General features: G+C 40.5%; 1 protein-coding gene across 3 annotated transcripts; it reads left to right on the forward strand.

The window, feature by feature from the left end:
* The first annotated feature begins 3,838 nt into the window (after nucleotides 1-3,838).
* On the forward strand, nucleotides 3,839-28,810 carry ZBTB8B (zinc finger and BTB domain containing 8B). Of its 3 annotated transcripts, none has more exons than XM_020983504.2 (5): nucleotides 3,839-4,089; nucleotides 5,046-5,145; nucleotides 5,695-6,733; nucleotides 23,002-23,180; nucleotides 25,490-28,810. In XM_020983504.2, exons 3-5 carry the CDS (start codon nucleotides 5,755-5,757, stop codon nucleotides 25,781-25,783), a joined length of 1,452 nt encoding a protein of 483 aa, XP_020839163.1. In that variant the 5' UTR covers nucleotides 3,839-4,089; nucleotides 5,046-5,145; nucleotides 5,695-5,754; the 3' UTR covers nucleotides 25,784-28,810. The 3 variants fall into 3 exon arrangements, with proteins under 3 accessions (XP_020839163.1, XP_020839164.1, XP_020839162.1); XM_020983503.2 differs by having other exon boundaries at nucleotides 4,082-4,136; XM_020983505.2 differs by lacking the exon at nucleotides 5,046-5,145.
* Nucleotides 28,811-72,089: the final 43,279 nt, after the last annotated feature.

The raw sequence follows: 72,089 nt of genomic DNA on the forward strand, positions 1-72,089 counted from the left end.
TGGGTAGGGTGAGATAATAACAATACTACCGAGATTTACTTACTTATTCAGTGACATACCAATTAAACTTCCAAAGAATTACTTTATAGAGCTTAAAAAAAACAACAGAATTCACCTGGAATATCTAAAGGCAAAAAATACCAAGGGAATTAATGACAAAAACTAATAAGTAATGGAGACTAGTAGTTAGAACAGATTTCAAGCTATACCACAAGGCCATAATCATCAAAACAATTTGATACTAGGTAACTATAGAGAGGTTGATCAGTAGAACAGATTAGGTATACAATATATAGAAGCAAAGGAACACAGTAACCCAGTGTTTGATAAACACAAAGATCTCAGGTGTTGGATAAAACTCACTGTTTGACAAAAACTGCTGGGAAAACTGGAAAGCAGTCTGGCAGAAACTAGATATAGTTCAACATTTCACACCATATATTAAGAAAAGCTCCAGATGGGTACATGATTTACACATAAAGGGTGACATCATAAACAAAATAGAGGAGCATGGAAGAAATTACCTGTCAGATCTATGGATAGGGGAAGAGTTCATGACAAGAGATAGACAGGTTGACAGAAGGTAAAATGAACAATTTTGATTACATAAATTACATAAATTTTGCACAAACAATCAATGCAGTTAAAATTAGAAGAGAAGCCACACACAGGTAAAAAAAAATCTTTGCAGCAAGTTTCTCTGATAAAGATCTCATTTCTAAGATACATAGGGAAATGATTAAAATTTTTAAGAATAAGAGCCATTACCCAATTAATAAATGGTCAAAAGATGTGAATAGGCACTTTCAGAGGTGGACATTTAAGCTATCAATAGCCATATGAAAATATTCTCTAAATCACTAACAGAGAAATTCAATTAAAACAACTCAGGTATCACACTTAACAGATTGGCCAAGTCAACAAGAAAGTAAAATGACAAATGCTGGAGGAGCTGTGGGAAAATAGGTACCTGAATTCACTGTTGGAGTTGTGAACTAGCCAGCCATTCTGGAAATCAATTTGGAATTATACCCCCAAAGCTATTAAATTGTGCACATCCCTTGACCCAGTGATACTGCTATTAAGTTTATACTCCAAAGAGATAAAAGAAAGAGGAAGGTGACATTTTACAAAAAATTTTATAGCAGCTCTTTTCATGGTGGCACAAAATTGGAAACTGATGGGATGCCCATTAATTGAGGAATGGATGAATAGATTATGGTATATAAATGTGATGAAATACTATTGTGCTGCAAAAACTTATAAAGGGCATAGTTTTAGAGAAACCTGAAACTTCTATAAACTGAGTGAAAATGAAGCAGAACTAGGAGAGCAATTTATACAATGACAACAATATAGTAAAACGAAACAACTGTGAAAGACTTAGGAACTGTGATTAACACAATGCCCATCACAATTCCAGAGGACTCTTGATGAAGCAAGCTACCTAGGTGCTTCCAGGTGGACTCAGAGTACAAATGAAGTATACATGTACACGTAGACACACATATATAACACACACACACGTATCTGTTTATAGCGAATGCTGGAATTTGATTTGCTTGACTATACATTTGCAATGAGTTTTGTTTTTTATTTTCTCAATGAAGGCAGGGAAAGAATTCAGAGCTGAGAATAAAATAAAATTGAATTTTTAAAAAAGAAGAAAATTTAGTTTTGATGTAAAGAAAAACTTGTTAACAATTAGAGCTATCCTGAAGTGGACTAAGCTGCCACACAGAGCAGTAGGTTCTTAATTATTAGACATCTTTAAGCAAAGGCTGGATGACCATTTGTTGGGTATCTTATAGAGAGGAATCTTCCTCATGTAGGAGTTAGACTAGATGGTCTCTGAGCTCCTTTCCAACTCTGACATTAAATGATACTGATATCAGAGAGGGTTCAATGCCTGAAAAAGACTTGCTCAACACACATATACATATACATACGTATGTGCGTGTATGTGTATACATATACATACGTGTGTATGTGTGTATGCTAGATAGGGGAAAGATAATGACTGTATCCCCCGGACTTAGGTTTGTTTCAGCACCTTTCTTCTCTCCACTCATTTTCATGAAAAGATGAATTTGAATTGAGAAACTAGGGGACCTCGAACTCCATAGCCCTTGGACTTTTTGCTTCTACATAGATGATGACTAGGTATAGTTTATTTACCAGAAATTAAACATAGAGCCATACAGACTTGTAGACCTAAGCTAGGGAATGGTCTCTAGTAAGGGCCTAATCCCCGGTGACTATCAAACAAAATAAAGAATTAAGTCTGACAGCTACTTAGCTGGAAGTGGTACTGCTCTGTGTGTCAGTGGGTTTGGAACCTTGGACAAGGAATCTCCTTTTGGAAAGTAGGCTTTTTCTAGATAAGACTGACAGAAACAGGCAGATAACACTTCATGGTGGAAAAAAAAGTATGGAAGAGTTTTTCCTAGGAAAGATGTCTGATGTTTCTGAGGCTGATGCTTGATTAAGGCTTACTCCTTTCTAAAACAGCTGTTTAAAATCTTGGGACTTTAAAATAATGTGGCAGGTCTCACTTTTCCTATGAAGAAGAGACACAGGAGCTAAGGGCTCCATCTGAAGCTACAAGCTAAAAGCAGAGAGAATAAGATGGAATATAATCTTGTGCCCACTGGAACTGTGCCCAGCAGTGCAGTGGGATCAGGGGAACAACACTGAGTATCAGCAGTAAGCACTGCCCAATGACGACTGCATCCAGCAGCAACTACCTTACTGGTGGGGATTATGCACCAAGGTCAGTGGGAAATAGGTCTGGTGATATTGCCAGATAACATTCATGGTCTTGGAGCTTTAGAGATGTGAGTTATCATACCTCCACATATGTGCCCTGGCCATGTGTTCCCTCCGTGTATGCTCCTCCATCAGTGTGCCTTGGATGCATGTATTTCCCCTCCATAGTTTCCTAAGTATCTCTCTTTTCCTGTTCCTTATACATGCTCACTCTTCCCACTAATTGTGTATTTGTGTACCCCAGGCTTATGAGGGAAATATTTTATTGCTAAATGACTAATAATTTTAGGTAAACTCATTGGTGGCAACTTGTGAGCAACAGATTTGTGTAAATATAGATCTTCAAACTGCCTACAACCTGGGGTAGATGTGTCTGTGCGACCAATATGTAAGTTAGATGGTACCATATGTAATATTGTACATTATGTATCAGCTTGTTTATGATCACTTTACTAGACTGTGAGTTTCCTAAGGGAACTGAAAGAAGGGCTCCTATCTAAACTTTTTCTCCGCTCTCTCCCTCCAGCACTATGTACACAGCAGCTACTTAATTTCAATTCAACATTTAATACCCACTACACGCAAGGCACTGTACTAGACACTGGGAATATGAAGAAGGCAAGGAAAAACATTGCTTGTCGTCGTGGAGTTTATATTCTACTAGGGCATGCATCTCCTATAAAGAGAAGTAAATGCTAGATAATCTGCTTAATATCTATTGAATTGAATACATACTCTCCTTTGTGGAATTGGGAGCTCTTGCAAGTTGCTTTATTCTTCCTCTCCTTCACACAGAGGTGTTGCACAGGTGTTGAGGGAAATTTTTTTGAATTGGACAGAAGGCTGCTGTGCACTGTCTTTATTTACTGGCCTGCCTGAATGAATATCTGTAACTTGATTTATGCCGTCCAGCCCAAGATGAAGGCCAGCCACGCTACAGGTTGTCCACGTGAACTACTGGGCATGGAGATATATGGGAGCATTACTTCGTCCCTAACCCAGATCCTTAACCTCACAGCATCCTGGGATTTGCAGTCCAGTCGTCGCACTTCTGTCCCGAAAACGAACGTCGAAACCACAACTCCCAGCAGCCCTCTCTCCCAGGGCAGCTTCAGAGCGCATTTTCTTTGCGGGAGGCCAAGAAAAGGACAGCGACCTAGCCGAGCAGACTGGCCAGAGGACCCGCCTCCCGGTGCCTAGCGGCGTTGCATGATTGGCTGGAGCCTCTGAAGTGGGGGGAGAAAAGTGAGCGCCGATGGCTGGAGGGGGGCGTGTCTGCGCCTGCGGTTCGGTGGCGGAACGGCCGGGGCCGGCTCTGAGGTGAGAGTCGGGAATGCTGCTGTGGGCCCCCTTTCTGCCGGGCTGCGGTAAAGCTGCTCTGTGGGACATCCCAATGACGGGAGGTCGGGTTCTCATCCCCACTTGTCTCCGCGCACGTCGCCGCGCGGTGCGGTGCGGCTGGGATACGCCCCTCTCCTGCCCCCTGCGGGCGGGTCCGGCCTTGGCCGAAGCTGGCGCGGAGCCTGGGGATGAGGATGAGGATGGGGATGGAGCTGAGAATGGGGTTGGGGTTGGGTTTGGGGATGGGGACGGGTCTGGGAACTGGGGCTAGGAACCTAGAGGCGAGAGAGCACCGGGGCGCGTGCTGCCGGGGAACCGGGGGCGGGGCGCAGGCACCTATCCGTTTACTCACCTCTGTCCTATTCCACACAAGATCCTTTCCCTTCTACCTAGGGTCTTTTGCCCCAGGGTCTCTCTCCTTTGTGGAGCCTAAGTCCAGAAGCCCCACTGGTGCCTGGCTTAGACTTTGCAGGGTAGCACCTGGCCGGCACAGCTCCACATATAAGCAGAGCCCTGTAGATAAAGCTGATCCTGAAGCTAGTAACTTGAAATGGTTATACTCCTTATGTGATGTACTAGCTACACCTTTGCACACCATGTAAAGGGTGGGTTTGGCATCTGAAGTTTTACACCTTTAACATGGTTCCACGGATTTGGATATGTAGACTGGTCTGTAGTATGCCTTCATACTCCTTACCCTCCCCCTTTCCACACCATGTAAAGGGTGGGTTTGGCATCTGAAGTTTTACACCTTTAACATGGTACCACAGATGGGGGTCAGGGGGACAGCTGGTGGGCTGGGTCATAGGATAAAGGAGGATTGAACTAGAAAGTGTATCTGCTTGCAGGGAACCAATTTAATCCTCTCAGGCACCTAAACGTTTTACTTGAACCATTTGGGAATAATAACTGGCATTTATATATCTTTTGAACAGTATGGGAAGTAGCCTATCTGGTGGCTGGAGAGCTGACCTTGGAGCCAGGACAACCTGGGTTCAGATGTCCCTTCTGACACATATGGCTGTATGATCCTAGGCAAGTCAAGTCACTTAACCTCTTAGTGCTCTAGGCAGTTCTCTCAGCAATAGGTTGCAAAGAAGGTATTGACCTGCATTAGGAGAGGGAGTTTCCTTAATGGGGAGTCCCTTACACCAATGAAATAGTAAGTCCAGTCTCTATCCGCTATTTACTTGCCCAGTTTATGTAATTGTTTTATTTGATTTTCATAACTCTGGGAGCTTATTAGAAATTATTATGGATGAAGAACCTGAGATTCAGAGAAGGTAAGTGATGAACTCAGGGTCATAAAGCTAGTAAATAATTCAAGATTCCGACCAAGTAGGGCTATTTCTGTTGTGTGGCAGCACATAAGGAGACCGTGGAGGCCTCAGAGGAGTGGTGGGGCTAGGCAGCCTGTCAGATAACTTCAGAGGTCCTTTCCAGTTCTAAAACACACTGTCTCTACAGAGTCTCTGGCCCTTTGAATTAGATGCTTTTTACTGTACATTGAATCACAGAGGAAATGATTTAAGAAACAACTTTTGTGAGATAATCTTTCTGTCACCTTTTAAAAAATCTTGACAGGGATCACAGGCAGCTCCCTTAGCAGCAGCAGCAACAGCTGTAGCTGTGGCTATAGCAGAAATGGAGATGCAGTCTTATTACACGAAGCTCTTGGGAGAGCTGAATGAGCAACGCAAGAGGGACTTCTTCTGTGACTGTAGCATCATCGTGGAAGGCCGGATCTTCAAAGCCCATAGGAACATTCTCTTTGCTAACAGTGGATACTTCCGAGCTCTGCTGATCCACTATATTCAGGACAGTGGGCGGCACAGCACAGCCTCTTTGGACATTGTTACTTCTGAAGCCTTCTCTACTATCCTGGATTTCCTCTATTCAGGGAAATTGGATCTGTGTGGGGAGAATGTGATTGAGGTCATGTCAGCTGCCAGCTACCTACAGATGACAGACGTGGTGAACTTCTGCAAGACTTATATCCGCTCCTCACTTGACATCTGCCGGAAGATGGAGAAGGAAGCTGCGGCAGCAGTGGCTGCTGCTGTAGCTGCTGCAGCTGCTCACCAGGCTGAGGGTGGGAGTTCTCCATCCGGCCAGGAGATGACTTCTTGTGGTCCCAAAAGCCAGTGCCCTATCTTGGTGCCCTTGCCAGAAGAAAGAGAAGAAGTTGGAGACTGCCCCCAAGATGCCCCTTGTGAGGATTGTGCTAGCTGTCACCCACTGGAGCTAGTGGTGAAAGGCCCCCCAGGTAGTGACTCTGTGGATGACTTCTCTTCTCTGCCCAAAGGGACAGAGCCCAAAGTGGAGTTTGACTCTGATGACGTGGATGTTGAAGTCGAAGTTGGTGACCGGCTGCAGCAGTACTCAGCCCCATTGGCCCTGGAACCCATGGAGGGGGGTCTGCCTGGGAGCCAGGCTTTGGACCTGGCCTGTAATAATTACCACATGAAGCAGTTTTTGGAGGCCCTTTTGCGCAACAGTACAACCCAGAGCAAAGAGGATGCTGCCCCTTTTTCTCGAGGTTTTGAGAGTAGACCAGAGGATGCAGGAATGGCTGTGAGCTCTATGATGGACATCCCAAGTGACTGGTATGGAGAAGATGCAGGTGAGACCATCATCTACTTCTGAGAGTCTTTACCATCTACACCTCTCATTTGGCACTCACCACCCATAGCCATGTATTCATCACCATCCACAAACATTTACTGAGTGCCCGAGAGAGCCCTAGAGGCACAGATTCAACTTCATAAATATTTATGAAGTGTCTGCTATGTGCAAGGCACTGTGGTAGGTACTGGGGAGATAAGAAGATGAAAATGAAGTAGTCTTTACCCTCAAGGAGCTTACATTGCAGTAGGCTGAAGCAACATTATGCTGACAAGTAAGTGAACATTAAGAGTGAGAGAAGTAACAAGGGGCCCTGAAGATCATTTAGTTCAAACCTTTCATTTGACAGATGAGGAAAGTGAATTGAGGCTTGGGGAGGGGAAGTGACTTAAGGTCACTGTGTCAGTGCTGAAGCCGGGACCAGAGGCTAAAGGCGCCAGACTGCTAGTCCTGAGCATTTAGAATTGTACCACATTAGCTCCATCTTCTCCAGGAGCATTTGCTTACATATCTTCCATATTATTCTTTTTTAAAAAAAATATTTTGTTTCATTAAATATTTCCCAATTACATGTAAAAATTTTTTAAACAATCAATCTAAGAAATTTTGAGTTCCAAGTTCTCTTTCTTCCTCCTGCCCTTTCCCCTTCTTTTAGAAGGCAAGTGATTTGATATCAATTACACATGTAAAGTCATGCAAAATATATTTCCATATTAGCCATGTTGCAAAAGAAAACACAAAATAAAGCAATCAAAATAGAGTAAAAAAAAAAGTAAGTTTCCATCTGCATTCAGAGTTGATCAGTTTTCTCTCTGGAGGTGTATGGCATTTTTCATCCCAAGCCCTTTGGAATTGTCTTGGATTGTTGTCTTGATCAGAGTAGCTAAGCCACAGTTGATCATCCTCACAATATTGCTGTTACTGTTTACATTGTTCTCCAGGTTCTGCTTACTTCACTTTGCATCAGTTCATATCATGGTTTTTCTGAAACCATCCTGCTCGTCATTTCTTTTATTTTTTGGGGGGGGCAATTGGCCTTAAGTGACTTGCACAGGGTCACATAGCTACTAAGTGTCAAGTGTCTGGTCTGAGGCCGGATTTGAATTCAGGTCTTCCTGACTCCAGGGCTAGTGTTCTATCCACTGCGCCACCTAGTTGCCCCTTCTGCTCATCATTTCTTATAGCACAAGAGTATTCCATCAAAATAATATACCACAACTTGTTTGTCCATTCTTCATTTAATGGGCATCCCTTTGATTTCCAATTCTTTGCCACCACCTTATTCTTGCCACCTACTGGGACTACTGCAGTAACCTCCAAACAGGTAAGATTCTCTGTGCACTCCAGTTCATCCTTCACAGTCTGCCAGATGTATCTTCCTTATGCGTTGATCTGGTGATAAGATCATTGAACCATTATACATCTAGAGCCAGGAGGAATCTTAGAGGTCATTTAGTCCAACCCCTTCATGTTATAATCAGTCAATCAATAAACATTTATTAAGTGCCTACTATGTACCAGGTACCATGCTAAGCACTGGGGCTATATAAAGAGGCAAAAGATAGTCCTTACCTTCAAGAAGTTTACAATCTTATGGGGGCAACAACATGCAACCAAATATATACAAAGCAAACTATATACAGGATAAATAGGAAATAATTAACAGAAGGAAGGCATTAGAATTAAATGGGGTTGGTAAAGGCTTCCTGTAAAATGTGGAATTTTAGTTGTTTTTTGTTTTGTTTTTCTTTTAGGCAATTGGGGTTAAGTGATTTGCCCAGGGTCACACAGCTAGTGTCAAGTGTTTGGTCTGAGGCTGGATTTGAACTCAGGTCCTCCTGGCTTTAGGGCTGGTGTTCTATCCACTGCGCCACCTAGCTGCCTCAAAATGTGGGATTTTAGTTGGGACTTAAAGTCAGTAGTTGGAATGGAGGAAGGAGAGCATTTCAGGCAGGAGAGACAGCCAGAGAAAATGCCTAGAGGCAACAGATGGAGTGTCTTGTTTATGGAACAGCCAGAAGGCCAGTGTCACTAGGTCAAAGAAAATATTGCAGGGTGTAACATGTAAGAATACTGGAAAGGCATGAGAGGGCTAGGTTGTAAAGAACTTTGAATGCCAAACAGAGCACTTTGTATTTGATCCTGGAGGCAATGTGAAGCAACTGAAGTTTAATGAGTGGTGTGAGAGTGTGTGTGTGTGTGTGTGTATGAGAGAGAGATGATTGCACCTGCACTTTAGGAAAATCACTTTAGTGACTGAATGGAGGAGGATGGATTGGAGTGGAGAGAGGTTAGAGGCAGGCAGACCCAGCAGCAGGTGGTGATGAGGGCCTGCACTAGAGTGGTGGCAATGTCAGAGGACAGAAGGAGTATTTCAGAGATATTGCAGAGGTGAAATTGACAGGATTTGGCAATAGCTTGGATGGGGGGAGTGGGTTAAGAGAATGAAGAGTCCAGGATGACTTCTAGGTTGTGAGCCTGAGGGACTGAGAGGTTGATATTGCCTTCTACAGTAATAGGAAGGTTGGGGAAGGGGCTTGGGGAAACGATAATAAATTTTGTTTTCTACATACTGAGTTGAAGATGTCCACTGAACATTCATTTCAAGGTGTGTGAAAGGCAGTTGGAGATGCAAGATTAGATGTCAGCAGAAAGGCAGGATAGGTAGGGGCAGGATAGGTAGATTTGAGAACCATCAGTATAAACATCGTAGTTAAATCCAAAAAATATGGAATTCACAAATTTGCATGTCACAACCTAGTGTTTGATGAGGTAGAAAACATAAATTACCAAGGGAAAAACTTCCTATTTGTTAAAAACTGTTGAGAAAACTGGAAAGCAGTCTGACAGAAATTGAGCTTAGACCAACATTTTATACCACATTGCACAATACATTCTAAATGGATACGTGACCTTAATATTAAAGATCATAGTATAAAAAAATTAAAAGACAAACAGATCATCTACCTCTCACTGCTGTGGGTAGGAGATATATTCTTAACCAAACAAGAGATAGAGACAATTACAAAAGATAAAATAACTTTGATTATTTGAAACTGAAAAGCTTCTGCAAACACAAGATTAATGCATTTAGGGTAAGAAGGGAAGTAGTCAAATGGAAAAAAAATCTTCCTCAGATAAGGGTTTGGTATCTAAGATATCTAAACAATGAATAACTATACAAACACACATATATGACTAATAGTGATTCCCCAATAGATAAATGGTCAAAGGATATGAACAGTTTTCAAAAGAAGAACTTCAAAGAATTCACAACCATATGAAAAAAATTCTCCAAGTCACTAATAATAAAAGAAATGCAAATCAAAACAACCCTGAGGTTTAACTGCACACCTAACAAATGGGCAAAAATGACAATAAATGGCAACAGTCAATGTTGGAGTGGTTGTGGAAAGATAAATGCACTAATACATTGTTGGTGGAGCTGTGAAATTGTACAACCATTTTGGAAAGCAATTTGAATTATTCAAATAAAGTAACTAAAATGGAAAAAAACCCCTGTTGTGGCTCTCTATTGCCTCTTGAGTAAAGTTCAGATTCCTTAGTTTGAATTTAGCATTCATAGGCTTATAGATTTAGAGCTAGCAGGGACGTCAGATTAGACCTTAGATAGGACATCTGGCCTGAACCTCTAATTTTACAGATGAGGAAACTGAGGCCCAAAGTGGTTAGGTGACTTGCTCAAGGTCATGCATGTAGTAAGTGACAGAAGCAAGATTTGAACTCATGTCCTCTGACTTGAAAGCTAGTATTCTTTTCACTCTACTATGTGCTATCCTTTCTCCAGCCTTATCTCAGATTATTTTCCTCTATATATGTTACAGCCCAGCCAAATTGTACTGCTTTTCCATGTCTGTCACTCTGTGTTTTCCTGCCTCTGTGCCTTTGTTCATGTGGTTTCCTGTGCTGAGGATGTCCTCCTGTTGCACCTCACTCTTTGAAATCTGACCCGTCTTTTAAAGCCCAGCTCAGTATTCTTGCACCTCAGTGAGCCCTTTTGGATGTCCTCCATCCCCAACTCTGCTGATTAATAGTAACTTTCCCCTCCTCAGACCTCACATGATACTTTATACATACTATTCTTAGGGGTTGGTCCTTAATTTGTGTGTTTCCCACTAAAGTTCTCTGAGGGTTCAGTGAGGCATGGAGGTGAGCCTGGATTAACACAGACTGTGCTAACCAAAGCACGAGCTCAGGCTGGCTCCACCTTCAAAGCTAACAAGGCTTTGATTAGGGGCCGATCATGGGCTGTGGCTTGGTTATCTGAGGACCAGCTTGCTTAATGTGACAACAGCTCAACCCCATGTGGTTAGCCTCCAGGAAATAGGTCTTTTCAGCCATGGCCTATCCACCAAGGTTTGGAGGGGTTGTAATAAGTAATAGTGCAAAGAGTACCCATACCAGTGAAATCACAGATCCCTCAAGTGTATCTGAGGCATTTGTGATGTATCAAATTCTCCATTAGATTGTAAGATCCATGAAGGCAAGGGCTGTGCCTTATCGGAACTTTGTGTATTCCCCAGGGTCTCCATGGAGTGCTTCACACAGCAGTTGCTACTAAATATTTGTTGAATGGAATTAATGAATCAATATGGCACCCTCCTCACGTGCTCAGGTCTTGTCACCACAGCTAGGTTATGCCCTCTATAAGAGCGGGGACTTATGCCTAGCAGGCAACAGTAAAAGGTAGTTGGTTGATTGATGGTTCACTCTACTTAAGGGAGCTTCTGAACTCTGCTGTTTGGCTTTAAGGCCATAACTTATGTCATTTAGTGGGGTTGCAAACATTTCTGATGTGACATTTGCAAAGTTTGTCAGGTCATTTCCTGAGAGTACAAGCGAGGTGGGTGAGCACTGCCTCCCCACCATTAGAGGTGTGGCTAAAGAGTCAAAAAAGCTTCAATTAGAAGAGACCCTTGGCATCATCCAGTCCAATATCTTCATTTTTTATGGATAGGGAGAGTAAGATCCAGAGAAGGGGAGGTACTTTTCAAAGGTTACACTCCAAGTTAGCAGTGGCATTAGGATTTGAACACAGGTCTCCTTGACTGCTACTCTGATGTTCTTCCCATTGCACCAGGCTGGATTTGATCCAGCACTGGGTCATTTAAATAGTGAAGAGTCCTTTTGGCCTTACAGCCTTTAGGCCCAGAACTAAATGAAGCCCATTTCTGAGTCAGTGAAGGCAGTGTAGAGAAGGTACACCACACAGGAGGGCTTATTTATTATGGCACTGAAAAAAGAGGTAGCCTGGTATAGTGGCTACAGAATTAGCTTTGAAGCCAGGAACACATCTGGATTCAAGTCCTGCCTTAAGGCCTATATCATTTAATCTTTTAGTATTCTAGAAAATTATCCAAGGCTGTAAGTTGCAGAAAAGGAACCAACCTGTATTGGTAGAAGGAATTTCCTCACTCAGGAGTTTCCTATACTGATGAAATTATAGGTCTAGTTCCTAGTTCCTACTAAAGAAAGAATGCTATGGTATTGATCAAAGCTGGACTTATAGGGCAGCTAGATGGTGCAGTACATAGAGCTCCGGCCTTGGAGTCAGGAGGACCTGAGTTCAAATTTGGCCTCAGACACTTGACACTTACTAGCTGTGTGATCCAGGGCAAGTCACTTAACCCCAACTGCCTCGCCAAAAAAAAAAAAAGCTGGACTTATTTCATGCATTCTAAAGCTAGGAGGAACCCTAGCAATCATTTAGTCTAAGAGTTCATGGAACCTCAAAGTCTATGGATGGATTTTAAGGGGGCGAATGGTCTATGAACTTAGATGGGAAAAAATTCACATTTTTATTCCAGGATAATTGATTTCCTTTGCAATTCCATAGTTTTTTTCTTTATTTCTTTTTTAAAATATTAAACATTTATTAATTTATTTTTAGTTTTCAACATTCACTTCCACAAGATTCCACAGTTCCATATTTTCTCCCCATCTCATCCCTTTCCCCATCCCAAGATGGTGTGCATTCTAAATACCCCTTCCCCTAATCTGCCCTCCCTTCTGTCACCCTCCCCCCCTTCTCTTATCCCCTTCCTCTTCTATTTTCCTGTAGAGCAGGATAGATTTCTATACCCCATTGCCTGCATATCTTATTTCCCAGTTGCATGTGAAAACAATTTTTAATATTTGTTTTTAAAACTTTGGATTCTAAATTTTCTACCTTCCTCTCTCCCCACCCACCCTCATTGAGGAGGCAAGCAACTCGATACAGATTATACATGTGTAGTTATACAAAACATTTCCATAGTAATCATGTTGTGAAAAACTAACTATATTTTCCTTCATCCTATCCCGCCCCTCATTTATTCTATTCTCTCTTTTAACCTTGTCCCTCCTCAGAAGTGTTTGCTTCTGATTACCCCCTCCCCAACTCCCCTAATCTGCCCTCCCTTTTATCATCCTCCAGCTCTCTTATCCCCTTCCCCCCTATTTTTCTATAGGTTAAGATAGATTTCCATACCCAATGGAGTGTGTATGTTATTCCCTCCTTAAGCCAATTCTGATAAGAATAAGATTCACTCATTCCCTCTCACCTTCCCCCCTCTTCCCCTCCACTGTATAAGCTTTTTCTTGTCTGTTTCATGTGAGATAATTTACCCCATTCTACCTCTCCCTTTTGCCTTCTCCCAGTATAATCCTCTCTCACCCCTTAATTTTATTTTTTAGGTATGACCCCTTCATCTTCAACTCACCCTGTGTCCTCTGTCTGTCTGTCTGTCTATCTATCTATCTACCTATCCATATACTTTTTTTCCCCTCCAACTACCTTAATACTAAGTTCTCATGAGTTACAAATATCATCTTTTCATGTAGGAATATAAACAGTTCAACTTTAATAAGTCCCTTATGATTTCTCTTTCCTGTTCACCTTTTCATGCTTCTCTTGAGTCTTGTATTTGAAAGTCAAATTTTCTATTCAGCTCTGGTCTTTTCATCAAGAATGCTTGAAAGCCCTCTGTTTCACTGAATATCCATTTTTTCCCCTGAAAGATTATACTCAATTTTGCTGGGTAGGTGATTCTTAGTTCTAATCCTATCTCCTTTATCTCCAGAATATTATATTCCAAGTCCTCCAGTCCTTTAATGTAGAAGCTGCTAAATCTTGTGTTATCCTGATTGTGTTGCCACAATACTTGAATTGTTTCTTTCTGGCTGCTTGCAATATTTTCTCCTTGACCTGGGAACTCTGGAATTTGGCTATAATATTCCTAAGAGTTTTCCTTTGGGGATCTCTTTCAGGAAGTGATGGATGGATTTTTCAATTTCTATTTCGCCCTCCTGTTCCAGAACATCAGGGCAGTTTTCCTTGATAATTTCTTGAAAGATGATGTCTAGGCTCTTTTTTTTTGATCATGGGTTTCAGGTAGTCCAATAATTTTTAAATTATCTCTCCTGGATCTATTTTCCAGGTCAGTTGTTTTTCCAATGAAATATTTCACATTGTCTTCTATTTTTTCATTCTTTGGTTTTATTTTTACAATTTCTTGATTTTTTGTGAAGTCATTAGCTTCCATTTACTCCAATCTAATTTTTTTTTGGGGGGGTAGGCAATGGGGTTAAGTGACTTGGCCAGGGTCATGCAGCTAGTAAGTGTTATGTCTGAGGCCAGATTCGAACTCATGTCCTCCTGAGTCCAGAGCTGGTGCTCTATCCACTGTGCCACCTAGCTGCCCCTCCATTCTAATTTTTAAGGAAGTATTTTCTTCAGTGAGCTTTTGGACTTCCTTTTCCATTTGGCCAATTCTGCTTTTTAAGGCATTTTCTCCTCAATGGCTTTTTGGACCTCTTTTGCCATTTGGGTTAGTCTATTTTTTAAGGTGTTATTTACTTCAGTATTGTTTTGGGTCTCCTTTAGCAAGTGTTGACTTGTTTTTCATGATTTTCTTGCATTACTCTCATTTCTCATCCCAGTTTTTCCTCTACTTCTCTTACTTGCTTCTCAAAATCCTTTTTGAGCTCTTCCGTGGCCTGGGACTGATTCATATTTTTCTTGGAGGCTTTGGATGTAGGAGCTTTGAATTTATTGTCTTCTTCTGGTTGTATGTTTTGATTTTCTTTGTCACCAAAGTAAGATAATATAGTCTGACTCTTTTTGTGCTGTTTGCTCATGATCCCAGCCAATTACTTGAGTTTTAAACTCTTTGTTAAGGTAGAGATCTGCTTCCAGTGTGGAGAATGTACTGTCCCAAGCTTTGGGGTTTTGTGCAGCTGTTTTCAGAGGTACTTTTAGGGACCTGTAAATTTTCAGTTCTTCTAAGGTGGTATGATCAAGGGTGAGGTGTTTAGTCCTTTCCTGGCCTGGGCTCTGGTCTATGAGTGACGACAGGCACTCTTTTCTGCCTTGGAACTGTAAGGGGGATTCTTTCTGCACCACCACCACAAGCTCCACCACGCCAATGCTCCTTCTCACCCCAGGACCACCACCCAGAGCTGTGACCCAGATCCAAGCAGGACAAAGCAAAAGAATCCTGCCTCAGCACCAACAAAGATATCCCTGCAATCCCCCTTTGATCAGCCTCTCCATTCCCCCTCCATCTATGGGCCAGGAGCTCAGTAAGGAGCTGCCGCCCTGAGGCTGTGCTGGGACTGGGACCAAACTGAGCTCCTCTCTCACCACAGTCAGACAGAAATTTCCTACTGACCTTTTAAGTTGTCTTTGGTGTTTGTGGGTTGAGAAGTCTGGAAACCACCACAGCTCCCCTTGATTCAATCCCCTGAGGACTGCTCCAGGTTTGCTGAAGCCTGGTCTTTGCCTGCGCAGCCTGTGTGGCCCATGCTGAACCGTGTTCCTCTCCCAGCCCAGAGCAATAGACTTTTCCAATCAACCATCCAGGTTGTCTTGGGCTGGAAATTTGTTTCATTCTGTCTTTTTGTGGGTTCTGCTGCTCTAGAATTTGTTTAGAGCCATTTTTTACAGGTATTTGGAGGGGTTTGGGGGAGAATTCAAGCATATCACTGCTTTTACTCCACCATCTTGGATGGCTCCCTTTCTTTTTTTACATTTAAAAAGATGATTCTGAGAAGTGTGTAGGCTTAACCAGATTGCCAAAGGGATCCATGACACAAAAAAGTTTAGAACCCCTGATTTTAGTTAAACTCCTTCATTTTGCAGATGAGGAAACTGCAGTCTAGTGAAGAGTCTTTAACTTAGCCAAGGTCCCACTATTAGTAAGTGGCAGAATCAGCATTTGAACCCTTAAGTCCTATGACTCCAGATTCAGCCCTCTTTCTACTCCCTCTCCCATGTTCCCAGCTTCAATCCTGATCTTGGTTATCAGAGAGCCTGGAGTCACCAGCAATCTTGGGGCATTATGAAGGAAGTAATTGTACTCAGCAGAAAATATAATGTGTGAATTTGCCCAACTGGTCATCTGTCATCATTTTTAAAAAGCCAAGGCAGCCAAACCAGGGGACTGAAGGTGACAGCCATAGGCCATATCCTGAAGCCTACACTAGCCCTTCTTCTCTGAGGTTACCTGTGGGCAGCAGATCAATTTTTTTAAAATTTTATTAATTTATTTTGATTTATCAACAATCACTTCCATATTCTTTTGCGTGGGCAGCAGATCAAAGCAGGGAGATTCACAGATTTGCTCTGTGTTCAAGGCTGCTCCAGAATCATTTGGGAAGGAGAGAATGCATGCGAGGAGACCACTTTTCAAGGCACAGCAGTATTTAACACACAACTAAGTGCCCTGATGGAACAGAATGTGGGATTGAAGTCGGGAAGGTCTGAGTTTGAATCCTGTCTCAGAAACACATACTAGATGCTTTCTAGCTCTTCCTTATGTGTGCTCTTCCTTCATTAGAATTTTAATGCCTTGGGGGCAAAAAGTGCCAGACTAGGCTTGCTTGGAATCGTATTGCCTTTGCTTAGGACCTTATCTGGCACAGTCAATGCTTAATAAATGCTTCATCCTTCTCTCTGGCTGTGTGATCCTGGATATGTCACTTATTTTAGCATCACTTTCCTTATCTATAAAATGGGGATAATACTAGCACTGACCTCACAGGATTATTGTGAGGATTAAGGAAGATGACATATGTAAAGCACTTTGCAGACTTTAAAATGATATATAAATGTTAGTTTTTGGAAGAGGTCAAGGCAGATTTCCTGGTTATTAGTACTATATTCTTTCTACCGTACCATACTTCCTCTCATGACTGAGGGTTGTGGCTTCTGAGGTGTATAAGTGTTATTAGTATGTGGCATAAGGGAAAGAACCTTGAACCATTTGGATTCTAATTCTGGCTCTATCACTAATTTGCTCTGTGACCTTAGGGAAGTAGTAAACATAAGATATTCTAGACTAAATCAACAACTGTGATTTTTTGACATCACTGAACCCATGTGGTACACATCTAAGAATTCTGAAGAACTCAAAGGGCAGATTTGGGCTGTGTCAGTTGAAATAGATAGCTTTACCTTACATTCACTGGAAAACAACCAAAAGGTTGGCACATTGACAAAGGCAAAGGATATGGAAGAGAAACATTGATTTGGAATGAAGATAGCTAAGAAGGTGGTATCTGAAAATGGTATTCAGACTTCTGGACCTTGGCTTAAATTCTACGAATGACAGACTCTTGGCCCTGGGGGGAATGCATCTAACAAAGGATGGTAAGATTGTATTTGCCTCAAGTCTTGGAAATCTAATCAAAAGCTCTTTTAAAACCAAGAGAAGGAGAAAACTACTTATGTATATCTACCAAGCTAAAGAGTAACTACAATAAAGAAATACCAGTAACAGTTGAGACACTTAGACATTAACAGCATAAAAAAATCAAAGAAAGGAGGTAGTAGTAAAAACCATGGCCAATGAGCAGGACTAACTAAAGCTTATAATGTGGGGAGCCAAATTTAACCTCAAAGATATTGCTAATTAGTGTGGTCAAATCCATTTTTGGAGGATAGCTCTAAATGGGCACATCCTAATAGCAGACAAATCTCATAAAGTTTAAAATTTTGTTTCTGTTTTGTCCTAACTGCCAAAAAAGAAAAAAAAAAGAAAAAAGAAGAAAAAAATGCTTCAGTCTGTACTCTGAGTCCATCAGCTCTCTCTCTCTAGGTGGGTAGCACGTTTCATTGGAATTGTGGTTGGTCATTGTGTTAATTGGTTACCAAGTCTTGCACTAATTTTCCCCCTCCAAATCCTTCCCTCTTCCAAACTTCTCTATTGTTGTTGAGGGTGCCAGCATGCTCCTAGTCACCTAAGCTCCCAACCTAGGAGTCATCTTGGATTCCTCACAATCTTTCACCCCTCATTCCATATCTAATCTGTTTTCAAGACCTGTCAATTTAAACTTTGAAATATCTTTCAAATATACTCAGTTCTCTCCTTTAATACTGCTGCCTCCCTGGTGCCTTCATCACTTCACACCTGGATTCCTGCAGCACTCTGCTGGTGGGTCTTTACTTTTGCCTGTCTCAAAGTCTCTCCCCACTCCAGTCCCCTCAGTTATCAAAGTGATTTTCCTAAGATGCAGGTCTGACTATGTTACGCTTCTACTTGACAAACTCTAGTGACTCCCCACCACCTCCAGGATCAAATATAAAATCCTCTGGCACTCAAAGCTTTTCATAACCAACCCCAACTTTCTTTTGCCCTGCCCTTCTCTCCCTACTCCCCGCCCCACCCCCAAGCACTCTGCCATCCAGGGACACTAGACTCCTTGCCGTTCCTCAAATGAGACATTCCATCTTCAGATTTACAGCATTTTCCACTGGCTGTCCTCTATACCTGAAATGCTTTCCCTCCCCATCTCTATCTACTGTGGCTTCCTTTGATTTCTTCAAGTTCCAACTAAAATCCCACCTCCTACAAAAAGCCCTTCCTAATCCCACTTAATTCTAGTGCCTTCCCTCTGCTAATTGTTTCTTATTTATCCTGTATATAGTTTGCTTGTACATAATTTTTTACATATTATCTCTCTCATTAGATTTTTAATTCTTCAGGGGCAAGGACTGTATGTTGCCTTTCTTTGTACCCCTAGTGCTTAGCATAGTGCCTATCACATAATTGATGTCAGTAGGCAATAAACGTTAACTGCCTACTACCATTCACACTTTCCTGAAGCAATCTTCCTTTTTTTTTTTTTTGCTTTTTGATGAAGCAGTCAAGGTTAAGTGACTTGCCCTGGGTCATACAGCTAGTACGCATCAAGTATCTGAGGCTGGATTAATCTGTTCCACTTTTACAAAGCTCTTATTGTTAAGATTTTTTCCTTTAGCTGTATCTTAAAGAGATCATAAAAATGGGGAAAAGACCCACCTGTACAAAAATATTTATAACAGCTCTTTTTGTGGTGGCAAAGAATTGAAAATTGAGGGGATGCCCGTCAATTGGGGAATAGCTAAACAAGTTGTGGAATATGAATGTAATGGAATATTATTGTGCTATAAGAAATGATGAGCAAGTGAACTTCAGAAAAACTTGGAAAGATTTGTATGGACTGATCCTGAGTGAAGTGAGCAGAACCAGGAGAATGTTGTACACAGTAACAGCCACGTTGTGTGATGACTAACTTTGATAGCCTTAGCTCTTCTCAGCAATGCAAGGCTCTAAGACATCTCCAAAAGTCCCATGATGGAAAATGCTACTTATACCCAGAGAAAGGACTATGGAGTCTGAATGCAAATCAAAGCACACTATTTGCTCTTTTTTTCCTTCTGTTTTGTTTCTTCTTTCTTGTGGTCCCTCCTATTGGTTCTAATTCTTCTTTACAACATGACTAATGTGAAAATATGTTTAATAGAACGTATATGTTGAGCCTATATAAGATTGGGGAGGAAAAGAGAGGAGGGAGGAGGAGAAAATTTAAAACTCAAAAGCTTATGGAAGTGAATGTTGAAAACTAAAAATAAGTAAATTAATTAAAACAACAACAACAAAAGAATTTTTCCCTTATATCAAACCTTACCCATGCAACTTCAACTACTGCTACTGGTTCTGTCCTTTGTAGCCAAGTAGAACAAGTTTAATCCATTTTCTAAGTAAGATCTTATCAAATAAATAAAGACACCTATCACTTTTCCCTAAGTCTCCTCAGTCAGCCAATAAACATTTATTAAGTACCTACTATGAGAACCAAGAAAGAATGGTGTCCTGAAAACCTAAAGAGAAGAAGGCGTGGAGAAGAAGAGGGTGATCATCAGTGTCAGAGGCTGCAGGGAGGTCAAGAAGGGTGAGGACAGAAAAAGGGTCATTAGATTGGGCAATTTAAAGATCATTGGTAACTTTGAAGAGAGCAATTTCAGTTGAATGATGAGGTCATTCAGAAGCCAGACCATAGAGAGTCAAGAAGAGTGGGAGGAAAGGAAGTGGAGGCACCTATTGTAGACAGCCTTCTCAAGAGGTTTAGCCACAAAAGGGAGGAGAGATATGGGACAATAGCTAGTGGGGCTGAATGGTTCAAGTGAGGGTTTTTTGAGGAGGGAGGAGACATGTGCATGTTTGCAGGCAACAGGGAATCAACCAGTGGACAGGCAGAGATTGAAGACAAATGAAAGAGTGGAGACAATAGAAGGGGCAGTCTCCTGGAGAAGATGGGATGGAATGGAATTACTTGTGCATGCAGAGGAGTTTGCCTTGGCAAGGAGGAGAACCATCACATCATGTGAGAGCAGTGAAGGAGAAGATAATGGTGGAAAGTATCAAGGTACTGGGGTGATGCAAGTTGAGGATGGGGTAATAATAATAGTATTATAATAATGAAGAGGGAGCTCTCAGTGAATGGCCACAATTTTTCTAGTAAAACATGACACAAAGTTCTCAGCTAAGAGAGTGGGAAGGGAGAGCCATGGGAGGTTGAGGGGGGATAAAAAATGTTTGGAAGAACTGCTGTGGAGAGTAGGAGACTGAGTTAATTAGGGAGATGTAAAAGGATCATCTTGCTGCAGTGAGGACCCACTTGATAGAGCCTTCATCACTGTCATGCCATGGGTACTCTCCATCTTGTCAGTGTCCTCCAGTGTGATGCCCGGAGCTGAACAGAGTCCTCCAGAGGTCATATGACCTGAGCTGAGCCCAGCAAAGTAGAGCAGAATATTCCCCTCCCATTCGCACGACCTTATGTGCTTTTTTGTGTAGCAAAGGTCAAGTTAACTTTTTGGACCTCCATTTCATCCTGTGAACTAGTAATGAATTTGCAGTTCATTAGAACTTGTAGGTCTTGCTCAGATGGGCTGCTATTCTGGCCATGCCTCTCCAGCTTTTAACCTGTGAAGCCTTTTTTTTAAACCCAAATGTAAGATTTTATATTTATCTTTATTAAGTGTTACCTTATTTACTTCTTGACCCATTAAGATCTTTTTAGATCCTAATTCTTATATCTAATATGTTGTCAGAGATTATAACTCATACACAGATAACTATAATATACAGGAATTAAGCTGGGACCATGGTATGTTGGAAAGAGAAGTAAATGTGGTATCAGAAGATATGTTTGAATCCCAGCTCTTTCACTTGCTACCTTTGTGTCCTTCCTCATCTACAAAATGAGGGAGTTAGACTAGATAATGTCAACTCTAAAACCATATGTTCCTAAGTACATTAAGAATGTAAGATTAATTGCTACAATGGGTCATAGCTCATATTTCCATATCACTTCAAGGTTTACAATGTATTTTCCTTACAACAATCTTTGGAGGTTAGTTATTATAAGAATTATTCTCTCATGTTACTTATGAGGAAACTGAGGCTCAGCGAGATTAAGTGACTTGCCTATATGAAGTAACATAGCTAGTCTGTGTCAGAGGCAAGTTTTGAACCCAGGTCTTCCTGATTCAGTCTAAAGCTTTTCCTACTATACCACCCCTGAACTAGGTATTCTGACATTACCACATTCATGTCTGTTCTCAAACTGATCTGGAAACAGTATTGCAAAGTGATGTTTCCTACTGAGTTTGTAGAAACTAGTATATCCTTTAAATAAACTAGGATTACATAGAAGTATATGCTAGAGACTAGCAAAAGCAGTCTTCTTGCTGTTCCTGCCTCATGGTAATTCATCTCCCATATCCATGCCTTTACATTAGCCATCTCCCCATACCTGGAATGCTCTCCCTCCTCACTTCTACCTCCTAGAATCCCTTCCTTCCTTTAAAGACTCAGCTTGAGCACTGCTTTTTACCGGTAGCCTTTCCCAGTCTCCCCCAACTGCTAATGTCCTGTCTTCAAACTACCCTGGATTTATTCTCTATCGATGTATCTGTCTGTCTGTCTGTCTGTCTATCTATCCATTTATCTATCTATGTATGCTTTGTCTCCCTTTTTATATCTAAGCTTCTTGAGAGCAGAGACAGTTTCATTTTTGTTTTTGAATCCTTAGCACTAAGCAAAGTGCTTGGCACATTAATAACTTAATAAGTGCTTATTGATTTATTGATCAACTATGGATAAATCAATTGTATCTCAGTTTCCTTATCTATAAAATGAAGGGTTTGCCTACACAATCTCAGGTTCCTTTGAGGTATAAAAGGGAGAGGGGAAGGGAATAAACATTTACTAAACATCTACTATGTGCCAGGCACTGTGCTAAGTGCTTTATAAATGTTATCTCGTTTGATCCTCATGAAAACCCTGGAAGGTAGGTGCTATTATTATCCCCATTTTACAGTTAAGGAAACTGAGATAGAGGTTGACAGAATTGCCCAGGATCATGCAGCTACGAAGTGACTGAGGCAAGATTTGAATCAATTCCAAATCCAGTGCTTTATCCACTGTGCCACCTAGCTACCTATGAAGGAAGGAAGGGAGGGAAAAAATATTTATTAAGCACCTACTAAGTGCCAGGTACCATGCTAAGTAATTTACAACTAAGGTTTATGAAATTATAAAATTCCTGTTTTCTTGCCTATGGGTAAGCTACTGAAACTCTCTGAGCCTGTTTCTTTATTTGTAAAATGGGGACAATAATACTTGGGATTTTGAACTGGAAGGGACTTTAAAGATCACTCAGTCCCACCTGTCCTTTTTACCGATAAGGAAAAAGTGAAGTGACTTATATAAGATCACACTAATCATAAGTGGCAGAGCTGGAATTATAATAGCTACTTCCCAAGGTTGGCATGAGGAAAGTCCTTTAGAGAGGGCAGAGGGCTACAGAAACATGAGCTGTGACTAATTCTTACATCTACAATTCCTAGTCCTAGATTGGTGTATCTGTGATAATCCAACTATCTGCTGCTTCTACTTATATTATAGAGCAGCTTAAACAATTCATTTACTTTTCAAGGTGACGTGCTGGTGGTTCCCATCAAACTCCACAAGTGCCCTTTCTGCCCATACACAGCCAAGCAGAAGGGCATCCTCAAACGGCACATCCGCTCCCACACCGGTGAAAGACCCTACCCCTGCGACACCTGTGGCAAGCGGTTCACCCGACAGGAGCACCTGCGGAGCCACGCCCTGAGTGTGAGTTTGGGAGTGCCCCTCCTTCCTGCAGGCATGGATGGGCCCAGGGTCATCTGGTTTAGGGTGGCAACCTTCTGGGTGTTGCCTTTGGGGCCCCCTCAGTTGTGTCAGACTGTCTGATAGCTACCAATTTCTGGTGCTAAGATCCCAGCTACCCTAGCTTGAGCTTTGAGGACTTTTTAGCAGGGAAATTGATGAGATGGCAAAGCACATAGTAAGTGCTTAATAAATGCTTCTTGATTTGACAAGATAAAGCTAGAAGTTGTCTAGAGCAGGGTTTCTTGAGCTTTTTCCATTCAAGACCCCTTTAGCTCTTCTTAAACAGCTTAAGAAGTGCTGCAAGAGGTGGCAGGACCAAGATGGTGAAGAACGGGAAATACTCTTCTATGCGGATTGGATGAAAGAACTGAGGACATAATTTAGCCTGAGAAGATTTAGAGGGGACATGGTAGCTACTTTTAAATACATTGGCTTGATTGGCCACTTATTGGGAATATTGTAGAGGAGATTCCTACTTCTGGTAGGGATTGGCCTGGATGCCCTCTGAAGTCCCTTCTAAACTTGAGAGTCTGAAGTTCTTCCATCTTGACTCTCAGCTCATCTCCTAAGTCCCCCAGCTTATTAAATATAGATCCTATTCCCTAGTAGGTTTAAAATGCATATTCTAATGGATTTTGGGTGGGGGTGACTTTTACCTTAAAGATCATAGGATAATAGATCTGGAACTGGAAGGGACCTCAGAGGTCATCTATTCAACCCCTTCATTTTATAGATGAAGAAACCAAAGCACAGAGAAGCTAGTAATTTGCCCCATATCACATAATAAGTGTCAGAGGCAGCATAGTAAGTCCTTAGCTTAGCACAGTGCCTGAGACATAGTAAGTCCTTAATAAATGCTTGTTGACTTGACTCCTGTTCCCAACATCCCAACACTATGGTGTCAAGAGTCCTAGCCCACACTTGGACTGGGGGAGGAGGAGACTTGGGGATGCAGGGAGAATAGGAAGAAGGGGGACTCCCTAAGTCCAAATAGGATAGTTCCCTCACAGAGTATGTTTGTGGTCCAGGAAATGTTTGAGAATTATACTTCATAACTCTTCTTCCTCCCAATGCCCTTCCATGTGTTTCTGTCAACTGGTGGTTTTGATCCTTCATTGTAACTTAACTTGTCAAAAAATAAATTCCCAAAGGACACAGCTAAATTTTCTGACAATAATGTTATCAATAACAATAAGACAGCATGTAGAGAGAAGAGAGAAATTTCCTCAGAGGCAGGAAGACCTGGGTTCAAATCCTGCCTCTGACATATCCTGGCTGTGTGATTCTGAGCAAGTCACTACCTTTCAGTGGCCCCAGACAACTCCCTAAGCCTATAAATTGCAGAGAAGGGGCCAATCCGTATTGGTGGAGAGAGTTTCATTATCTGGGAATTCTCTACACCAATGAAACCACAGGTCCAGTCCCTATCTTAAAAATAGTGGTAACAGTAGTTCGTGGTATCTCATTTGTTCCTCACACTAACCTGGGGAGGTTGGTGCTATTATTATGCCTATTTTACAGATGAGGAAACTGAGACTGAGAGCAGTTAAGTTAAGTTTATTGTCCAGGGTCTGAGGTGGGATTTGAACCCAGGTCTTTCTGGTTCTAAGTCTAGTGCTTTCTACCACACAGCCTCTCCAATCACAATATTTATGGATCTATAAAATGGAATATTAAAGGTCCTTTTCCTCTTCCCCCTCCTCCTCATGTTTGTGCGTCTTGCTTCCGCTCCTCCATCTATACGATGCTTCAGTAAGATCAGAGTTCTCTTTGGTGACCTGGCGAAGGCTATGCCAGTGGAGCCCAAGATTTGGCAAGTACCAGTCATCTAGAAATGCTGAGTAATAGTAATAATAACAATATTAATAACTGACATTTATATGATGTCTTAAAACTTGCAAAGCATTTTCTAGATGGGCCCAATTTATCTGTTTCTGAAGGTAAGCCTAGATAGGTATGGAGAGGCTCACTCCCAGAAGGCTGGCCACCATTCACAAAGGCTATCCACTGAGGCATATGCTAAGGGTTGGGGTCTGTATTAGGGGAAGAGCTGAGCACAACCATAGCATCATGGTTCCTTGTGCAGTACTGAGGTCAGAATATTAAGCTTTCTCACACCCTTTTCATTCATACCTCGGGGAGCTAGTAGCTAGTAGCTTTCCTTTGTCCTTCTCACCCTCCAACTCTAGTCCTGCCACCATCTCTAAACATCACCTTCACCACTGAGCTCATTCAGTCTCTTCACCGGGAAATCCTGTTCCTTGTTTTAGGTCCATCGCTCAAATCGACCAATCATTTGCAAGGGTTGCCGGAGAACCTTCACAAGTAGCCTATCTCAGGGGCTGCGGCGGTTTGGTCTATGTGACAGCTGTACATGTATTACGAATCCACAAGATGACCCAGTACCCATCAACCTGAGCCAGATGGAGGCATCCTCTGAGGGTCAGGAGAAGGGTGATATAGACAATGACTGGCCAATATATGTGGAGTCTGGTGAAGAAAATGATCGCACTGGAGATGATTCAGATGACAAGCAAGACCTGCATCGAAGCCTTCTGAATTGAGAGGCGCTGATGTAGCAATAAATGGGGAGGAAGATTTTTAACGCCCCCTCATGACTGGTCATTCTGTGGCTCAAAACCATCCATGGACTCAGTTTTGTGGAACCCTAAGAGGTTTGTTTTTTTTTTTTAAAAACAATGACTACATTTACATTTTTGATAGAACGCAAAGCAGGGGTTGACTTTTGTGATTCCAAAATGTTTTTTCACTTTTCAGTGCTGTGCACTCTAATTTTGAGGTATTTCTATCAGTCAAATCCTCATTCTGGTCAAGCTGTGGCTGTGTTTTTCAGCTCCCTTTTCTCACTGCTGTGTGTCTGAATCCTGACTAGGAGAGAAGGTGGTTCTCTTAGTAGGTAGGAAAGAGTTTCTTTATTTGTTTTCTTTTTTCTCTTTCCAGGGAGCTACCAGAGCCTCTGACCCTCTCTCTCTTACATACATATGGGAACACACATACACCCCCTCTTTTGATCCTGCAACTACTACACTTTTTCTGAGAAAAGATGGCTAAGAGGACATTTTGCTTTGGGCCTAATTTGGAGTTTAGCCAAACTGTTCAGCTGTGATTTCTCTTTTGATGGTGCCTCCATCAAACAGGGGTGCTTTCAATTCAGATACTATGAATTCTAAATATTATTTTAGAGTGAGGCTTTAAATGAGTAGTTAATTCTGAAAACCAGTACAACGCTTGAATGTAAAATAAGATGTCTATCTGTAGGTGATGGACAAAGAAGCTGTGTGATATTTAAGTTTCCTCCCAACGCTAAGATTCCAGGATTCTATGATTTCAAGATTTGAGAGTTCCAAGATGCTAGGACTTTATGGCTTCAGGATTCCATTTCTCCAAGGTTCCAGAGGAATCTAAAATTCTAGGACTCAGATTCTATAATATGTTGATTAGATAGGTAGGCATGGAAAATACATAATAAACACAAAAAACACAAGAAAGCAACTTTCAGTAATAAAGCAAAGGGCTCTTCTGCTCTGTCCCTCTGAGGACACATTATAAAGTGAGCCTTATGTAGTAAGCAGTAGAGCCCCCGTGGTGGTTCACAGAATGTTAAACCTGAATGGAATCTTAAAGATCATCAATTTCAGATCCCTCATTTTACAGATGAGGAAACCGAAGCCCTGAAAGTCCAAGTGATTTGCCCCAAATCACACAACTAATCAGTGATAGAATTCTTCCAGCCTTTGATATTTATTTGATATATAAATACCATTCACATAGCTCATGTTTTGTGATTCCAAAAGGATTCCATAGGATCATAGATTTCAAGTCCATTTTACAGATCAAGAAACTTGAGTCCCAGAGAATATGTTACCCAAGGTTATGCAGAGCAGGGGTTCAAACCCAAATGCTCTGACTGCAAAGCTAGCATTCTTCCCTTTGTACTGTGCCATTCAGACCATTGTCACAGGAGCCAAGATACTAACCTGATTTCCCTTTTCACTTCCTACTTCAAGGCTCTAGTGCTATGTAAGCTTAGAAATATAGTTACCACAGAAATTTCACGAGTTTTACTTAAGTACAGAATATTAGAGCAAAAGTGTAAACTTTTAAAAAGCAAATTTTAGTGCCCCGTCCCCATGATCTTTTCAAAGTTTCCATAAGGGAGAGAGGGAAGTGCCCAGGGAGAAGAGAAATACTTACGAGGTTCACTATATTCCTCCACCCTCTTTGCAATCTTCTTGGTTACTCTGGTGAATGTGGCTGTTTAAAGGATTAAGGAAATCTTGGGTAATAAGGCCATCTTTTGTAATTGAGCTCACTGGTTAAATTTACATTGTGGCCTGATTATCTGCCATCTCTTGAGGTACAAATGTGTTCTCCTGAAGGTGGTATAGTAATTTTGTTCTCTGCCTTCTGAGTGCAAAATTAGCTGAATGCCTTATGGAATTAGCTAGGAGCCTAGAAATGATTTATTGGTAAATTACTTTGAACCAGCACTGCAAAGAGGTTAGTATGGTGTGGGCTTAAATAGCTAGCCAAAGAAACAGCCAGAGTTATAGCTGTTGGAAGAACGAATTGGAGTGAGGTTTGCTATTAAAAAAATGAGTCAACACTAGAAACATTTTCCTTAATGCAAAAAAACAGGGACTCTTTCCTGTTGTTTTAAAGGAGAGATCTTAGTAAGACAGAAACCCTAAACTGGTGGTATTGGAGGGATATACAGAGAGCAGTTTTCAATGATAAAACTTTTAGTAACCTCTCTTTAAATATTTGAGACTTTTCTACCTCACAGTCCAGTTTTTGCACCTATATTGGCATGTAATAAGATCACAGTCCTGTTTGGGACCTTATAACCTGTCTATATTCCTGAGCATAAAGACATAATTGCCTATTGAGGACTTCTCTGTAAGATCCAGTAGGATGGGGAATACATCCTAAAAATGGAAGAATGTCACTATTTCCTTCTTTTCATACACTGTATTCCACCTCCAGAATCAGAATGCTTGACAGACCTTCCCCAGTTGCGCCCCTCCAAAGCCTTGGGAAGTAGCTGGCTCTCTTTTTTCCAAAGGTACAGATGGCAGGTAACTAGTTAAGTTCATAGTTCATTTCAGGTGAAGAAGTAGAACTGAAGAAATCCTGGCTTTGAGGTATGTCTTCAGACCAGTAAATGGATCATTACTGAATTTGAAAGTAGCAGAATGGCTAGGAGAAAATGAGATGTGAAATTTCATCCTTGAAAGATTTTCTCAGGATAGAGGTCCTTTCCATAATAATGTTTTAGCTTGTTATGGTCATAGATGGTCCATCATTTCCCCTTCATCTCAGTTCTGGAGAGCAGTATCCACACTAAAAGCATTGGCATTTGAAATTATACTCAGCTCTCTGGGTTCCGTCATCTTGCTGGAGGAGGTGTGTTTTTTTATATGCAATATCAGTTTGTAAACTAAATGTCTATTTATTTTAAATTACTGTCCACATAGGAGATATTTCTGAGCTTTTTTTTTATTGCCTTTAAACTGTTATTCAGTGGAGCTGGTAATGTTTTTATAAGCAGTAAATTCACAACAGTGTCAGCACAGGCCAGTAGTGACTGAAATTTTATGTCCCACAGGGAAGTCTTGATGACTCCTTTTCTTTCTGTACATTCAAACTAAGTTCACAAAGAAACTTTAAAAAAACCCCTGTAATTGTAGAAATGACTAGCAGAGGAGAAGAAAGAGGGTTTGTGTGTTTAATGGAATTTGAAGTGGGGTCCATGGATAGTGGGAACTCTTGGGGACAGGCCTTCCCAATGATGGGGGTGGGGTGGGTGGGTTTGGAATGTAAATACAGATTAGTGTACTAGACTAAGGAATCCTACTGTCTGGTCATTTGGCCAAGATATGCTGCTAGGTGTAAATATTTGAGTGCTCACTAGACATTGAACATCCCTAGTAAGGTGCTCATCCATGGTCTACAGTTCCACTGTAGAATGAAAATTTCTGACCATTCTAGGTCATGTCAAACTGACCATGGCGAACCTCCTGGAAATATGGTGCAATCATACCCAACTCACAAGAGAAGAAGGTAACAGTCAGAAAGGCCACAGGGGAGACAGGAAAAAACCTATTGGGTTACTCAGATAACTTCATTTGGGCCTAGAGATTTCCCTATGTACAGAAAGCAGGACTATCCTTGTGAAATCTTGTGGGGATACTAGGCCCTCTAAAGGCTTAGGTTAAGAGAAATATTCCCATAACACTCTGATCAAAGAGATCAGCTTCATGGGGACCTGGGTTGGCCTTGTATTTTCCTGCAGAGGCTATCATCCCATTTGGGAAAGGATGCACTTTACTATCTAGTTTGGCCCAAGTCATGTTTGCTTTGATTTGTTTCCTTATACTGTTTGGTCAATCTACCAAGTTCTCCTGCTTTTAGCCAAATTCTACTGCACCTCCTTCATAGGGCTGGAAAAAGACATCCTTCCTCTCACATGACACTTTTTGAGGAAGGAGGGAAGCCACCTTGAGTACAGGTGGGTTTGTTTGTGTCTAATGTGCCCTTGTGCTGAGGAGATGGCAAAGAAAGCCCTTTCTATTTGGGTACCTTCAAGTGGCAAATGAAAAGCATGTGTTTTCCCAAGGAGAAAGAGGCAGCTAAGTAGTACATTGGACTTGGAGTCAGAAAGAGGTGACTTCAAGTCCTGCCTCAGTCTCTAGCTGTGTGATGCTAGACAAGTATCTTAACTGCCCTCAGCCTCAGTTTCCTCATCTGTAAAGTGAGAACATAATAGTGCCTACCTTACAGGGTTGCTTTGAGGATGAAATGAGACAACATATGAGAAGTGCTTTGCAAACCTTAAAGTCCCATATAAATGTTAGCTGTTATTATTATCCACATTCACAGTGGGTATTTAAGGGTGCAGTAAGAACACTGGACTTAAAATAGCGAGACCTGGGTCTCATGGTTCTTAACTGGATGCTTATGGAGAAGCTGTTTTCTCTGTCCGGATCTAAGTTTCATCATTAAAAATTATTTTTTTGGACCTAGAAAAACAGAACCAAAAACAGTGAGGAGAAGGTACAGAGAGGCCAGTGTAGGAAATGCTGTCAGGAAGCACTTCCTAACAAGAAGAGCTGTCCAAAAGTGAAATGAACTTCTTAGAGATGGGTGGATTCCCCCTCCTCGGAGGACTTTTGGCAGAGGCAAGATGAGTTACTTATACTGGAGATGGCGTTTTTCGCTTAAGTAAAGGGTGGACCAGATGACCACTGAAGTCCTTTCCAGCTCTCAGGTTCTGTGGATCACTTGTAAAAAGCTCAGAACAGTACGGGTACTAGTAATCTCTACCTCCCTGGGTTGCTGTGAGGATGATTTTTCACACTGTAGACTATAAAAATGTGACCTGTTATTACTATTATTACTACTCATGGTCTGGCAGTGACATTGTAGAAATTAATTTTCTGCTGATTCAAGGCTTCTAATGATCTGATGGCCCTGAATAGTCATCAAATACTGTGCGCTTGGTCACAGAACGTCAGAGCTAGGAGCCACTTCTTGTTTATTGTTTAGTCATGTCCACTGCTTCCTGATTCTATTTGCGGTTTTCTTGTAAAGATACTGGATTGCTTTGCCATTTCCTTTTTTTTTTTTTTTGGCCATTTCCTTCTCCAGCTCATTTTACAGATGAGGAAACTGACGCAAACTGGGTTAAGTGACTTGCCCAGGGTCACATGGCTAGGAATTGTCTGAGCCAGGAAGATGAGTCTTCTTGACTTCTGTCCACTATACCACCTAGCTGGAGCCACTTAGGATACAGTCATTTCTAGAAAGGAAAATATGAGGTCCAGAGAAGGAAAAGGACTGTCCTACAGTCATGCAGAGCTATGTAGTGGTAGAGCTGGGACTAGAATCTATATCTTCTGTGACTGCTAGTCTAATGTTTCCCATCACATTGTGCTGCTGTCACATAAGTACATCAATAAACTATTTTGGGAGGAGGAGGAGGCCAGCCACTGTGCAGAGGAAAACATGACTGGGGCCTCCTGTGATTATATACACTTGTCTTGTGTTGGACACGACCTGGCTCAGTTTTAAAGTTGGACAAGGAAAGTGGAGGTGAAGAATCAAATAATAATAGCTTACATTTCTATACCACTTTGATACTGCACTATGCTTTCCTCATAACAATCCTATGAGTTAGGCAGTGAAAGTATTTTTTTTTTGGTTTGGATGGAACCTGTGATTTCATAGGTATAGAGATCAGCACCTGCTCTGTGACTTATGCCTTTAGAGAGCTACCTGGAGCACCAGGAGGGTATGTGACTTGCCCGGGATCAAACAGACAGTATCTATTAGAGGCAGCATTTAATCCAGGTCTTCCTGACTTCCAAGTGGGGCCTCTGTCCACTCTCCCAAATTGCCTCTGGTAAAAGTATCTTTATCCCCATTTTAGAGATGAGGGAACTGAAGCCCGGAAAGAGGAAGTGCCTTGCCCAAGGTCACTCCTCCAGTAGAATCAGAGCTGAGTCTAGAATCCAAGGAATTCTGATTCTAAGTGTTTCTGCCATTGTACTACACTATGCCCTTCAGTCCTAGGAAGTTTATTTAGTTCTATTGTGTTTTGGTGCCCAAGCGGATCAGCAACCAGAAAAGTCCAAGCTCTGAATGAAATAGGAATAATAGATCCAGTGTGGGCCATTTACTTTAAATAAGTATTGTGGGTTGTTGTTTGCAAATATGTTCATGGTCTTGGTCTCAAAAGGCCCCTGTGGAAGAAATAGTGAAACAAGATCCTCACATTTCCCTTGTGATAGCGTTACAGGATGAACCTGGTACTCACTGAGAGACATTAATTGTGCATGATTCAAGAGGCTGGGTGGAGCTGTCATGTTTGAAGCTAAGGGAAAATTACCAAGCATCTTCACCAGCCAATACCTCCCGTTTTATTATGGTGTCCAAAGTAAAAACATATCTCCAGTGTTTGGGATCACAGTGCATCTGAGTGACAGCATCTTTGAAAGCATTCTTTATCTAGAGTTTTGCTAAAAGGCCTTTATAGTTGTTGCTTCAATTATCAATGAAAAATGGATTAGTCTCTTTTTAATACCTACTTCTCCTTCCTCTCTCCCCGAGCAGTATTCCACACGTAAGAAGAAAGCTCTATCCTGAGATAAAAATGAATTTGGGGCTGAAGGGTTCAAATTAGCATCTCATTTAGAAAATGAGCTTGGGAAGAAAAGGAGATGATATTTAAGGTACCATTATGCCTGCTTGGCTTATGTTGAATCTGATTATGAAGCTGGAACACAAAAAGCTTAGAATGAGAACATCTCCAGCCTTTTTCAATAAAAAGACTTTCCTTATCTTATTTGGCAATGCAGTCTTAAAAGCCAGTCTGGGTGCAGGAATGTCCTGTCCCTTCTAGTACTGGACATTTAACTCAAGTAAATCACTGGAAAGCTTGGGCTGAGTAAGGAACTTTAACAGTTTTGACAGGATGACAGGTTTAGAGCTGGCAGGAATCTTCGAGCTCACCTACAAGGGAGCCCGTTGTTTAACAGTTGAAGAAACTGGGCCCAAAGAAATGAATGACTTGCTCAAGGTTATGCAGGTATTAAGTGGCAGAGATAGGATTTGAACTCAGGTCTTTTGACTCCAAATCTAATACTTTTTTACCTGGACCATGCTGCTTCTAGGATAATGTTAGCCCATTGTAAACGAGGTCCATGGGAAAGTGTGAGACCCTGCAGCAATGTGGTGCTACTTATCACTGACTGACAATGTTGTTTTTATGGAACTTATTGCTATCTGTAACGTTCTGCCTTAGTAGTATTTTCTTAGAACTACTTCACCATCACATCGGTGGGGCCAATAACATGTAAATAACATGCATGTCTTGAGTGTGAAATTATAGATCCTTTCCCCTTAGCTGTACATCTTTTATTTACTTGGGCCTCATTCATATTCCAGGCTTTGGGTTTGATTTTCTGTAACTGAGATGAGAATGACACTTGCTTTATGTGAAAGACTAATGAAGTTTGCTTAGTATCATCAATTAAATGAGATAAAATGTAAATCACTTTGCAAGCCTTAAGGCACTATATACATGCTGCTATCATCATCATCATCATCATCATCATCATCATCACTATTATTAGACTTTAGCTGAGGAAAAGCAACATATCACAAAATAGTCATTCAATCAGTCAACTAGCATTTATTAACACCTACTATGTGTTAGGCACTGTATAAGCACTGGAGATACAAAGAAAGGCAAAAACAACAACAAAAAAAACCAGACCTTACTCTCAAGAAGCTTAACGTGCAACATGAGGCAACATGCAAACAACTATGTATCCAGGGTAAACTGGAGATAACCCAGAGGGAAGGTACTAAGATTAAGGAGGCCTAGAAATGGCTTCTTGCAGGTGGGATTTTAGCTGAGACTTGAAGGAAGTCAAATGGAGGCTATTTCTATTTACTGTACTTTGAAAAGAAAAATTATTCCATTAATCATCTCATTTCATCTCTTGGTCCCGTGGTGTAAGAGACTACCAGTCTCCCTTTGGAGATGTAATTTTTGCTAATCAAAATCTCTCCAATGAGGCTATTAGGGATTTTGATTGACGATGGCAGCTTACTTCTTTGGCAATACAGTGTGTAATAATAGAAACCATAACTGTGGCAGATGACCCAGAAACCTGAGGAAGAGCCCAAAGCTACAGTTGCAGATCTCTGGACCATGACAGCTCCATGACCATAAACCATCTAAAGGAAAAGGAAACTGACATCCAGTCTTTGGCTGCCAAGTTTCTGAGTTCCTCTGATAAATGCATTTGCTGTCAGGGAGCTGAAGACATTAGAATGGGAAAAAAAAGTCAAACCAAAGCTGTAAATGATCTGGACCATCAGATAGCAGCAACAGGCACCTTTCTCTCAAAAGGATGGGGAATAATCTACAGTGGTGCATTCCTAGGTTGGTTTATACTGTATGTTTTTATGTACTTGATCTGTGCCTATTGTTATGTGGTCTAATTTTGTTTGGTTTTTTACTGGAAAAAAATACCATGTGGAATAAATGACTCAGCTGAATAAGAGAATTTGGGTCTGCCCTTCCCTTCTATCTCCCCCAGACCATACTTTTGGTACCTTATTGTTTTAGAAAATGAATTTTTGAGGGGCTAAATACCAGTGTGTAGCATTCACTTTCTTGTGGACAGGGAACATGTTCAGTTTGATACCAAAACCAATGATCCAAATGCATATTTGATGATTTGGACTGGTTTTTAATTCAGGGTGGCCAAGCTGACTATCTGCATGAAGCAAATGCATCTTCCTCCAGCATCAAGAAAACTACTCTATCACAAAATAAACCTGAAAAAACTGAAATTCACTTTCTGTCTAAAGGCTTGGAATGGCTGATGAGGAAATGTTAACTACTGGAAAAATAAGAACTGATTTTTAGTATGTTGGGCTTGACACAGCAGATCTGGAGTTCTGTGCAATATGATGTGAATAGATATATTAAAATGAATTCAAATGAATTCAAACCAGTATTAACAGAGGTATAACTAGGGTGGGGCCATTGGGTTTTTACCTCAGGGAACTAATACCACTTGTAGTCCTTTAAAAGTATAGAAGCAGCAGAGCTTTGTCTCTGGTTAGCAAGAATAATTAGTTAAAATAGAAAGCTACCAGATGGTCCTAAGGTGAGTTCCCCTGTCCCACCCATCACAACTCAACTGAGGGTGCTCCATTCCACTTGCCCCAATGTAATTTGTGGTACTTGCCGTTGACATAAAAATTCCCAGTAATATTTTGAAGCATTAGGCTGTCCGTATCTGTCCTAATGCATATCTCTTTTACTGCACTATTTAAATGGGTCTATGATCTCACTGATTTGTAAGTTTTTCTAGTGATACAAAGAACAACTCATCCATGGTGACTCATCCCATGTGATTCATCCATCCTCTTCCATATGGTCCCCTGAAGGGAATCTGTCCACTGTGCCTATGCTTTCCTCTCCCCCTGTGGATAACAAAAGCCTGACAGTGGAGCCCTCTGGCTGTCCAAAAAACATCTGTCATTCTCACCACATGGCCAGCCCATATTTCCTTCTTAACTATTACTGTACAATCAGTAGATAATTTTAAATTGATGCAAATTCAAGGAATGTTGTAAAGCCAAACACATACTTCTTGGGAAAACAAAAGTAACAGAGGCAGTCCCTGACTTTTGAATATTCCATCTAACAAAGAGCTTGGATATAGGAACAGGAAGTAGTCCTGCAAATCTTGCCTCTCATAGAGACAATCATCTCATGATCCCCAATTCAGAACAGTATTGATGGGCTCAAGCACCTTCTCTTATGTATGTATAGGAGTGTAGAGAGCTAAAAAAGTTCCCAGTGGCCAGCAGCATCTATCCTGATGCCTAGGGAGGGGACAGATATATTCCTGGGACACCAACTTAGAACTTGAAATACATTTTTCCATGTGAAAAATGAATACATGGGAGGGCAGTATTAAGATGGTAGAGTGGTAAGAAGCATGCTGCCCTCCACAAAACTCCAAGCAGACTTAGAAAATGCACCAGAACAAATTCTGTTGGGGAAAACCAGAAAAAGTTAGTGAGTCATTGTCCAACCTAGGAATAACCAGGGGAGGAATCCCAGACCAAAGTGGAGCCTGAAATTTGCCACTCTGAACCAGTGAGGAGTTTCCCAGATGGCAGACAGTGGCTGAGTCCAGCAGCAATCTACAATTACTCAGACCCAAATCTATGTCAGGAACTTGCAAAGCTCAGGCCAGGGGTGGGGATAGAAATGGGGGCAGGGGGATGACAGCAATCAGACTGTGACCTGGATTAGACCCCTTTGGGAGGACTGAAAGCCTGTAGGTACCCAGCTTGAGTTGTCACTGAAATCCTGGGATAATGTAACACTCAATACCCTGAGAAAGCAGTAATAGGACCACACCAGAGCTTCCCTCCAGAGCCTGGCCCTAACATCAAGTCCAAAGTCATACTTTTAGAAGAATGAGCAAACAAACAAACAAACAAAAGAATCCCACCATAAAGAGCTATTATGTTAGCAGGAAAGCTCAAGACAAAAACCCAGGAGAATGACTCCATAACATCTGCAAGTAAAGGCTCAAAGAAAAACACAGATTGGGAACAAACTCAACTAGAACTCTGAGAAGAAATGAAGCAAGAGTTAAAAAGGTTTTTGTAAATTAAATGAGAGCACTTGAGTAAAAAACTGGAAAAGAAATAAGAATTGTAAAAGAAAAAATTTAGAAAGGGAATTAATAATAGCTTGGCATAAGAGGAACAAAACTTGACCATGAAACAAACTCCCAGATAATTAGAATGGACCAAATAGAAACCAATTACTCCATGAGACAATAAGAAATGTTAAAACAAAGCCAAAAGACTGAAAAAAAAATAGAATAAGATGTAAAGTATCTCTAGCAAAAACAACTGACATAGAAAATAGAGGAGACAATATCTAAGGATCACTGGATTATCTGAATACCATGACCAAAAAAGGAGACTAAATAGCCTATTGTTTTTTGTTTGTTTGTTTTGGCTGGCAACAGGGTTAAGTGACTTGTCCAGGGTAACACAAGCGTTATGTGTCTGAGGCTGGATTTGAACTTAGGTCCTCCTGATTCCAGGGCCGGTGCTCTATCCACTGAGCCAGATAGCTGCCCCAAGATAGCCTATTTCAAGAAATCTTAAAAGAAAATTGACTAAGTCTCTTATGAGGAACCAGAAGGCAAAGTGGAAATAAAAGAATCCACCAGTCACCTTCTGAAAAAAATCCCAAAATGAAAACTCCTAGAAATATCAAAGCCAAAACCCAGAACTTCCAGGTCAAAGAAAAAAAAATACTTGGAGTAGCCAGAAAGAAAGAATTCAAGTACCAAGAAGCCATGCAGTCAGGATCACACAAAATTTAGAGAACTTGAAATACAATATTCAGAAGGGAAAAGACATGGGCTTACAGCCAAGAATAACTTACCAAGGATAACTAAGTGTAATGCTATGGGGATGCAGGGTAGGGAATGGATCTTTAATGAAATAGAGGCCTTCTAAGCACTGCTGATGAAAAGACCAAAACCATGTAGAAACTTTGAAGTAAAACAATAACAACCACAAAATAGAATTAAGAGAAACATAAAAAGGTAGCATGAATGGATAATAATAAGGGAATAAACAATGATAAACTGCTTACATTTCAAATATAAGCAAATGATATATGTGTCCTTTCTGAACATCATCAGGTTCAGTGAGGGAGTACAATCAGACAAGGTTTGGGAATGGTTCTGTTATATCTTGATGATCTTAAGAGAAGGATGGAAAGAGAAGGGAAGAAGAATATATTAGTAGGGGGAAGAGAAAGAAAGGTTACAGAAAATTATCCCATAATCAGAGTGTGCAAGTGGACATCTATATAAATGATATAGGAGTGGGAGGAGCTTCTGAAACTTCAAACACACTTTCATCTGAACTGGTTAAAAAAAAATGCATACACACACAGTTTGGTACAGAAATAATATTTCACTCAACAGGGGAAAAGGAAGGGGACAGGGATAGTTAGAGGGAAGAATTAGTACTAAGCAAAACAAACTCTAATTGAAGATGTACAAAAATATTTATAACTTTTTGAGGTGTCAAAGAATGGGAATTTGGGAGAGTACCCATAAGTTGAGTAATAAATACATAAGCTATGGTATATAAATATGATGGAATACTGTTGTGCTGTAAGAAATGATGGAGATGGTTCCAGAGATGTCTGAAAACACATAAGAACTGATGCCAAGTGAAGTGAACAGAACCCAGAAAACAATTTATAATATGATGACAACAATATGGTAAAGGAAAATAGCTTTGAATTAGGAACTCTTAACATCAAGATGGTCAACCATGACTTTAGAGGACTAATGATAGGACATACTACCTACCCCATGCCAGGTAAAGAACTCAAGAGTGCATGAGAAAATTTTTTAGACATGGCCTATGTGGAAATTTGTTTTGATTGACCATACATATTTGTAATGGGTTTTGTTTTTCATTAGTTTTCATTGGAAGTGGGGGGGGCATGGGGAAATTGAGTGGGAGAGTAAGAAGATAGATTTCTGCTGATTGAAAAAAATAAAATATAATTTTAAAAAATAATGTATGGTGGTTAGGTATAGGTGAAATAAACCACTATTAGAATTATGTTGCAGGTACCATTTGTGTTAGTGTTTTGCCGGCTACCCTGGGAACCTAATCAGAACTGGCAATGCTATTTCTATGGAAATTGTGTGAAATCCTTTTCAAGTTTCTAATTACTGATATACAAAGTTTTGTAACATAACCTGGGAAGGGGATAACTGGAAATTAGCTGTTACAATGTCCCTATTAAAGTGCTTTAGGAAAATCACTTTAATGTCTAAGATGGATTAGAGTAAGGTGAAACTTGACACAAGAGTGCAATTAGGAGGCTAGTGCAATAAACCAGGTGAGAGACTGTGTGAGACTGAACTAGAGTGGTGGCGTCATGAGTGGAGAGAAGGAGACAAATGTGAGAGATGTAAAGGTAGAAATGACAAAAGAATTTAGCAAGTGATTGGCATGCTTATTAAAATTCTAGCTAGCAGAAAACTGGGAGGAATAGGTCATATATTAGATGATAGAATCATGTTTTTTTTTAAAAAAATCTTGACAGAACACTGGAGCTAAGATAGAGAAGATGAAATGCAATGTAGGTGAACAAAGACTTATACTTGGATTAAAAAAAAATCAATTGTGCAAGTATAAAATGTGGGAGACCTGGCTAAATAGTAGTTCATCCAAAAAAGATCTGGTGGGCTTTAGTGGACTGTGAATTCAATTTGAATCATGAGTGAAATATGATAGCCAAGAATGATAATGCAATCTTAGATGGTGTGAAGGGAGGAAAGATTTCCTGGAGTAGGGAAGTAACAATTCTGTGGCATTCTGCCCTTGTCAAATGACAGTGGTATGTCTTATTCTGTGCACTACCACAGTGTAGGAATGACTTTGATAAACTGGAGGGGAGCCAAGATGAAAGATCTTGAGTTTATGTTATATAAGGATCATTTGAAAGATGGAGAAAAGAAGACTGAGTATGGACCTGACAGCTGTCTTCAAGGAGGTGAGGGACTGTTATAGTAGAAATATAAATTGCTGTGTGATCCTTTGATGTTTCTTAAATTCTATTTTATAACTTGGATTCATCTTGTAACTCTGACTTGTGACATAGTTTTAATTTGATGTGGAAACTTACTAGCGGGGTTGCTGATCTCTTCCCATTCCCCCTCTGCAACCTTGGCCTTTCTTGACAATATATTGATAAGAGACCATCTTCTCTGTTTCTTTGTATGAGGCCTTCATTGTCACAAAATGGCCAAGGTCAGAACACTGGGCAGGTTTTTACTTTTTCTGCCCTGGGAAATAGACCCCTACCACCATGCAGATGGGTTTGGGAATGTCCTTGAAGATCCCTATAAAAACCCCATTCAAATTCCTAGACAGTGAAACAATCACTGATAGTTCTTTGACATCATGCTTATATCCTACCCTCAGCTGAAGCCCAGGGATCAACTCTTCCTTCTCATAGGTATTACCTAATTCCCTGAGTGGGACTCTTTCCCCATGTCTGCTATTCCTTCCTGTAGGTACCATTAATAAAGTCTCCTGTAATATCTCTCGGAGTTATTCCTTCCTGTCAGAATCTAACTGAACTAGTTGGTTGGGGAATAAGTCAAGCCTGGGCCACTAGTAACTCCCCTTAGCTCATGAATAGCTCATTAGGGCTAGGAACAGGACTTTATGATCTGTTTTCCTGTGGAAGGGAGTATAGTTATTGATACAACTGGTAACATTAAGGATGGGATTCTGAAAGGAATGGGAGAAGGAGCAAATTCAGGCCTAGAGGACATACTATTAGATGGGCTAAAGATAGTGGGGAGCAACATTTTTTTAACTTTAATTTTTATTTTATTTTTAATTTCCCCTGTAGCATTTTATTTTTAGGTAATATTTTATTCCCCTGTTCCCCTGAATTTTTAACATTCATTTTTAAAAAATTATGAGTTCCAAATTTTTTCTCTCCTTCTCTCACCTCCTTCCTCCCTGAGACAGTAAGCGATTTGTAATAGGTTATACATGGTCAATCATGCAAAACATATTACCTTATTAGTCATGTTGTGAAAGAAGACACTGACCTAAAGGGGAAAAAAAGCCACAAAAAAAATTCTGCATTCAGACTCTATCACTTCTTTCTCTGGAGGTGGATAGCATTTTTCATCATGAGTCCTATAGAGTTGTCTTAGATCATTGTATTGCTGAGAACAGTTAAGTCAATCATAGCTATCATTGTACAATATTGCTGTTACTTTGTATAATGTTCTCCTGATTCTGTGGAGCAGCGTTTTTAAGGCTGGTAGAGATATTTGGCATATGGTTTGCCATAACTATAGGCATATGTTTTGTCTATTGGCTAGAGTAGTGCCCACTTGTTGGCTATAACTACAGGTATGTTTCATTTACTGGCAAGTAGTGCCCATGTAGAGGCAGCTAGGTGGCTCAGTGGATAAAACTGATGGGAGTGTGGGCCCAAGCCGAGATCTTAGCCCAGTGCACCAAAGGGAATCTGACTCCCATTTGTCTACAGGCCTCAGCCCCTCCCTTTGAAATCTCCCTTTGAAAGCCTTAGCCTTACCTTTTAATCTTATTCAGATGCACCTTTTTCCCTGCCCTAAAAAGAATCTGCCTCCCATTTTAGGTTCCTTATTGACTCCCCTTATCTCCCTTTGAAAGCCCTAGCCCCACCTTTTTGATCTCATTCAGATGCCTTTCAGTTCCTTCATTATCTATTCCCATTGTCTATTTAATCTCTTAGACAATCCAATTGAATTTCACCCAGCCCCTTCCCTGGTCACCCAAAGTCACTTTAGTATATAAGATCCACCCTGGCCCCCATTCAGACACTGAGAATCTCATGCCCAAAAGGCTGAGACTTTCTCATGCCCCCTTGTCCTTACGGGCATCACCTGGCCTATGTGATTTATCACTAACAAACTTTTCCTCTGGCTGGAAGATTTGAGTTGAATTCTTTCAGGCAGGGTCCAGCATCGCAACCTCGGGGGTTCCCAGCAGCACCCCACAAACCTCTAGACCTCTTCAAAATGATGGGCCTGGAGTCAGGAAGACCTGAGTTCAAATCTGGCCTCAGACATTTCCTAGGCTAGGCAAGTCACTTAACCTCTGTTTACCTTAATATACTGGAGAAGGAAATGGCAAACCACTCTAATATCTTTGCCAAGAAAATCCCATAGACAGCATTGGTATGCTATGGTCCATGGGATCATGAAGAGTTGGACACAACTAAACAACAACAACAGTACCCACTTGCTGGGAGTACATGACTAGAAAAGGGTTACAAGAATAAAGTGTCCACCTGGTAGGGGTAGCTGGCTGGGTTTGGTCCTCAATGTGAATGATGTTCTTAGGGGAGATGTTCTCCTTGAACAAAAATTTTACTCCTAATCTAAGTTAGGAATGCACCTTGGTCAGAATGCTGTCTGAGGGAAAACAAGGGATCACACACCTGAGCCCTGGGTCAGAGAATTTCCAGCCCTCAGATCCCCAGCATGGACTTGCAAAAATGCCCATAAGAAACAGAAAGAAGGAGCATACTGTCCCAGCTCTGCCTAAAAAAAACAAACCAGGAAACAGAGGTGGCCACAGCTGAGTGTAAAGATGCCAAATATGCCTGTTAGACTTTACTAAAGGCCACTGCCTATCAATATGACAGGGGCTAGAAAGGGGAATGAAGATCTAGCAACTCCAAAACCTCCACCAGATGGTGTTGAGGCCAAATAAAGGGAGAAAAAACAAAAAGGACCCAAACCCAGGGGAGAAAGACTGGGAGGAATTAGAAGATGAAGCCACCTACTAATGGTGAGGGACCTTCAGCTTTCCCAGTTACCACTTGAAAAACCATAGTGAAAAGAGAAGGGGGAACAGACATATAGAAGCCCCAGAAAAGCATGAGGAAACTCAAAATCTTACCAGCAATGAAATATTAGGATTCCTGAAAGATCTTATGCAGGAGCCTCCTCAAAAAGGGAGATAGCTGCTAGATTATCTGTATTTGTATGCTAGTGAATTGAAACAGAACAAGGAGGAAATTAGGCCTCTGCCCTCCATAGGTCTAGAATCAGGGGTGGGGAACCTGCAGCCTTGAGGCCACAAGTGGCCCACTAGGTCCTCAAGTACAGCCCTTTGACTGAATCTAAACTTCACAGAACTGAGGACTTGAGGACCTGGTGGGCCACATGTGGCCTCGAGGCTGCAGGCTCCTCACCCAGGGTCTAGATAATAAGATTTCCTCCCAATTAAAAGATTCTGTGATCTATCAGAGATCCCAACCTCAGGGTAGGGCCTTAAGATTCTCTAGTCTTCTTCCTCAAGTAAGTATTCACAGCCTAAAGGCTATAGCCTACCCCACCCAGGACATGGCCTACTTTACCAGATAAGTATGATACAATAGCTTTGTTGTTGTTTGTCCTCAGGTTCTCAGGGAGGTGATGCCATGACTTGCAAGTGAATTGGATTTAACTGAAGGAGGGCTATGCAAAGTCACCAGCCTCAGTTTCTCCTCTGGAGCCATCTGGGTCCAGTGGCCAGATATAGATCATGACAACTAGAGATGGCCCAGGAAGCAGTGGGGAACCTTGGCCTTTTCAAACTAAGGTCTTTAACAGGTCTCAGTTTGACTGAGGTAATGCCGATTCAGTGATTAAGGCTTAATAAGAATTGAAGCAGAGAGTGGCCTTTTTACCTAGTCAAAAGGAGCTACCCATTGGGGACCAAACTGGAACTGGCCAGTTGGGCAACACAGCTTTCTTTTCTTCCTTCCTTTCTTTCTTTTCCTTTCTTTTTTCTGTCTATGTCTTCTTTTCTGTCTTCCTTCCTTCCTTCCTTCCTTCCTTTCCCTTCCCTCAGTCCATATAGGGTATCACACCTTTATCTTCAGGTGCTGTTACCAAAGGGAATTAAAATTTTTAATCTCTGAAACGTTTTTTTCCCCTCAAGACCAGCCTTATCCCACATCACTCTGATATTCATCAAGCCTGTACTTGAAAGGAGATAAGAAAAAGTACTCCCTTCCGGTGTTTGAAGAAGTGGGGAATTATAGGTAGACACTGTATACATTGCCATACTCATTTGATGGGTTGATTGTTATTATGGAACTACTATTTTCCCCTTGTTAGAAATGGGGTTCAGATACTTCTTGGTAAAGTTAGGGAGGTATTGGCAAGTTGTCACAGCCCCACTGCTTCCCTAATTGCAAACTGTCAGAGTTCGGTTCTCCTTTAGGAAATGAAACTGAACCAAAGTGAGTGAAGGAAGCATTTATTTACAATTCTTGCAAGAAGCGAGTGTATGGGTACCCCGGAGGAACACACACACACACACTCTCTCTCTCTCTACAGGATCGAGAGCAAGTCCCTCCTAGCTGACTTTCATTGGCAGAAGTCAGCATAGGGCACAGACTTCCCAAAACGCCTACAAAATGTTTCCCTTGGTATGTTCCCCCTCCTTCCATCATAGGACGAAAGTTAAGAAAAAATGGCCTCTTAACCCGGCCTGGAGATGGAGAAGCTAGTATTCATGAGTCCATTATGCATGCACACTCTAAGTAAAGCTAACCTTTGCCTTGCTTCCAGCCTTTTTAACCAACCAACCAGTTTCATCCACTTTTAGCCGGTTCTAGAACCTCTGACCTACAGCTACCTTTTCTCTCAATTTCCTTATATGGAAATATAATGGTTTCTTACCTCTCACACTTTCTTTTTCTTCTTTTTTTTAATTAATTTATTTTAATTTATCAACAATCACTTCCATAAGCTTTTGAGTTTTAAGTTTTTCTCCCCTTGCCTCCCCAAGATAGCATACAATCTGATATAGGCGATACATATACATTCCTATTAAACATATTTTCACATTAGTGTTGTTGTAAAGAATTAGAACAATAGGAGGAACCACAAGAAAGAGAAAACAAAACAAAACAGAAGGAAAAAAAATAGCAAATAGTATGCTTCTATCTGCATTCAAACTCCATAGTTCTTTCTCTGGATGTGGATAGCATTTTCTATCATGTGACTTTTGGAGAGTCTTAAATCCTTGCATTGCTGAGAAGGGCTAAGTCTATCAACGTTAGTCATCGAACAATATGCCTGTTACTGTGTACAACGTTCTCCTGGTTCTGCTCACTTCACTTAGCATCAGTCCATACAAGTCTTTCCAGATTTTTTTGAAGTCCACCTGCTCATCATTTCTTATAGCACAATAGTATTCCATTACATTCATATACCACAACATGTTCAGCCATTTCCCAATTGATGTGCATTCCCTAAATTTCCAATTCTTTGCCACACACAAAGAGCTGCTATAAATATTTTTGTACATGTGGGTCCTTTTCCCATTTTTATGATCTTTTTGGGTACAGCCCTACAAGTGCTATTGCTGGGTCAAAGGGTATGCACATTTTTATAGCCCTTTGGGCACAGTTCCAAATTGCTCTCCAAAATGGTTGGATCATTTTACAACTCCACCAACAGTGCAGTAGTGTTCCAATTTTCCCACATCTTTTCCAACATTTATCATTTTCCTGTTGTCATGTTGGCCAATCTGATAGGTGTGATGTCACACCCTCTTTTTAAAAAATATTTTATTACAAGTGAAGGCTCATTGAGGGAGGGGGCAGTGGGAAGGACATATGTGGGAATAAAAATTTTTTTATTATTTAATTTTTCCCCAGTTACTTGCAAAAACTTTTTTTTAACATTTGTTTTTAAAACTTTGAGTTCCAAGTTCTCTCCCTTTCTCCCTCTTCACCTCCACCCCCCCACTGAGAAGGCAAGCAATTCCATATATGTTATATATGTGTAGTCATGCAAAACATATCCACAATAGTCATATTGTGAAAGAAAATACAGACAAAAAAACTCAAGAAAAATAAAGTGAAAAACAAAACAAAACAAAACAAAAAAAACCCAAAGGTGTTTCAATCTGTATTCAGACACCATCAGTTCTTTCTCTGGAGATGGATAGCATTTTTCATCCTAAGTCCTTCAGAGCTGTCATGGATCATTGTATTGTTGAGAATAGCTATTCACAGCTGGTCATCTTACAATATTGTTGTTACTTCACACCCAGTACATTTCACTTTGCATCAACCCATGTAAGTCTTTCTAGGTTTTTCTGAGAGAATCCCGCTCATCATTTCTTATAGTACAATAGTATTCCATCATAATTATATACCACAACTTATTCAGCCATCCCCCAATTGATGTGTATTCCCTCAATTTCTAATCCTTTACTCCCAGAAAAGAGCTGCTATAAATATTTTTGTACATACAGGTCCTTTTCCTTTTTGTTTTTTTTTATCTCTTTGGGGATACAGACCTAATAGTGGTATTGCTATGTCAAAGGGTATGCATGATTTTATAGCCCTATGGGCACAGTTCCAAATTGCTCTAGAGAATGGTGAATGTTGTTACAATTCTGACAGCAGTACATTAATGTCTCATTTTTCCCATATCCCCACCAACATTTGTCATTTACCTTTTCTGTCCTATTATCTAGTCTAATAGGTATGAAGTAGTACCTGAGAATTGTTTTAACTTGCATTTCTCCAATCAATAGTGAGTTAGAATATTTTTTCTTATGGTTATAGACAGCTTTAATTACTTCATCAAAAAAATGATTATATCTTTTGATCATTTATCAATTGGGGAAAGGCTGCTATTTTTATAAATTTAACATAGTTCTCTTTATGTTAGAGAAATGAGGCCTTTACCACAGAAACTTGCTTCAAATTTTTTTTTCAGTTACTAGTGCTAACTGTATTTCCCTCTATCCTATTCCCCCTACCTCCATTTATTTTATTCTCTCTCTCCTTGCACCCTGTCCCTCCTCAAAAGTGTTTTGCTTCTGATTACCCCTTCCCCCAATCTGCCCTCCCTTCTATCACCCCCCCAAAGTTATTTTTCATCATCTCTATAGGTCTTAGGAGGAAAAATAAGCCAGTAATCAACAAGCATCTGTTAATTATGTGTTGAACTATCTATACTAGGCACTCAGGATAACAAAGAATGAAAATGGCACAAGGGCCTCAGCATTTGAATGTGGGATGATAATTTTAGGAAAAACAGACTTTTTTTTTAAAAGTCACTACCCTTCCTCATATACATACTAGAATAGGAACTTTAAACATGAAAAAAATTATCTTTTAACAATAACTTTAACACCAAACTAACTACCTGGCTGGTCCTGAAATGATGGACAGCACCCTATTCCACCCCACCTCCTAGCAAGGAGAAATGAATCAGAGTGGTATTGCTGTCCACTCTTCATAATGGGTCCGGTTATCCTGGTCCAGAATTGTTAGATGATCTAGACCTAATAGAATCCCTTGAAAAAGAATTCCAGTCTAAAGTTTATGTTGTGGTAGGTTTGGGGAATGAAGGGAGTGTAACGTCTGGAAAAATTTCAGTCATTCCCACTCATCTTCATTCTCTTGTTATGTACTGGCTGCTTCCCTACTGCCTATAAACATGCTCACATCTCACCCATCCTAAAAAAGCCTCACTTGATCCATCCATCCCCACTAGCTATTGCCCCTTATCTCTCCTCCCTTTTGTATCTAAACCCCTAGAGAAAGCTGTCTACAATAGGTGCCTCCTCTTTCTTTTCTTTCACTCTCCTCTTAACTCTACAAGCTTGGCTTCCAATCTCATCATTCAACCAGAACTTTCCAAAGTTACCAATAGTTTCTTAATTAACAAATCTAATGGTTTCTCCCCTTCCCCCCCATCTTCATCCTTCTTTACCTCCCTGCAAGTCTTTGACACTTCTGATCACCCTTTTCCCTATAGGTTTCCATGACACCACTTTTCCTGGTTTTCTTCCTATCTGTCTGACTGCTCCTCCGTCTCCTTTGCTAGGTATTATACAAGTCAGGCCCACAAACTGTAGGTGTTTCTAGGGGGTCTGATTTAAGTCATCTTCTCTCTAGATACTATTTCACTTAGTGATTCCATTTGCTCCTCTGGATTCAATTGCCAGCTCTATGCCAACCATCCCTAACCTTTTTCCTAACTTTTAGATTCACATCTTCAATAGCCCTATCAGACATCTCAAAATGGATGTCCCATAGACATCTTAAACTCACTATGTTCAAAATGGAATTCATTCTTTTCCCCAAAACCCTTCCACCTTCAAACTTAATCTCCTGCCCAGCTGCTTGCCTGGACTTCATAATCTTCCCAAACTCATCATTCCGCAAAATGAAAGCAACTCTATAATTCATACCTACTTAGATTATTTCCCACTTCAGCTGCAGCACTTCATCATGCCCTCCCTGTTTCCCCCCACCTCCTTCAGCTTCTTTTTATGTGCTGTCTTCCTCCATTAGATTGTAGGGGAAGGGACTTGAGGACAGGGATTGTTATATGTCTTTCTCTGTATCCCCAGCAATCAGCACAGTACCTGTTATATAACAGAAGCTTAATAAACATTTATTGATTCTACTTCTCTATTATTATTCACAGCACCAACATCCTCCCAGTTCCTGAGACTCACAACCTAAGTGTCATTTTCAACTCCTAATTCTTACCCCAACATAATCAATCTGTTGCTAAGGCCTGTCAATTTTAACATCTTTGGTGTATGGTTCCTTTTCTCTTCTAACCCTGCAATCACCTTGGAACAGGTCCTCATCACCTCGTGCCTGGACTTTTACAATAACCTGGTGCTTGGCCTCAAGTCTCTCCCCATTCCAATCCATTCTCTACTCAGTTGTTAAATTAATTTTCCTAAAATGCATATCTGACCATATCATCACCCCCCTCACCATTCAATAGACTCTTGTGGCTTCCTATTGTCTCCAGGATCAAATATAAAAATACTCTGTTTGGCATTCAAAGTTCTTTACCATCTGGCCTCCTTTTACTACCATTCCAATCTTCTTACATCTTACTTCTCCCTTTACCCCCAGCTCTGTAATCCAATAATACTAATCTCCTTGATTTCTTTTGCTGTCCCTTTCCTCCTCATGCTCCCATCCTCAGGTGTTTCCTTAAGTCTTAAGCCTTCTCTTGTGTGAGTTAAACCACACTTGTAATAAAGGCCTATTGTTTTTAGGATCACTGACCAGTCTGACTCTTGTAAAAGTTTCCTAAGTCTCCAAAACTACTGTAATGAACTGAGACACCGAAGCAGAGCAGAGATGCTAGTCTCTGGAATTTGAGGTGAACCAGAATGCACATCAAAGTGAATACTGAAGAAAAACAAAGATGAAAACAGAGATTGAAACAGAAAAGAATAATAGCTGACATTTATCCAAGACTTCAAGATTTACAAAGTGCTATACATATATCATCTTGTCTGATCCTCACAACAATCCTATGATGTAGGTATCACCCCCATTTTACAGATGAGCAAATTAAGACTCAACAATAAAGTAACTTAGTATCATAGATTTAGACCTGTAAGGGACCTTGGAGGCAATCCAGTCCAACCCCTCATTTTACCCATGAGGAAACTAAAGTTCATGGAGGTAAAATGACTTGCCCAGGGTCACAAAATCAGTTGGTTAATAAACATTTATTAAGCACCTACTATGTATCACACACTGTGCTAAGAGCTGGGGATTAAAAAAAAAGGCAAAAGACAGATCAAAAATTCCTTGGCGGAGACAACAAGTAAACAAACAAATATTATTTTCTACAAAAGTAGAAAGTGGCAAAGGTGGGATTTGAACACAGTTCTTCTGACTTCAAATTCAACCCACTTTCCCCTATACCACCATCTAGTAAGTTTCAAAAGCAGGATTTGAACCTAGATCTTTCCTGATGCCAAGTCCTGTGCTTCTTTCACTAAATCATGTTGTCAGCTAGGCAGTGAAGTCAGTTCAAAAAGGAGAATGACCTAGAGATAAGACAGGGGAGTGTAGAATATCAAATGTTCTTCAAAGGAAGAAATTGCTTAAGAGTGTCTCAAAGACAATGGGAGGAGGTGAGGCAGGGGAAGAAGTAAATAGGCATCCTTAAGGTCCTGTATAAATGGGTAGAAGCTGATGAGAGGAATAGCTAACACTGAAGAGGTTGGAAAGGGATACAACAGCTTCAACAGCATCTGAGTTGGGAAGGAATGTTAAGCAAAGGAATAGATGGAAGATAAAGGAGAGTTAGTTAGCCATAGAACAGGGTACAGTGGAAGGGGTAAACAGGAGAGGAATGTGGAAAGACTAGACCAAGGTATATAAGGATGAGATGTAGTAGGAGAAAGTCTCAAAATCTAGTACTATTCCCATTAAACTACACTGAATCTCAGATCATACAACATCATTATCTCTATTTTACAGGTGAGGAAAACCACAATTTATAAGAAGTTAAGGAACTTACTCGAGGTCACAAGGTTAATTAAGTGGCTGAGCCTAACCTTGAACTTAAGTTTTCTGATTCCAAGCCCTTGGCTTCCATTGCATCAGCTAAAAAGATATTTCCCCTTGGGTTGATAGTGGTTGAAGATGATTAGTGAAGGTAAAGGTAGAATAAGGCTCTCCCTGGTCCTGCCCAAACCTTTCAAGTATCCTTAAAAATTCACTTCTTCCCTGTTCCCCTGAAAGACAATGGTGGTATATACCTTTAAAAATGAGTTATCTCCTAAAAAGGTTGCTTTGAAGTCAATATGTCATTGATACAGCTGGATATAGACACCAAATCTATTCCCAGTTTCTGTGTATGATACATCTGGTGTAGGAAAGGGCAGAGGGAGTGGGTGAAGCTTCTCATTAGTGTCTGGAATTAGGCATCTGCTGCTTTAAATATGTCTCTGGCCTTTGCCCCCACATCAAATACCTTTTGTTCTTCTCACTAAGGGACAAAAAGGGATACATTCCCTGGAATCATTCAAGACTAAACAAGTAGTATAGCCCTCCAATGCCTAAGTGGTGATGCCCAGGGAGTGAGCAGTAAGAAAGGGAAGTAGTAAGCAGTAAGGAAGAGCAACAAGGAAGGGAAAGGAAAAGGAGGGGAAAGAAGAGGAGAGGAAGAAAAGAAGAAAGGAACCGTATGAAGAAGAGTGGAAGAAGGAAAGAGGGAGAGAAGGGGAAGAAATAAGGGCGGGGAGGGAAAAGAGGCTGAAAGGAGAGAAAACAAGAAAGAAAGAAAGAAAGAAAGAAAGAAAGAAAGAAAGAAAGAAAGAAAGAAAGAAAGAAAGCGAGCTAGAAAGGAGGGAGGAGAAGAGAAAGGGGGAACAGGGAGGAGCGAAGGAAAATGGAGGGAAAGGTGGAAAGAAGAGGAAGAGTAGAAGAACAGGGAAAGATGAGAACGTTGAAGAAGAGAAGGCAAAAGGATGAGGGAAGAAGGGGAATGAATGAGATAAGGGGAGTAGGGGAGGAAGAAGAGGAAAGGGAAGGAAGGGGGGAAGAACAAGAAAGAGTAAAGAACAAGGAAGGAAAGGCGAGTGGGAGGGGGCGGGGACGAGGAGAAGGACGCTCCACTGTGAAAGCGACCTCACAAACCACGCCTGGCTGTGTAGCCTTCGCCCGTTGATACTCTCACTGTCGGAGAATAGGATACACAAGGAGCCTGGCGGACGCCATTTACAGCCTCAGTGGCTCTGAAGAGCTGGAAATGGCCACAGACCCATGAGGGGAAGCACGAGACAAGAGCAACTTTTCGGCGAGGAGGCCGCCAAGAGGTCCCAGCAGAGCTGAAGAGGGATGCTGAGGTGGAGCGGCTCCCGCAGTCCCGGTCCTCTCCCCCGCCAGGGATGCAGCTTGGCCCCCTCACAAGCAGGGCGGGGAGCTGTGGTTAGCAGTGCAGACAATGGCTGGCCGCCGGGCCTCCCCCCCCCCCCCCGGCTCCTGCGGGCGCCTAGCTCCTTGCCCGCCTGCCTGCACGCTCTCTCCATGGCTGGAGATGGAGCTGGTGCTGGTGCCCGGTGGTAACTGTAGGGCATCCCCGAGTCCAGAAAGCGGGCTTTGATGCTCATTGCAGCTGACTGATTAGCCAATGGGCGGTGCCCGGGAGAACAGTGCAGCTCCTGCTAGCTCTTGGAACAGATCTCCTGAGCTGAGCTAGAAGGGAGAATCTCGAGTCAGGGTTCAGAAGGTTATTTCCAGGATGGAATCCCTTTGGCCCCGTTTGTAACAGAACCATTTGCAGGAAGGTGGGAACAGGAGCCCAGCCGCCACGCTACTCTAATTTTCTGGCTCCCTTAGGTTCTCTACGATCCAAATTTAGTTTCACACTTAGACTTCCCCATCAAGACTTTAAATGTCATAGTTCTTAGGCTAAACAAAGGAAATAACAATGTAAATGGAGGAATAGGGAGAACCTTGGAGGAAGCAAAGGGGCACTAACATCTTAGTGGGTGGGCAGACATTCCCAAGAGCAATTCTGTGTAATTCAATAATATCTAACATTTATATAGCACTAAATTAGGAAAATATTCATTTGATCCTCACTACAACCTCCTGAGGTAGGTGCTATTAACCCTTTAACAAGTGTACAAGCTGTGTGATCTGAGCCAAGACAATTTCTGGGTGCAAATCTAGGGAATTCTCTAAGACTAAGTTGCAGAGAACATCTGGACCTACATTAGTAGAGGGAGTTTCCTTATAGGAGAATTCTCTACATCAGTGAATTCACAGGTCCAGTCCCTACACACTGCTAGTTACACAGCTAGTAAACATCTGTAGTCTTCCTAACTCCAAATTGTGTGCTACACCCACTATACCACAGCCTCTCACACTCAAAACATCTACTCTTTGCAAAGAAACATCAGGGCATGCCTAGCAGACAGGACACAAGACTTGGAATGAGGAAGACTTAGGTTTAAATCCTGCCTCCGGCACTTCCTAGATATGTGATCTTGAACAAATCACTAACTCTGTGCCTTCATTTCCTCATCTATAAAATGAAGGAGTTGGACTTGATGGGTCATAAGATTGCTTCCAACTCTAAATCCATGATCTTTTGATCCTGTGCTCTGGTGGGAGTGAGGAATGAAGAAATTAAGTAAATAAGGGCCACCTATCAAACCTTCATTTACTATTAAGCTCTGGAATAGTTTATAAGCTCCTGGAAGCAGAAACTAGGTTTTTATGTTTGTGTACTTGCTTACTAATCACAGACCTTGTACCCAGGGCTTAATAAATGCTTATTGGACTGAATTTTGTGTTTTATTAGCCATTTCCTCCACTGGAGTCCTACTCTAATATTTAATTGGGGAATGAAACTGACCATCAGTTTCAAAAAGCTGTCAGTGAAACACATTTTGCAAGATCCTACCCAGAAGAAAAGGTTACGGTATGGGCCCAGTGTAGCCATCTTTCCATCTTCTGAGGGCCAGCATTGCTGGGTTCTGAGACACTCATCTCTTCATCTCTTAATCAAGTGTAGACTTTTTTTTTTTGGCCAGAGATTGTACCCCACTCGTGAAATGACAGATTCTTGAAGTATCAGCTGTTTAAAAATACATAAAACTTGCTGATTTTGATAGGGTAGAAAAAAGAGTGCTTTTTAAATTAGTTAGATCCCTCTGACATCCTCAGAAATTACTAAAATGAAAGTTTCAGTAGAGCTGCAAAATGGTGTCTGGATCAAAGCATAAACACACAAGGACTGAGCATTAGAAGTAAGTTCATATTTTGCTAAGGACTGCTTAAGCTGGCTCTACCTCAATTCATATAAATTTTCCCATGTTTCTCTGAATTACTCATATTTCTTATGGTGTACTATATCCTGGTATGAATTTATGATGTGGTATACACATTTCAATACCACAGTTACTTCATCCATGTTTCAATTGATGGGGACCTACTTTGTTTCCAGGTTTTTTGCTTCCACAAAAAGTGTTGCTTTGAATATTTTGGTACTTACGGAGATATTCTCTGTCTTTGACTTCCTTGGGGTATGTGCCTAGCAGTGGAATCTGCAGGACATTTAAAAGATATAAACAGTTTAGTGACTTTTCTGTGAGCATTATTTTATGTGATGCTTGTCTTTTTTCTTGTGGTACTAATAATTTAGGGCTGCTAGGTGGCTTGGTGAACAACCGTTGGCCCTGGAGTCAGGAGGACCAAAGTTCAAATATGACCTCGGAGAGCTACTAGCTGTGTAAGCCTGGGCAAAATCACTTAACCCTGTTTGTCTAGTATGTTCTAGGCACTGGGGATATAAAGGCAAAAAATAAAATAGGCTTTTCCCTTAAGCAGCTTATAATCTACTGTGGGCAAACAGTATATATGCAGAAAATTAAGCACAAAATAAATACATAATAATTTCCAGGAATAAGGCACTGGCAAGAGGGGGGAAGGGGAACAAGTATTTATTAAATGCCTCCTATGTGCCAGGCATTGTGTTAAGTGCTTTTTAAAAATATTATCTTGTTTGATTCTCACAACAACCCCGTGGGGTAAATGCTATTATCCCTATTTCACAGCTGGGAAAACAGAAGGAAAAAGAGTTTAAATAACTTTCTAGAGTCACACAGCGAGTAAGTGTCAGAGCCATGATTTGAACTCCATCTTCCTGACTTCAGGCCCGATATTCTATCCATTGTACTACCTAGCTGCCACTGGGAGGGGTGGGGGGTAGAAGTGGGGAACAGGGAGAATCAGGATAGGCTTCCTGTAGTAGGTGGCACCTGAACTTAGGGAATAAAGGAAACTAGAGGTTCTAAGAATCGAAGGTAAAGAGGGAGTCCAGGCAGAGATCTTCTTACTCGGGGCTCAGGGCTTTAAAAAATGACATAGGGGGAGAGGGCACAGAACCAAAATGGTGGAGAAAAGTCAGGGACAAACCTAAACTCTCCCAAATTCCCATCACATCAGATTTAAATAATTGGGCAGAGCCAACATAATAATTCTACCTAAACTAATCTCTTTATTCAATGCTATCCCAATTAAATTACCAAAAATTTATTTTATTGAACTAGAAAAAATAATAACAAAATTAATGTGACAGAACAAAATGTCAAGAATATCAAAGGGACTGATGAAAAAAATGTAAAAGGAGGTCTAGCAATACTAGATTTTAAACTATATTATAAGGCAGTAATTATCAAAACTCTCTAGTACTGGCTAAGAAATAGAAAGGCAGATCAGAGGAACAGCGTAGATATACAATACACAGTAGTAAATAATTATAGTAACCTCGTGCTTGACAAAAGTAAAGATTTAAGCTTTTGGGATAAGAATTGACTATTTGGTGAAAAATAATTGTTGGGAAAACTGGAAAGCAGTGTGGCAGAAATTAGGTATAGACAAATATCTTACACCATTTACTAAGATAAGGTCAAAATGGATACATGACCTAGTTATAAAGGGAGATATCAACAAAATTAGAACATGGAACATATTGCCTATGAGACTCATGGACAGGAGAAGAATTTATGAATAACAAGAGAAGAGAGCATTGTGAGATGTAAAATAGATAATTTGGGTTACGTTAAATTTTTAAAATTTTGTACAAATAAAACCAATGTAGCCAAGATTAGAAGGAAAGCAGAAGATTTTATAGTTTCCCAGATAAAAGTCTCATAACTCAAATATATAGAGAGCAGCTTCATCAAATTTATAAGAATATGAGTCATTCCCCAATTGATAAATGGTCAAAGGATATGAACAGAAAGTTTTTTTGGAGGAGAAATCAAAGCTATATATAATAAAATAAAAATGCTCTAAATCATTATTGATTAGAGAAGTGCACATTAAAACAACTTTGAGATATCATCTCATACCTATCAAACTGGCTAAAACGATAGCAGGGGAAAATGACAAATATTGGAGGGGATGTGGAAAAATTGGGACACTAATGTATTATTGGTTGAGCTGATCCATCCATTTTGGAGAGCAATCTGGAATTGTACCCAAAGAATTATAAAACTGTGTATACCCTTTGACCCAGCAACGCCACCATTAGATCAATTTCCTAAGGTGATCAGTGAAAAAGGAAAAGAACCTATATGTTCTAAAATATCTATAGCAACTCTCTTTTCGAGGGAAAAGATCTGGAAACTGAGGAGATGCCCATCAATTGGGGAATGGCTAAAGAAGTTGTGGTATATGATTGTAATGGAATACTACTGTGTTTTACAAAAATAGGGAAAGACCTGCATGAAATAATTAAGAGTGAAATGAGCAGAATCAAGAGAATGTTGTATAGAGTAATAGCAATATTGTTTGAAGAACAACTGTGAACAACTAAGTTATTTTGAGTAGTATAAATATTCAAATCAGCTACAAAGGACCTGTGAAGGAAGATGTTAGCCACCTCCACAAAAAGAAGTGATAAATAGGAGTTTGTATAGTATGGTTTACATATATATGTAATATATGTGTATATATATGTATGTATCTGTATCAAATGGTGGCCTTCTCTGGTGCAGATTGGGGAGGGAGGCAGGGAGAAACTTTGGAACTTCAGATGTAATAATAAAATAAAATAAAGTACTTTAAAAATAATGACTAAAAAAGAATTCTGAAGTGGCAGAACCGGACAGGGTGAAACAATCTGACAGCTCTCAAGAGCACCTAGAAGGTCTGCAGGAAAGCTCTGTCAAACTGGGGTGAGAGTGGAGTGCAGTCTAGCACAGGCAATGCCTGGGGCAAACTAGAAGCAGGCCTTAGGGTCAAGTGAATCAGCAACTGAAGCAGCAGCTTCTCAGCCCACAGACAGTAAGGAGGTCTGACAACTGGTCAGAAGGAGATAACAGGTATCCTTTTGCTTGTACTAGATGCAGGACTTTTTGCACTGCCCATATGCAGTGGCAGTCCCGGAAGAAGAGACAGACAGCATGTGAAGAATGATGAAGGTGAAGGCTGGTGCAGAGTGCTGGATTGATCACAGACTTATCCTTTGCAAGATAAACATTTCCATTCAACAAAAGCTACAACCCCAAGGCAAGACGACTGCCAGAAGACCTAATGTCAACAGATTAGAGAGCTTCTTTGAGCAGGAGCAGTTTGTGGCTAACCTGGAGGGAAACCTGGGCCAACACACAGTTGGCAACAGTGGAGCAGGAAAGGGGTGGTCAGCTTTCAGAGACTTGGTATACAGAACTGCATTTACTCATCTGGGTCAGAACACTCATAAACATCAAGACTGATTCGATAAAAATGATGGGAAAATTCAGAAGCTGCTAAATGAAAAATAAGAAATACATATACAATAACCAGCAGGATAGTTCATCCAACTTTAAGAAGGTAGCACTTAACTCCATCAAAAGTAAAATGCAAGTGAAGCTCAGAGAGATGCAGGATTCTTGGCTCAATAAGAAGGCAGATGAAATTCAGTTTTACCCTGATAGTAATAATCCAAAGTGTTTTTATGATGCCCTGAAGGCTATTTATGGGCCAAAGACCTATGGTGTATCTCATCTACTCAGTGCTGATGGAGCCACATTGATTAATGATAAGGACATGACCCTGGAGAGATGGGCTGAACACTTCCACAGTGTTCTCAACAGACCATCATCAAGCAGTGCTAAAGCCATTGACCATTTACCTCAAATTGAAGTCAATCCCTCTCTAGCTGAATTTCTAACTAAAGAAGAGGTTTTAAATGCCATTAGGCTCCTCTTATGTGGCAAAGTGCCTGGTGCTGATTCTATTCCGGTTGAGATTTACAAAGCATGGGGTTCACTGCTTATACAAAAGCTGACTGAAATTTTTTGGGTTATATGGCAAGAGAAGGTTATCTCTCAGGATCTCTTAAGGATGCCTCCATTGTCCATCTCTATAAAGGTAAAGGAAATAGATTGTCCTGTGACAATAACAGGGGACTCTCTCTCTCTTAGTCATTGCCGGCAAGATTCTTGCCACAGTCCTTTTTTTTTCTTTTTGCTGAGGCAATGGAGGTTAAGTGACTTGCCCACTTACAACTACTAAGTGTCAAGTGTCTGAGGCCCGTGTCTCAGGTCCTCCTGACTCCAAGGATGGAGCCACCTACCTGCCCCTTCTTTAATAGGCTAATTCTTCACCTGGAAGATGCTCGTCTACTTGAGAACTAGTGTGGCTTCAGAAAGGGCTAAGGAACAGCTGATATGGTGTTTGCTCCCCAACAACTCCAGGAGAAACGTCAGGAGCAGAACAGAGGTCTATATGCAATGTTTGTCAATCTGACCAAGGCCTTTGATACTCTCAGTCATGAGGGCCTGTGGAAAGTCATGGCAAAATTTAGGCGCCCAGAGAAGTTCTTTAGTATTACATGTCAGTTCCATAATGGCATGCTTGCATGACTTCTGGATAACAGATAATGTTCTCTCACTTTCCCAGTCACTAATGGAGTAAAGCAGGTCTGTGTGCTTGCTCTTATGCTTTTTAGCATGATATTTTCAGTGATGTTGTAGAACACCTTCAATGAGAACAAGCATGGCATCAAAGTCAGCTACCACAATGATAAATTATTTAACTTGAAAAGGCTACAAGCCAAGACTAAAGGGGAGGGAGAGTTGGTGCATGATTTTTTTTTGTTCACAGATGATTGAGTATTCAATGCAGCCTCTGAGACCAAGATGCGACCGAGTATGAATTGATTCTCTCCTAGTTGTGCTAATCTTGGCCCCACAATTAACACCATGAAAACACAGGTGCTCCACAGCCAGCACCACACCATTCACATGTGGAACCACTGGTTACAGCAAATGGAGTAATTTGGAATACTGTGGATAAGTTCACTTACATTGGCAGTAAACTTTCCAGAGATGTACACACAAATGATAAGGTTGACACATGCATTGCCAGAACTAGCTCAGTGTTTTGGAGGCTCCAAAAGAAAGTATGGGAGAGAAAAGGTATTAGACTGAAGATCTTCAGAACCATTGTGCTGACCTCATTGTTGTATGCCTATGAAACCTGGAGAAACTACTGGTGCCATGCAAGGAAACTGAATTGCTTCCACTTGAATTGTCTTAGGAAGAGTCTAAAAAATCACCCAGCAAGATAAGGTAATGAACACTGAGGTCTTTTCTTGAGCGGAACTGCCAAGCATTCAAATTCCACTGCAGAGAGCACAGCTCCAATGGGCTGGCCATCTTGTTCAAATGCCAAAAGTACATTTGCCTAAAAGACTATTTCACAGAGAAGTCACCCAAGGCAAGGACTGACAAGGAGGTCAAAGAAGCAACACAAGGATACTCTCAAGGTCTCTCTGAATAAACTTTAGTATCAATTCGGAAACACTGAAGACACTGGCAAGGGAACACCCAGTATGGTGTGCCTGCATCAGAGCAGGCATTATAGCAGCATTGCAGTAACTCAAAAGGAATGTGAGATGTGCAAATTTATAGACATCTCTACTCCAAATGTTCATGTGAACTATTTGTGCCCAGCCTGTGGTAAAGCCCTCTGAACTTGTATTGGACTGATCAGCCAGTCAGATATATTGTACTCTGACTCAAATGTAGTGATATAATTTTGATCCTCTTTGAGAACAGAGGACAACAACCAAGACCACCTTGGAAGAACTGAAAACTTACACTTCAAATTAGCTCTGAAGATAGCTGCACAAAAAAAATGTAAAGCTTGGGATAGTGCCTCCTTTACCCTGGAAGCAGAGCCCAACTTTAACATAAAGTTAAAAGTCAAGAAATAGGCTGGAAAAATGATCAGGCAACACACAAAAAAGAACTTGACCATAGAAAGTTACTCTGGTGACAGGAAAGCTCAAAACACAAACTCAGAAGAAGACAACAAAGTCAAAACTGCTGCATCCAAAGCTTCAAAGAAAAATGTGAATTGGTCTCAGGTCCAAAAAGAATTCCTAGAAGCACTCAAAAAAGATTTTAAAAATCAAATGAGAGTGGTAGAGGAAAAATTGGGAAAAGAAAGGAGAGTGATGCAAGAAAATCACAAAAAAAAGAGTCAACAGCTTGGTAAAGGAGGTGCAAAAATATACTGAAGAAAATAATACCTTAAAAAACAGAATAGGTCAAATGGGGGGAAAAAAGGCACAAAAATCCATTGAAGAAAAAAACTCAGGGGCAGCTAAGTGGTGCAGTGACTAGAGTACCAGCCCTGAAGTCAGGAGGACCTGAGTTCAAATTTGGTCTCAGACCAAACACTTGACACTTACTAGTTGTGTGACCCTGGGCAAGTCACTTAACCCCAATTGCCTAAAGATTAAAATAATAATAATAATAATAATAAACTCCTTAAAAAGCAGAATTGGCCACATGGAAAAGAAGGTACAAAAGCTCTCACTGAAGAAAATAATTCCTTAAAAATTAGAATTGGGCAAGTGGAAGCTAATGACTCTGTGAGATATCAAGAAACAATAAAACAACATCAGAAGAATGGGAAAAAAGAAAAAGAAAATGTGTATTTCGTTAGAAAAACAACAGACCTAGAAAACAGATCCAGGAGAGATGGTTTAAGAATTATTGGACTACCTGAAAGTCATGATCAAAAAAAGAAGCTACCCATCATCTGTCGAGAAATTATCAAGGAAGACTGCACTAATATTCTAGAACCAGAGGGTAAAACAGAAATTGAAAGAATCCACCAATCACCTCCTGAAAGAGATCCCAAAATAAAAACTCCCAGTGAATATTATAGCCAAATTCCAAGCTCCCAGGTCAAGAAGCCAGAAAGAAACAATTAAAATATTGTGGAGCCACAGCCAGAATAACACAAGTTTTAGCAGCTTCTACATTAAAGAACTGAAGGGCTTGGAAGATGATATTCCAGAGGGCAAAGGACCTAGGATTACAACCAAGAATTGCCTATTCAGCAAAACTGAATATAACCCTCCAGGGGGAAAAATGAATGTTAAATTGAAATAGAGAACTTTCAAGCGTTCCTGATGAAAGATCAGAGCTCAGTAGAAAATTTGACTTTCAAATATAAAATTCAAGAGAAGCATAAAAAGGTAAAGAGGAAAGAAATCATAAGGGATTCAATAAGGTTAAAGTGTTTACATTCTTACATGGGAAGATGATACTTGTAACTTCTAAGAATTTTGTCATTATTAGGGTAGCATACATAGACAGAGGGCACAGGTATGAGTTGAATATGATGGGATGATTTCTAAAAAAATAAAATTAAGTGGTGAGAAAGAGGAATGCACTGGGAGAAGGGGGAAAGGAGAAGTAGAATGAGGTAAATTATCTCATATAAAAGAGGTGGGAAAGAGCTTTTACAGTGGAGGGGAAAATGGGGGTGGTAGGCAGGAGCACTTATCTCATCAGAATTGGCTCAAAGAATGAATAACATACACACTCAGTTGGCTATAGAAATCTATCTTACCCTATAGGAAAGTAGGAGGGAAAGGGGATAAGAGAAGGAATGTGTATGTATGTGTAGAAATGGAGCTGATAGAAAGGAGGGCAGCAGTCAGAAGCAAAGCATTTTTTTTTTAGAATGGACAAAGTGAAAGGAGAGAGAAAGTAGGATAAAAAAGGAGAAAACAGGATGGAAGAAACACACAGTAATCATAACTGTGGAAAAAATTACAGCAAGTTTCTCTGATAAAGGCCTCATTTCTCAAATATATAGATAACTGAGTCAAAAATGTGTCATTTTTCCAATTGATAAATGTTCAAAGGATCTGAACAGGTAGCTTTCAGATGAAGTAATCAAAGCTATTTATAGTTACATGAAAAAATGCTCTAAATCATTGTCGATTAGAGTAATGCAAACTAAAACAACTCTGAGGTACCACTCCACACCTATCAGATTAGCTAATATGTATGAAAAGGGAAATGACAAATGTTGGAGGGCACGTGGGAAAATTGAGACACTAATGCAATTCCAGTTGGTGGAATTGTGAACTGATTCAACCATTCTGGAAAGCAATTTGGAACTAGCCCAAAGGGCTACAAAACTGCTTACCCTTGGATCCAGTGATACCATAACTAGGTCTGTATCCCAAAGAGATTTAAAAAAAAACAACAAAAAGGAAAAGGAAAAGGATCTATATGTACAAAAATATTTACAGCAACTCTCTTTGTGGTGACTAAGAATTGGAAACTGAGGGGATGCCCATCATTTGGGGAATGGCTGAACAAGCTGTGGTATATGATTGTGATGGATTATTATTGTGCTATAAAACAATGACAAACAGGATGCTCTCAGAAAAATCTGGAAAGACTTACATGAACTGATGCAAAGCGAAATGAGCAGAACCAGGAGACCATTGTACACAATAACACAATATTGTATGATAATTAACTGTGAATGACTTAGCTATTCTCATTAATACAATGATCCAAGACAATTCTGAAGGCCTTATGATGAAAAATGCTGTCCACCTCTAGAGAAAGAACTTGTGGAGTGTGAGTGCAGACTGAGGTATGCTTTTTTTAAACTTTATTTTTCCTGTTTTGTTTGTTTCTTGGTTTGTGTTTTCTTTCCCAACGTGAATAATATGGAAATATGTTTTGTATTATTGTACATGTATAACCTGTCAAATTGCTAGCCTTCTCAAGGATAAGTGGAGATGAAGGAAGAAGGGAGAGAATTTGGAACTCAGAATTTTAAAAAATGTATGTTAAAATTATTTTTACCTGTAATTGGGAAAAAACAAAATATTAAATAAAAAGAACATGAAATGTTGCACAATAAATTGCATAATCATGAGATCATAGTATTTCGAGCTGCAGGGATCCTTAGAGATCATCTAATCTAAACTTCTTGTTTTACAGATGAGGAAACTGAGGTCCCAAGAGGTCTTGGTGTATCAGAATACACCTTCACTAAGTGCCTACTGAGGACCTCCCCAAGATATAGTACCACCTAGAGGAATGAGGTTATAAAGTATTTATCCTTAAAAGCTTAAAAAATTTTGGGTCCCAAAACAGTAGTCTTGTAGCTCATGTGAACAGACACTCTGATATGAAAATACAGGATATTGAAGATTTCCTCTAAGAAGGCAGGAGCTAAATGGGGATTAAAGGTAGTAAGGATAAAATATTTCCTAACAAACACTCATTCCTCACCAGCCTCTTAATGCTATCCTATCCATCTCTCATGAATTTTTTCCAATCCAACCACACAAAAAGTGCCAGGAGGAAGAGCTGAAATAGACTTTGATTCCTGACTGCTGCTCCTAGATTATTCCTCTGTCACTCAATAACTTCTTTGAAGTTCTTTCTATTAGTACCCTATTTGGAGCCTTGTTGCTCCTACCTATCTGATTGCTCCTTCTTTGTCTCCTATGGTGGATCTCAATCCATATCACATCGGCTAACAGTGGAGGTCCACCACGGCTTTGTCCTGGGTTTAGGAAAAACTGAATTCAAATCCTGTCTCAGATACTCTTTTCAATTGTCATCTCTATGCAGATGAATCTTAGATTTGCTTATTTAGCACTAATCTCTCTCCCAAACTCCATTCTAAAATCTCCAATTGCCTTTTAGACATCTCAAACAGGATCTTCTGTAGACATCTTAACCTTAACCTATTCCAAACTGAACTCATTATCTTTCCCCTCAATCCCTCCCCTCTTCCTAACTTTCCTATCACTCTCTAGTGTGCTACTATCTTCCCAGTCATCCAGGCTCACAACCTAGGTATGTATCATCCTTAACTCCTCAATCTCTCTCATTCCCCATATTCAATCATTGGTCAACTCCTATGTTGTTTTCACCTTCACATCTCTCATATATGCCTCATTTTCTTTTCTGATACTGCAGCTACTATGTATGTAGGCTCTCATCACTTTGCTCCTGGACAAATAGGTTGGTCTGCCTGCCACAAGTCTCTCCTCACTACAGTCTACCTCCATTCAACTGTCAAAATGATCTTCCTAAAATGCAGATCTAAGACTATATTACCATCCACTCCTCCTCACCTCATTCAATAAACTCCCTTCGTTCCTTATTTTCTCCAGGATAAAATACAAAATCCCATTTGGATTTCAAAGCTTTTCATAACCTGGACCTTTTCTACCTTTCAAGTCTTCTTATACCTTGCTCCTCCCATTTACTCTGCTATCCAGTGACCCTGGCCTTCTTGCTGTTCCTCTCACAAAACAGCCCTCTTTTGACTCCAGGCTGGCTGATTCCCATGCCTAGAATGAATGTTCTCTTTCCTCATCTCCACTCCCCAAGTTTCTCTGGCTTCCTTCCAGTTTCAACTGAAGTCCCACCTTCTGCAAGAAGCCTTTCCCAGTCCTCCTTAAATCTTAGTACCTTTCTTCTGTTGATTATCTCCAACATATTCTGCATATATCTTATTTGCATATAGTTGTTTGATACTGTTTCCCCCATTAGACTACAAGGACTACTCGTTTTTTGTATTTTTATCTTTAGTGCTCAGCATAGCTCCTGGCACATAACAGACATGTAATAAATGGTAGTGAACTGTGTAGCTCACTGCTGTCATCTACTAACCTCCAGAGAGCACTCTTCCTCCTCACTCAATGAGCATTGTATCAGTCTTCCTCACCCCCACAACTCCTGTCTTCATTCTGAATATCTTCAATATTTACACTGGTTTTTTTAAAAAAGGGTCCCCAAAGTTATCTGTCTTCTCAGCTCCCATTGTCTCTCTCTACAACATAAATCAGCAAACCATGGAGTTAGAATTCATCCAAAATGGTTCCATCTTCAAAATCCTGAACTCTGAAATTCTCTTCTGCAATTACAAACTCTTGTACTTCCGCCTATCCCCTGTCCAAATCTGCTCCTTATCCTCACCACAACTTTCTGGTCCCTCCATCCCTCCCTGTTCTCCCAGTCTATTGCATCTTGTTGTGGCTTCAGTTTCCTCCCTTCACCCTATATTTAACCATCTCAACAAGGTACTATGCTCCACCCTTGAATACCTTGTCTTATGGTTTACTACTCTAGTAATTTGTAGCCCTGGGTCATTTTACCTTGCTCCATCCTTTTCTCCAGTAACTTAATGCTGCTGAAAAAAATAATGAAACCATGCAAACTGAGTCCACTATTAATTTTATCATCTAACCTCATTCCTTATAACACGGAATTTTTTAAAATGAGGAAGAAAAAGAAAAAAATCAGCAAAACCAATCAACAGATTAAAAAAAAATTGATGTTATATGCAATGCTCCACAGCTATGGATCCCAATCTCTGCAAAGAAGGATAAGAAGAGGTACTTTCTCATATCTTTTCTTTGGGACCAAGCTTGGCCTTTATAATTTTGCAACATACACTTTTGATTCTTTTATGAATAACTAGGCTTCAGGTTCCATGCAATTATTGTTCTTTCTTTTTACATTAATGCAGTCATAGACAGCTAGGTGATGCATAGATAGAATGGATATGGATGTGGATAAGTTGCTAGACTTGGAGATAGGAAGTCCTGAGTCTAAATCCTATCTCAGACATTTATTAAGTATGTGAAGTCATTTAACCTCTCTTGTCCTTAGTTTCCTCATTTGTAGAGTGGTGATAATATCTATCTCACATTTGTGAGGATCAAACAAAATTGCATATGTAACATGCCATGCACTTAAATGCTACCTATTATTGACTCTGCATACTTCACTTGGTATCAATTCATATAAAGCTTTTCATGCTTCTCTGTATTCCTCATGCTTGTTTCTTACAGCACAGTAACATTCTTTTATATTCGTGTATCATAACTTATTTAAATGTTCCCCAGTCAATGGATACTTATTTTATTTCCATTAAACACATATCTATTAAATATGAAGTCATTGCGCTTGGTGCTTCAGAGGAATGTAAATATGAATGAAACTTGACTCTTACTCTCAAGGAAGGAGAAGATAAAACAAGTGTATCAATTCAGTTCAATGTTTATGAAGCTCATGCTACATGCAAGGCATAGAGCACAGTTCTTACCCTCAAGAAGCATACATTCTCCTGAAGATAAAACTTCTAAATAGTAAATATAAGATAATATGAGGAGGGACAAAAACATATATATCATTAATTATGAACCTAATATATCTAATGCACTGTGCTAGACACTAAGGATAAAAAGCTGAAAAATTATAGTCCTTGTCCTCATGCAAGTTTACAGTTTAATAGTAAGGATAATATGTATATATGCAGAAATAAGATACAAAGTAGAATGTGATCAGAGGATCACATTGAAATTACAATGATCACAATGAAAATCAGGGGAAGGGAAGATGACTTTTAGCTGGGGTGAAGGGATAAAGAAAGGTTTAATGGAAGAGGTGGCCTTTGAACTAGGCCTTAAAGAAAACTACCTTCCTTGTTTTGAACAAGGAAAGAGGTGTGGTCAAGTGGGCTCTAGCCTGAACATGGAAGTGAAAGATACCAGAACGAGAGTAGGGAAGACTCAGTCTTCTGGGCTTTCCCATTTTGAAGAGAATATTCATAAGGCTTGGGGGAGAAGGGAGAAGGGAGAAGCCTTGGGGATAAAAAAAAAAGACACAAACCAACCTTGACTTTACCAAAATAAATAAATAAATAAAAACAAAAACCTGACACTTTAAATGGGTCAATTTTTCCATAGGCTAGAAGGAAAGGTTGAAACCAGCTATGGAGGGCCTTAAACGTCAAGCTGGGGAGTTTTTCTTTTACCTTATGTGCAAAGAGGAGCCACAGATTTTTGAGTAGAAGAGTAATGACATAGAGTACATGGAGGACTGTGGAGTAACTATCTATGAGACAGAAGGTATAACCATTAAGATAGGAATCAAGAGCAAAGGGAATCTGGAGAAAATGGAATATCTATTTAGCAGATCAGAAAGAGGTGCTTTGTGAATAAGAGTTTAATAGGTAGATGAGGGTGAGCAGAAGGAAGAATAGGAGTAGTTATTTATGTTCAGATCTTTTCTCCCCAACTAGACTGTAAGCACCTACACAGGAAGGGCCATATGTGATATTTATATTTCTTCCTCCCCAGCATTTAGCATAGTGACTTTCACATAGCAAGTCCTTAATTGTTGAAAATGCTTGCTGTAGTTATTGTCAGGCTCACAACCTAGGAGTCATTCTGGATTCCTCACTTTCTCACCTCCCGAATCGAAGCTGTGCCAAGACCTGCAGATTTCACCTTTTTGCAACATCTTCTGAATAAACCCCTTTCTCTCCTCTGACACTGCCACCACTCTAGTGTAGGCCCTCATCACCACCTGCTGCTGGGTCTGCCTGCCTCTAACCTCTCTCCACTCCAATCCAGCCTCCTCCATTCAGTCACTAAAATGATTTTCCTAAAGCTCAGGTCCAATCCCGTCACACACACCTTGTACCCCCACAAAAAACAAACTTCAGTGGCTTCCTGTTGCTTCCAGGACCAAATACAAAGTGCTCTATTTGGCATTTAAAGCCCTTTATAACCTTGCCCCCTCCTACCTTTCCAGTCTTTTTACACCTTCCCACCCCTCTCCCTTCTGTTTGAGCTAGTGATAGTGGCCTCCAGCTGTTCCATGAACAGGACACTCCATCTCTCACCTCTGGGCATTTTCTCTGGTGGTGCTTCATACCTAGAATGTTCTCCCTCCTCAGCTATGCCTGGCTTTCTTTAAGTCCTAACTAAAATCCTACCTCCTACAGGAAGCCTTCCCTAACTCCTCTTGATTCCAGTGCCTTCCCTCTGTTAATTATTTCCTATTTATCCTGTATATAACTTGCTCTCTCTCTCTCTCTCTCACTCTCTCTCTCTCTCTCTCTCTCTCTCTCTCTCTCTATATATATATATATATATATGTACATGCATACATTCTCTTATATATATATATACACACATATATATGTGTGTGTGTGTGTATATATATATATATATATATATATATAATATATATATAATATATATATTTACTTGCATGTTGTTGTGCCTCCATTAGATTGTAAACTCTCTGAAGGCAGGGACTATCTTTTGCCTCTTTTTGTATCCTCGGTGCTTAGCACAGTGTCTGTTGTTAGGAGACACTTAATAAATGTTTATTGAATTGAAGCTTGGAGAGAGGACACATGTGGTTCCAGGCTCTCTTCAGGAAGAATGCCTTGGAAGGAGAGAAAAACTTTGGGAAGGAACATACATATAGAGGAACTGGTGTCTCAAAATGCCCCTGCTTTCCAGTTTTCATATCTAGACTTTGTGGAATTTCCCCTTCAGTGACACTCTGTTGAACTGAGATATCTCACTCCTGGCAGGAGAGCTCCTCCACTCTGTGTACTACCTGCTATCTTCTCAACAGTATAACTTTTCTGGCTTCTATTTGCTATCTACTTGGATAAATGGATTCGTGTATTATTTGCAATTTGTGAAGGTCTTTATATAACTAGCATGTAGTTGGAACTGAGTCAAGCCTTCAGATAGAGCTTGGGACACTTCTCCATTAAGAGATAATGACCAGGAAAGCAGTTTGAACTTAAAATTCATTTTCCCTACAATAGCAATATTTAGATGGGTAGACAGATATAATTATAGTTTGCAACCTCATCTTTGAGGAAAGCAGAGAGGGCCAGCTTCAGGGCCCCAAACTTTTGCTCCTTTCTGGAAAGAAAAGGAATCAAATTTTCCCTTGGAAATGAGTGACTTTGATTCCAGAGACATCTATTCCTGCCTCCTTGTGAGCCACATTTACAGAGAGCCTTGTGCACATACACATAACCTACATGGGCAACATACACATGCTACATTTAGATTTTCATTGCTTACGACATGCCAGACACTTGGATGTTAAGGACTCGTGTTTGTGCATTGGAAGCAGCTACTCTAATTTCTTCCTTTTTCTGAAAGAGTAGTTAGGCTTAGGGGAAACCCAGAAGACCTTGGTTGAGGTCCTGGCTCTGACTCACTAACTGTGAGTCATTGCCAGGCAAAGCTTACACAATTGTATACATAATAGATGTTTAAAAGTATGAATCAGCTTAAACATTATTTAAATTTGTTTTAAGATCTTATAAATTTATTTCTGCTTTTCAAATTTTATATGTTTAGAATTTTGCATATTAGTTTGTTACTAAAAATAATGGATTCTTTAGAAGTCTCCACCTAGAGCTTCCTCGTGTTATTAGCTCTCCATGAAGAGTAGGTAAATTTTGGAGTCCAGGTGAAATTAGAGATGTTGGGAGTTTGATATGGCATAGGTAGAACTAGAAACCCTAAAGCAGTTACTTCTAAAGTCCAAATGTTATCACTATACCATTTTTCATATGACTAATGTCCTCATTCAGGGAATAAAAAGCTTCCATTGTCTACATTCACAGATCAGGTTCAGTGTTGGGGTCTTGACCTCAAAGGGCCAGTTCTACTCTTTAATTTACTATTCCAACTTAGAATTCTCCAGGAAAATGTCTAAGTATACTCATGATATGGCTCATGTTTAGGCTCCCCTAAAAAGTGACTAAGTGTTTAACAGCTAGTATTTAAGGCTGAATCTGTACTCAGGTTCTCCTGACTCTAGGGCTGGTTGCTCTATCTACTGTACCACCTAGCTGTCTTCCATGGCTGCTGTCTTTAGATATCTGTACAATGGAGGCTTGGTGCATGCCTAGGCCCCCTAAGATGGCAGCACACACATGGAAGAAACTAGGGACTGTTTTGGGGAAGCTAGGGCATGTAAGGACATTCTGTGTTGGCTTACCATGTCATAAGGAGCAGCCTTTTTCCATTGGCCGCATAGCTGGACCTGCTCAAGACTAAAATGGACTAACTCAGCAATGGCCAGGACTTTTTGCTGCATTCCTGTTTGAAGGTGAAATGTTACTTTCATTCACAGTCTGTGAGATTTGGTAAGGGGGAGAGGAGAGGGCCCTAGGACCACCTATCCTATCTTTCCCCAGTCCACATGGCCCTCCAAATTTGGTCTGGTTCTTTGGTCTTTTCCTTATTTCTATGTGCAGGTAATAGAGTGTTCTGGTCTGGAAGCTTAAGCCACAGGAATCCAGAAGTTCAGAAATACAGGCCAGTGTTGCAACCAATTTAACAGTGATGCTCTGAGGAGCAAGGATCTCAAGGACACCAGAACTGTCAGCTTTGGACTTGAACTTAATGGAACAAATGCTATATAGGAACCCAGCTAAACTGTGAGCCTAATTTACACCTACATATACCCAGAAACAGGTATCTGTAGAGAGAAACATGTACCCAAGGTGTTGGGTGAGATGTCTATATGCTTGTTCTTGCTGTATCTTTGAAATAAGCATACTTTTGTAAAAGCTAATTTGATGGTAAGTGGTTTAATGGAGCTGAAGTGATAGCCAATGGACCCTTCAAAAATAGGGTGAGGGTGGGGCAGCTAGGTAGCACAGTGGATAGAGCACCAGCCCTGGAGTCAGGAGGACCTGAGTTCAAATTTGACCTCAGACCTTTGACCTAGCTGTGTGACCCTGGGCAAGTCACTTAACCTCCACTGCCTAGCAAAAAGCAAAAAACAAAAAAATGGGGTAGATGTGAGGGAATAGCCAGTTGAGGCTTAAGCCGAGAAAGGAGATCTCCCAACTCTTTCAGGATACCTGAGAACCCTGAGGAGGATAAGATGTGAGTCTGGACCTTAGAGAGGCCAGAACATCCATGTTACATATAAAAAGAGTGTCATGGGGCAGAAGGATTAAACTTGCTCTGCTTGGCCACAGAAGGTGGAAACTAGATGGAATGAATGGAAGTTGCAGAGAGGAAACCTTAGGCATGATATCAGTATAACCACAAGGTGTCACTATAGAGAACAAAGTTTGGCTTAGCACAGACTTCCACAAACAAAGCTGTCTCCTCTATGTGGGGGACACTAGAGATGCTTAAGGTGCCTAAGCAAACCACATTCTGCAACAGTAATAAACTGATTTTCTATTCTGCAGGGTAAAGCAACTAGGGAGCTTTAAAAAATGATTTACACACACACACACACATATGTATGTGTGTGTATTTTTTTTTGAGCATCTAGATCAGAATTGAAGTTTAATCGCTAAAAACAGGTTTTGAAGCCATTGTAATATTATTGTGCATCTAGCTAGGTACTGCCTTTATTTCCCCTTTTATTGATATGCAAAACACATACACATGTGCACACATGGAGTGTTTCAAAAGTTTTAGCGTAGTTTTAAGCTTTAATACTTTAATTCATGCAGAACAAGCATTCATAATTGACCATGAATTTTTATGTGAAGTGAAAATCAGAATAAGTAACAGCTTTAGATAAAGAATAAGAAAAAAACTTAAAAAAAACTGTTACCAAACAGGCATGGGGAGGAGAATTTAGGGAGAGAAAAAGACAACTTTCAGAGCCCTCCTTAGCTCTTAAAGGTAATGAGCCATTTCTGTCTGTGTAATAAAGCTTGTGCCCTAGATATTCATCCATAGTTCCAGAGCATGCTTTGTAAGGTCCCTTCACAGAGAATCCATATTTTTGTCATAGTATTATAATGTGTCTTCTCACTGGGGCTCAAAATAACTATGTTCTGTCAATTCTTCCTTTGTGATATCTTTTGCTTCTGTGCCTAACTTTCCATGACCATTGTCACTTCTCTAATCCTGTACTTCATCAACTCTTGCCTAGTTTACCACAACAGCTTCCTAATTCACCTCCCAGTCTTCCAATGCATCCTTTATATTTTGCCAGGTTAATTTTCTAAAGATGCTGCTTTCATTATGTTACTCCCTTTCTCAAAAATTTTAAGGATTCCCCAATGCCTAACAGGATCAAATTCAAACTGTAGATTGGTATTCAAAGACTACCTCCGTCTGGGTCCAATCTACATTTACAAATCTGCTACCATTTATCTCCCACATAAGCCTTCTATAGCCACAGAAAGTACTTTATTTATTATCTCCTGAACACGTCAATAAGCATTCATACCTTAGTGCCTATAAAAGATTAAGTCTTGGACTTTAGGTCTTGTTAACATTGGTAATCTTTCTGGGGATTCTAGCTTCTCTTCAGAATTGGTTCAGGAGTCCTTTGATTTTTGACTTAGGGCATTAACCTTTCATTGTTTTCTAGACCTTCTTTCAACTTGAAGCCCTGAGTCATAGAACTCTTTGGAGTTCAGCAAGTAACCTTGCTGTTTCCCTGGATTCAAAAATTTACCAAATCCAATCCATCCCTAATTACTTTTTCCTCCTTTGTATTGCCCAGGTCTTACACCTACATCTTCTTATATCTGTATGCAACACTTTCTAGGTCACAATAACATGCTTTCTAAAGTTTATTTATAAAGAAAAAGAAAATAAATGAATTTAGAATGGAATAGCAGGATAAAGTAATTATCTCAGACTAAATGATACTTAGACTTTCTATGTAATATAGATGTGGGTGTGGTTTTTTTCCTTTTTCTGGTTGGCATGAAAGACAGATGTCTGTTTATTCATTCATATCACAAACAGGATGTTTCTGTCTAATATAAACTAACTGGCCCACATGTGGCATGGATAGAGATCTGATTTGGAAAGTACTATTCCGTATCTCCAAGGCACATTGTGTTTTCTGCCATTGTAGGGTGTAGGATGAAGGCTGTGGCTGGGTGCTAACTCCTTTATTCATCTTTATTTATCTCCAAAAGGGGTACTGGGATAGAATTACATCTATCTGCCACATCTCAAATAGTGGTAGTAGTCTGTGTGTATGATTCTTTTGGGGCTCAGGAGAAACTTTATCTGCTTGCTTTCAAAGGAAGGGTAACAGTTAGCCTACCCTCTTCAGCTTTGCTCCCTCCCACTAACTCTTGATACAAAAAGATAATCATGGACTGTTACAGAAATTGGGAGAAGTCATACAGATTAGACAGATGAATTCACAAGAATAAATTAGGCCTTTTAGAAGAGGGAATAATCTCACCAAACTAAAGTTTCAAGCACTGGAACTCAAGGAATATTCTGGGGGACAACTTCCCTAAACTTCCTGTGGTCCAGGGAGATCACCTGTCTGTCATTC

Source organism: Phascolarctos cinereus, unplaced genomic scaffold (genome assembly GCF_003287225.1).
Source record: "Phascolarctos cinereus isolate Bilbo 61053 unplaced genomic scaffold, phaCin_HiC Scaffold_726;HRSCAF=1367, whole genome shotgun sequence".
Lineage (NCBI taxonomy): Eukaryota > Metazoa > Chordata > Mammalia > Diprotodontia > Phascolarctidae > Phascolarctos > Phascolarctos cinereus.

Coding starts and splice junctions, on each gene's coding strand:
- ZBTB8B (XM_020983504.2), top strand. CDS start 5,755: ATGGAGATGCAGTCTTATTACACGAAGCTCTTGGGAGAGCTGAATGAG. Junction 6,734..23,001: donor CTGGTATGGAGAAGATGCAG/GTGAGACCATCA, acceptor TTACTTTTCAAG/GTGACGTGCTGGTGGTTCCC. Junction 23,181..25,489: donor TGCGGAGCCACGCCCTGAGT/GTGAGTTTGGGA, acceptor TCCTTGTTTTAG/GTCCATCGCTCAAATCGACC.